The sequence below is a fragment of the Vanellus vanellus genome (assembly GCF_965231255.1).
Source record: "Vanellus vanellus genome assembly, chromosome: 3".
Lineage (NCBI taxonomy): Eukaryota > Metazoa > Chordata > Aves > Charadriiformes > Charadriidae > Vanellus > Vanellus vanellus.
The window spans coordinates 128,662,140-128,720,146 of NC_138907.1; the positions used below are offsets into that span (position 1 = coordinate 128,662,140).

At 54.4% G+C, this 58,007-nt stretch overlaps 3 protein-coding genes across 3 annotated transcripts; 1 reads left to right on the forward strand and 2 right to left on the reverse strand.

The window, feature by feature from the left end:
- Window positions 1-818: 818 nt before the first annotated feature.
- ESCO2 (establishment of sister chromatid cohesion N-acetyltransferase 2) lies at window positions 819-18,680 on the reverse strand. Its single transcript, XM_082481573.1, has 10 exons — window positions 18,619-18,680; window positions 16,078-17,083; window positions 13,395-13,485; window positions 10,489-10,549; window positions 6,488-6,617; window positions 4,814-4,945; window positions 4,408-4,497; window positions 3,812-3,955; window positions 3,188-3,369; window positions 819-1,038 (listed from the first exon to the last, which is right to left on the reverse strand). The coding sequence occupies exons 1-10, from the start codon at window positions 18,669-18,671 to the stop codon at window positions 900-902; spliced, it is 2,028 nt and encodes a 675-aa protein (XP_082337699.1). The 5' UTR covers window positions 18,672-18,680; the 3' UTR covers window positions 819-899.
- A 2,796-nt stretch (window positions 18,681-21,476) lies between these two features.
- On the forward strand, window positions 21,477-35,988 carry CCDC25 (coiled-coil domain containing 25). Its single transcript, XM_082481833.1, has 9 exons — window positions 21,477-21,593; window positions 24,915-24,962; window positions 26,290-26,329; window positions 28,892-28,943; window positions 30,003-30,078; window positions 30,645-30,748; window positions 31,864-32,066; window positions 33,108-33,153; window positions 35,042-35,988. Exons 1-9 carry the CDS (start codon window positions 21,569-21,571, stop codon window positions 35,069-35,071), a joined length of 624 nt encoding a protein of 207 aa, XP_082337959.1. The 5' UTR covers window positions 21,477-21,568; the 3' UTR covers window positions 35,072-35,988.
- Window positions 35,989-42,821: 6,833 nt separating this feature from the next.
- On the reverse strand, window positions 42,822-48,417 carry SCARA3 (scavenger receptor class A member 3). Its single transcript, XM_082481118.1, has 6 exons — window positions 48,287-48,417; window positions 46,715-46,777; window positions 46,527-46,646; window positions 45,948-46,046; window positions 44,453-45,496; window positions 42,822-43,621 (listed from the first exon to the last, which is right to left on the reverse strand). Exons 2-6 carry the CDS (start codon window positions 46,743-46,745, stop codon window positions 43,182-43,184), a joined length of 1,734 nt encoding a protein of 577 aa, XP_082337244.1. The 5' UTR covers window positions 46,746-46,777; window positions 48,287-48,417; the 3' UTR covers window positions 42,822-43,181.
- Between the last annotated feature and the right edge of the window lie 9,590 nt (window positions 48,418-58,007).

Below are 58,007 nucleotides of genomic sequence, written 5' to 3' on the forward strand. Positions count from 1 at the left end.
ATGTTAAAAATTAAAATTTTTTTTTTTTAATCTCAGTGTGAAAGCGGTGTGTTTTTCCACTCCTAGGGAGTGGCTGCGTGTCTCGAGGAAAAGATTTCCAGGTTGTTATGCAGAATCGTACCTTGGTAAAACACTATAGGATCAAGAAAAAAAAACCAACAGTCTCTTGAGCACTTATTAAAGAAAACCCCGGTGGTTGGGGGAAATTCTTGCCCTCAGCTGGCCGGAGCCAAAGAGATTGCAACACATACTTGTCCTGTACCCCCACGCAGCCACTGCTACCTTCTCCCACTCAGAGAGCTTTGGAAGCGTTCCATCGCTTGTGCGCACAGAGACAACCCCGAGCAACAGCGTTTCACACCTTTTATTGAGCAGGCGGCCCCCCCGTGACAGCTTCCCCTGCAGCACAACACCGTCAGGGCTCCAGGCCTTACCCACGGGGGGGTAGGGGGGTGGGAATCCTGCCACGCAGCAGTCGTTTTAAGGCATCTCATACTCTGTGCATAAATTTGGCAACTGCTTGTTGCATAAGTTTAGCAACTCCCTGCCTTTTACAGCGCACACAGGGCAGAGAGCTCCGAGTTACATACCCGCACATCAGGGAGAAAAGAGTCATCTTTATATTAATTAAACCTTTTAAAGAAATTAAGTTACTTGCGATAAAATTTAGTTTCAGAAGAAACAAACCTACCTAAAATCCAAGCAAGGTTCCACAGCATACACAACTCTGTACACAAAGTGACACGCTCTCCCCCCGGGCTCCCTCCCAGGGGGAGGAAGCGCTAGCGCTCAGCAGGAGAACAGCGTTTGGCCGGGTAACAACGCTCAAGTGTTAATCTAAAACATCAAATGCTTTTAGACGCTTTAAACAAACCTCAACTTGTAATAATCAAGTCGAATCAGTTGCTATAAATAAAATTGTAAACGAGGAAGCGAGGGGTTTGGCAGTATTTCATCGCGAACAGCTTGCCGTCCGGCGTCGGGTCGGAGAAGGCGATGTCGTCGGTGCTCAGGTAGCAGCCGTACATGAAGGTGCTCCTGAAAGAGAGAGCAGAGTTATCGGGGTGCTGCAGCCGGACGGCCACTTTCACCAGCAGCGGTGTTCCCCCCCCCTCAGCCCGCTGCGGCCACGCTGCTGTTACTTCTTCTGTCGCTTCGCTTTCAAACCAGAGAGGATCGCTGCGAGTTTCAGATTCTGGCGTAATCAGGGAGCAGAGGGACCAGGAGGCATTTTAAAATTAGCAAAAAGGACGATGTAAGACTAAATACAGGCAGAAAACCCCCCAAAGCAATTTTACATGGAAACCTAGAGGTTTCAATTCAATGTCTTGGAGCAGTTGCCCCCGGAAGCTGTGGCTGCCCCATCCCTGGAGGTGGTCAAGGCCGGGTTGGACGGGGCTGGGAGCAACCTGGGCTGGGGGGAGGTGGCCCTGCCCAGGGCAGGGGGGTGGACTGGATGATCTCTAAGGTCCCTTCCAACCCAAACCATTCTATGAGTTCCCGAGTGAAGGCCACCACAACAGTGCCAGGACTCTCGTGGGCACCCACAGGTGACCCAGCTCCAGCTGGCTCGCACGGCCTGCGGGTCTGGAAGGTGACACGGAGGTAGCACATCTACGGGCCCATCAAATGTTAACCACGGGAGGAACTGGAGACTGAACACTGGCTGGGGAATTTTCAGGATACTGAGCTCCAGACACAGTCATGTGTGATTAGAAATATACAGAAATATATACATATAGAATCACAGAGTGGTTTGGGTGGGAAGGGACCTTTAAAGGCCATCTAGTCCACCCCCCTGCCCTGGGCAGGGACACCTCCCCCCAGCCCAGGTTGCTCCCAGCCCCGTCCAACCCGGCCTTGAACCTCCAGGGATGGGGCAGCCACAGCTTCTCGGGGCACCCTGCCCCAGGGGCTCACCGCCCTCAACATAATTAATTTTTTCCTTCTGCCTACTCTCAATCTCCCCTCTTTTAGTTTAAAGCCATTCCCCCTTGTACTCATATTCTTTATATATCAGCAATTGATATACATGCAGCGAGCAGATATGACCCAAAGAAGATACGTGCTACTACGGATTCATGAACTGCCAAGCTCCCCCTCAAAGCAGTCCATATTAACAGACGAGGGGAAATTTTTAAGTCTTCCCGTTTGGTCAAAGCTTTTCATGCTTGGAATTTTCTGCCTGGGAAAACCCAAGTGCTTGGGCCCATCAACTTGTCTGTTAAAAAAAAAAAAAAAAAACCAAAACAAAACCGAACCAAACAGTATTTTTTCCCCAACAAGCATGGTTTCTCTTGGAAAACCCAGTCTGTAGCTCTGTGTTCTGGTTATACGCAGCAGCTAACAGCTTGGGGCACACTTGTGTGAGATTTAAAATGAAAATATTACTTCAATATTAGATATACATAGAATATCTGTCCTCTTGATACCCTTCCCCTATGAAGTGGGGATTTCAGACTCGTTTAATGATACAGAATCCCAGCATCCCAGAGTGGTGGGGGCTGGAAGGGCCCTCTGGAGCTCCCCCAGTGCCACCCCCCGCCAGAGCAGGGGCACCTCCAGCAGTGGCACAGGACACCTCCAGGCGGGTTTGGAATGGCTCCAGAGGGGGAGACTCCCCCCCTCTCTGGGCAGCTGTGCCAGTGCTCTGCCGCCCCCACAGGAGAGAAGTCCCTCCTCAGGTTGAGATGGAACTGCCCATGGTCACGTTTGTGCCCGTTCCCCCTTGTCCTGTCACTGGGCACCACTGAACAAAGACTGTTCCCATCCCCCGGCACCCGCCCTTTGGGGATTGATAAGCGTTGATGAGATCCCCCCTCAGCCTTCTCTTCTCCAGACTGAACAGCCCCGAGTCCCTCAGCCTTTCCTCATCAGAAAGACGCTCCGGTCCCCTCATCATCTCCGTAGCCCTTTGCTGGACCCTCTCCAGCAGTTCCCTGTCCTTCTTGACCCGGGGAGCCCCGAACTGGACACAGTGCTCCAGATGTGGCCTCTCCGGGGCAGAGCAGAGCAGAGGGGGAGGATGACCTCCCTCGCCCTGCTGGCCACACTCTGCTTGATACAAATTTATCCCTTTCCATAAGTTCCTTCTAAACACTTTTGGCTGCCATCATCATTTTCCCCCCGCCAAGGACAAACCCCAGCTGTGATCCCGGCTGCCCTCTGCCCTCTCGCCGCTCCCTACCTGACCACGTCCATCATGCGACGGGCGATGCCTTTCCTGCGCCTGGGGCTGAACACCCAGATCCTGCTGATGCCGCAGACGGCGGGTTCCGGCTCCGTGGAGCAGCGCCAAGCCCGGTGCTGCTGCAGGGTGTCCTGGCCGGGTGACAGCACGGCTCCCGGCTCAGACAGCACCCGGAAAGCCTGCAGGGACAAGCAGAGGCGTCAAACCGTTCCTTCCCGACGGGATGCAGAGCCCCAGGCCTTCCCGCCCTGCCCACCTTGCCTTCTGCTCTCTTACAAGGCAGCCCACCACAGAAACCAGCACCCAAACCAGGGGCAGATGGAAGCCCACTGCAGGATCAGCCCTGCAAACTCAACTAACTTCCACAGCCACACCACACCATGACAAAAGCCCGAGTTTTTCCTTAATTTCTTTTTATCTATTGTCTTTTTGGGTGATTTTTTGGGGTTTTTTTTTTGTTTGTTTGTTTTGGTTTTGTTTTTTTTTTTTTTTTCATTTCCCTAGTTTTATTTTCCCCTCCTTGTGTGCTAAGCCAGGATTTCTGATGCACAAGCTTCCACAAACAGCACCAGTTATTAGCCAGCAATTTCACCCCCTCCCCATACAATTAATAACACGCACCTGTTTGATTGATTCAGCCACTAAGCACCCAACAATCATCTTCTTGGTGGACACAAACAAGTAGATTTTAGTCTTGGCTGGGCAGCTCAAAGAAACTTGCTTAAATCCCAATTCGTTATCTACAATTTCTCGCACGTCTTCTGCCTAAGAAAACAAAACCGGAGAGAGGTGTGTTAGGAACCAACACGCACGTTCTTTGGCGTGAAAGCTGTTAGCGAGGGGACTCGGTCCCTCAAATCATCCTGTGCTGACACAAGATCAGGCTCTAACTTTGTAGAGAACACTAAAGAACTGGCTCTCATTCACGTCTTCATCCCTCTACACCTCTCGCAGAGCGCAACTGCCCCTCACCCCACTCCTTGGGACGGAAAGGATGGGGCTGTGTTGGTCGGGTAAGAACAAGAGCGTCAGGGCAGGGAGCGGGGTTAGGATGTGTCAGGGTGGGTGTCCACAGCGCCCCGCGCTGCTGCCACAACCCCACTCGGCTCTCCCATGCACTGGGAAGCGATGTACGGTCACACACTGAGGGAGTGCCGGGAGCTGAGCCAGCAGAAAGCTAATCTACAATATAAACCCCAAAATAAATAAACATGTACCTTCTTGACGGCATATTTTGGGTCATTTGGAAGAATCAATACAATTTTCCCATCCCAGAACTCTGCCACAACCCGTTCTTTCTTCCAACCCTGCCACCAAGGGAGAAAAAAAAAAAAATAAGCCCAAACAAACAACAAGTTAGTGGTCTAGCAAGGGAGAGGAAGTGATTCAGCGAAGATTCTGGCAGCTGAAGCTGTAATGTGAACCACTTCAGCTTTCAGGAATAAAGTCACATTCATCAAATCGATGAGGGCAGACAGTTGCTGGAACTGCTTAACTTACACTTTAACCTCCCCTCTGGATGACCAACGTTTGCCTGCAGCTGTCTCGGCCGTGTACCTGGATATCCCCCACCACTGCCCCTCATCTTCTTCAGCTGAGCTGCCGGCGCAGCCATCCCCTTACCACGTATCGGAGTCCCTCCAGGAACCTCTCGTGGTGCTGGATGTGCTGGGCCTCATCCTCCGGGCTAGCTGCCGTGTAGATCATGCCGCACGACTTGCAAACTACGGCACCAAAATGCTTCTGACCGGCATCCTAGTGAGAAACAAAGCCGGTTAAGCGCTCTGAAGCTGTTCAAAACCACGTTCGGTTTAAGGAATGAGGTTGAGAATTGGTTCTAGTAACAATAGTCAAAAGATTCAAGTATTTGTTTTCACTTGGATTTGTGAAGAGGACAAGCTTTTGTTTATTTGCAGAATATTCAGAACTACAGAGCACTAAATTATCCAGGGAACACAATAAAGGCATCGCTTGGAACGAACCTTGAAACAGATAAGCAACATCTTCACTGAGGCAACAAAGTAAAAGAGCACCACAAAAAAAACCAAAGGAAAATTCAGTATTGTCCTTTCATCAGTCACCTAAAAATAACCTCGGAATCTGTTCGCCAATTTCAATTAAATCTTATACCTCATTTTTCTCTCTGTCAGCACACGGGGAAGGGAAGAGAAGGAACCAAATGCCAGTTATGCGAGCGAACAGCAGACTGATCTTTAAGTAAAGCCTAGTTTGTTAAGGACTCATCTTTTTTCCCTGCACTGGCTGCTTTCCCTTCCCCACGTCCCAGTTTGGGCTTCCCCTGCGTGTCACAGCACCCACAGTCTGTCCCTCGTGGGGCCAGCAGCTGGACCCCCAGCCGAGCCACGCCAGGCAGGGCTGGAGCTCATGGCTCGCCAGCCAGCCGCCTTCCTCTCAGCGCGGGCGCTCGCCCGCCTTTCTGCCTTCCGAGGGGACCGGCTTTCAAAACACTCAAAAAAATCTGTATCTGTGAGGTCTCAAATTTGACAGAAACCATCCAAACGACTCAAAAGGTGCTAAAAAGGGCAGATCAGCAGGCAAGAATGATCACATAAGCCCCACTCCCTCAGGAAACGGGCTTGGAAACGTCTGCATGTCACCAAGTGAGAACAAATGGTTTACTAAAAGAATTACTCATTGCTGAGGGCGTATTTTCTGGAAACCCGTACGCACGATGGCTACATGACACGAGAGCCTCAGTAACACTCTTTGGCCTCCTCCCGGCTCCAAAATCGGTACTCCACACTGAAGGGCAACAGCAGAGGTGGCGCTACGGAAGGGGCACCTGCTCGTTACCGGAGCGAGCTCCGTTTGGGCACAGCTCTCGGTGGCACATTCCTGCTCCCGGTGCTGCCCGGGCTGACGTCTGCCGCTGTGGCTGCGGTGCTGCGCTGACGCCGCTCGTAGAGCGGGCCAGGAAACCATGGGAAAGGAAAAGGGTCCAGCCAAATGCACTCCTATAGCATCCATACAGGCTTGGCCGAGTTTCCCTTTGGGTGGGTTTTTTTTTTTTTTTTTTTTTAGCATTATGTTCCATAAATCTCTTTTGAATTCTAAAATGTAATAAAGCGTTAGTCCCAGGGAAACCATAACAATGTATTTCCCGGCTACTACCCTGTCCTCGTCTAGTGCTAAATGCGTTAATCACTGTCCTGTTACGGTCGTTGCAGCGTGGTTGGTTTGAGGTTTAGAGGTAAGGAAATCTACTTATCGGTTAGCCTCAAGACGTATTTCTTGTTTCCACCCCAAGGTCCCAGCACGCCCCGAGGGGAACCTTACAATGATCATCTGATCTCCGGAGCACTTGCAGAGCTCTTTTGCCTTCTTGCTTTTCTGCGAGGTGTGAGATGTTTTCGCAGGTGGGTTGGACCCAAACACAGAAGTCAGTTCATCCAGCACAGCCTGCGTCCTGAAAAATCATTTCAGAGAGATGAAAATTAGTCACTGCAGACAAAAGTTAACATTACATGTCGGGTACCAGGACAGGGTGGTGACTCCTATCGCAGAACACCCCAAACGAAGCCAGGTACAGCAAAGCTGGTGACTGCCGTGGTGTCAGCTCCGCCGGGGGAAGGAGGGAAGGAGAGGGACTCTAGGAAGAGCCACAATTCCACCAGAAGTAAAATAACTCTTGATTAAGCACCTCTCCCACTTCCACAGCCATCCCATTCCCAGGATATTGCAAATCCAACAGCTCCTTGAACAGTCAAAGGGGAACACAACAAAGGGAGAAGCAGGGAGCCAGGTCTGTGAAGTATAGAGACTGCGGGTGCAGAAATCGGGTGTCCAAGCCCGGTAGCTCCCTCCTCAACCCGCAGCTTACGTGCACCTAGACATCCAGAACGCTCCTGCGCAGGCTCAGAGTTTTCGGCAGCAAGCTGCTCAGCTCCAGCAATCTTCTACCTGACTCTAACTGGGATCCAAAAACTCCAAAGTCTCCCCTAAACAGTCCCACAGACGTGCTCCTAACTTGTTCAATTTGGTCATAAAATTACAGCTGTGATCGCACACCTAAAGCATGTCTGCTCTTCAATGGGTTGAGGAGCCCTGGGGGTTTGTGAAGTCCCCAGGGGATGCAAGGGCTGGGGGAGGTGAGCGCAAGGAGATGTGGCTATGAATACCTGGGAACAGGAGCGCAGCTGGCTGCGCGACCACACTGCAACCCACAGCACCGCAGCTTGGTCTGAGCAGCTCAAGGATCCGTGCCAGACCTCCGGGCAGTGCGATACGAGGCAAGGATAAGAGTCCTACCCTGCCCAGACTCAGCAGGGGAAGCAGCAGCATCTCAAATCATCTCACAAAGCTTCACGTTCCCGTTTTGCGAGGAAAGTTGACTATAGGGTGCACACCACATCAGCACCACTCTCCCCTCAAGGAAGAAAACGAAAAACGGAACTCCAACAACTTACGAAGCATTTCATCTAGGATTTGATCAAGGTGCACATGAACTTGTAACGAGGTTTTGCCCAAGAATCACCATAGCTTGGTCTCAAGCCCACACTCCATCCACCCCTGGGGGCACAAGACCCCTTCCCCACTCAGTTGCTGCTCCAGTACCACAAGTCGCAGCCCCTCACACCAACACCCCTTCAGATCAGCAGCGTTTCAGGAAAAAACCCTTGATCCTGGGGCTCAGCTGTCCTCCACCATCTAGCAGGGACAGCTTCCCAAAGAGGGGAGCAGACCAAAGCAAGGCCAAGAGGAATTTTTCATATTCAGATCCAGACATGGAGGCTTTAGGTGAATTTTTAAGGTTACGACGTGGGCTTTCAGCTACAGGGGAGCACATTGTGTTAATAACGGCACAGTTTTTCTAATCTAGCTTTAAACTTTTGTATGTAAGGTGGCATGTCTTAAGCAATCTTCAAGTGGGAAATTGTAACTGTTGCGCAGCAAACCTTAACATGGAACTAATTTAGAGATACACCAAACAATTTTATAGATTTGGATACTAAGGAGACTTTCCAAAGCAGAGACTTCATGTAGGAAAAGCTTGTGCTCATCAGCTTCCCAGGGGACAGCTGCAAATCCGAGACTGATTTTCAGTTAATCACAAACACCAGGGTTTCCGCATATTCCAGGGTTCCACTTGCACCACGGAAGGTATTTGTAAAAGCCACATGAGGAAGCAAAGCAAATATTGCCATCGGATCTCTCTTTCAACACCTCTGTGACAGAGGACTACAGTAGCGCGACAAGCCTTGGAAGGTTTATTTTGGCTCTTTTAGGAGCAACTTTAAAAAAAAAAAAAACCCAAACCAAACCACTTAATGTTCACAATAAACTCAGCTTAGAATGCCTTTACTGTTAACAAAATGTATCCAGAAGTTGATTCAATATGGGAGAGGGAGTAGTAGCTCTGTTCTTGTGTGGGAAAACGAGGCTTTTGCCAGTAGAGGTCTACGAGTACAGCAGCAAATTAATTGAAGAATTAAGCTAACCAGAAGCACAGATCATGGTTGTGTGGTTTTTGGTTTTTTTTTTTTGTTGTTGTTGTTTTGGTTTTTTTTGTGTTTTTTTGTGGGTGTTTTTTTTGTTTGTTTTTTTGTTTTTTGTTTTTTTTTTTTTTTTTTTTACAGAACCAAAAAGCAAAATTCACACGCTCGCACTTCATTTCCATCACACTGAATCTGAAACATCGCTCAGCAGATTTGGGAAAACCCCCTCAGGTGAGCACGGGAAAGCAGAGGAGAAGCAGGGGCTTCCATTAATCCTTTTCACCCATTTTTATTACAATTTCTGTCTTGTCTACGGCACCTACATCAAAACTTCTGAGCGTGCTGCTACCTAGTGCTGCTCTACTAAAATTTCACAAGTTAAAACTAAGCGCGATACAAAACACACCCGACCAGTGCAGTTACTGATCTTTGCACTTGAGGCGATTTCTGTATAGCACCCAGACACTTCTCGGAGCGCTAACAGCGCAGATGTTGGCCAGCGTTAGCCACAGCACTGTAATATTTACAAAAACATATCACAGGAAGAGTTGCTATGGAAAAGCAGTGACCCTGATGGCAAAGAGAGATCAGTTTAGCACTAAATTTAAAGAACGCAGGTGTTCTTTAAATTACCAGCTCCGGGCAGGTAAACAAGCCTTCTGAAATCTTTAGCTCTGGACAACTTTAACCAGCCGGGGCCCTCCCAAAAAAGTGACTCATTTCAACAGTTTAAAAAAAACAAATACTATAGGCTTAACTGGTAAAGGAGTTAGCGTGTGACAGCGACACAGAAGCTGCCAGCTCCTGCCAAGAGCCACAGACGGGTCTGAGCAGAGCTACGGACCTGTCCCGTCAGCCTTTCCAGCGCTACCCAACGAGGGACCCGCAGTTTAACTGGCCCAGTTAAACACAGCGTCGCATTTCCACACGCTGCAGCTGATGTACACAAACTTAGCTCAAAAAGGTTGCTTGTGACGCAGAATCGCTTCAAACAGGGCAAGAACGGCCACGCCAGAGGCATCGCTGCCATACCGACTGGTGATGTAGGTGGACTAAACTCCTACGTGCGTTGCGTTTGCTGTCTATGGGGCAGACCAAAAGGTAGATACAGAAAGTCAGGCCGTCGACCAGATTCTAGCGAGGGACAGCAACATCTCCCTGCTCATCGTACGTAAAGTTACGCTGAGCCACTGCACTTGTCAAACTGAGTAGAGACGATTCAGTTTGATAACTCTGGTACCAACTCAAATCCATAGTTAGCGCTGTCGAGGGTCTCTGGCTGATGGGAGATGTGGGTCCCTAATGAACGACCAGTAGATAAAGACTGAAAGTTACTGCTCGTTATGGACACTCCAGATATGGAGATATAGAACACACAGAAGTAGTAATAAATAAATAAAAATCCCTCTTCGGGGCCCAAACAGCAGCAAGGCTGCGACATTCTTGGTGATGAATGTATCACGAAACAATCCCCCTTGTTCTAATGATTTTCTCATTAGCAACAGCTAAGAGAAAACTATTATTTCCTTTTTACTTAAAAAAAATAATCAACTCAATAATATGTACAAATTCACAAGGAAGATGTACTACAGGCAGTAAGCAAATGTGTATTTCCTTATTCACAGGTTAGTATCCCCCCAAACCAACACAACTTTCACCATCTCTTTACAACAAAAAAAAAAAAGCCAACACAATAAACAGCCCAGACTCCCAAACCTTACAAGGACTGGGAGAAAGCTAAGCTACTGTTTTTAGAACTAGTTAATTTGGTTAAAAAAAATAACGGTTCTGCAGATAGGACACTTCTGATCATTCTCAGAGGGTTAGCAAAGATTAACCTACCTTTTCTTGCTGGTGGGGGGTGCACTGAAAATGGGGTAGACAACAGCATTTGAAGGAGATGCTGGAAAAGACAAGAGAAGTTATTGTGGTTTAGAATCCTTTGTAGTTGCAGAACACACTGACACAGGGAAACAGAAATTCAAACAGCAGTGAGACTTCAAAATGACCCACAACAGTGAAACTGAACTCCACAGACAAGAGTTTATAAGAGTACTGGGAAGCTTTTGAGGCTGCAGGATATAAAAGTTATGTTCACGAGTGGTATCCAGCCATAATTACCTTCAATCCATGTCAGTGACATTGCTCAGGCTATCTGGTACTTTCCCCTCTCACACTGGAATGATAAAGCAGAAATTTCTGCTGCAGTAGTTAGTGTTCCCTTGGCTGTTGATTAAGAGCGTTAATCAAGCACAGGTTTCTCCATTTTCCATTATTTCGACTGAGGAAGCCTGAACCTATAGCTCCTTCATCCTAGAGAAGCTGGGAAATGACAGGCTCAGCACGAGGTTTCAGCACAATTTAGCAAAGACTTTGGTAAGTAAAAGCAAGGAAATTATTAGTCAGGAATATACTTTCCCTCGAGTGTAAAAAGTTTAGGCAGTAGGCTGCTTTCTGCTCTCGTATTTTGACTGCGTTCGCAAACTGACGGAGACTTCTTAGGAATCACAGAAACACAGTAAAGTACATAAGCAGAAGAGCGGCCCCAACAGCCTGCACAAAACGTGCCATGAAGATGAACCGGTTGTTTCTAGGAAACGGGATGCAATAAAAAAGAGTCCCCTGTTAATATCAGTAGTGGAAAAGATGGTGAGAAGTCATGAAGACGACACTAATAAACAATAAAAAGCCTATGGCTTCCTAGAAACGCAGGGTCTTAGAGGGCCAGGACACTTCTTGGGAAAGGCCCCAGCGGGCAAATAAGGTGAGACAATCTTTGGGAACGCGATGGCAACAGCTTTATAAACAGGTGGAAAACAGAGGAAGAGGAGTGTTTTCTACAGAGCCAGAGATAGCAGAAAGGAGACCGGCTGGCAGCACAGAGCACGCCACTCCTCAGAACAAGAGGAGGAGGAGGCACGGAGAAACGGTGACCTTCAATAAAACAAACTTCACTAGGTTCCAAAAGCAGATAAATAAGTTCCCGTGTGAAGCAAGACTAAAGGGAGGGGGCGGAAAGCTCAGGAGGGCTGGCAATTTCTTCAAGAAACACATTAAGACCAGATGCGCCAGAAAGAAGCGGAGTAAGAGACAAACACGGCTAAATCATGACTTTTTCACTCCCTGACAAGGCAAGGAATCAAAATGGGATTAGAAAACCAGGGGAAAGCTGAGCAGCAACACGAAGGACTGAAAGCAGAAATGCCAAAATGCAAACTGAGCTCTACCTGGGAAGGCCAGAGTACCAGGGAAGCATCCTGGAACAGAAAGAGGAAAAACCAGAGGTTTCAGCTACCGAAAGAGGAGGAAACACTAAAACCAGATGAGAAATGATAACAAACCACTCAGTGCCTTTTTATTTCAGTCATCAATAAAAGAATTAGTTGCGATGAGATTGTCAGCACTATTAAGACACAAAGGAGATCTGAACTTCCACAGCTGGGGAAAGATGTAAAGAGAACTTTGGGAGTAGCAAGGACGGAATGAACCCAGGGCTGCTGAGGCTGGAATAGCAAATTCTGCCTGTTTTTAAAAGGGAAAAATGGAGAAACCAGGAAATTAGGATAAAATAACATGACCTCAACTTCTGCAAACATACTGGCACATGTTAGTGCATACTTGGAAGATGAGACAGCAGGTAGAGGCCAACACATTGGTTTGCTTTAATAAAATAATATTTAAGCAACATATTTTCTTTTTATTATCACTTGTTATTCCCAAGAAGAAAAATAACAAATGTCTTAAAATTAATATATAACTTCTGAAAATTCCCTTGCTTTAGTAGGGAAGTATGGTCTCTGTAAACCAACCATGAGAAAAGGGGCAAAGTTGACCAGGAGGAAAAAAAAAAATCATATTCAAATAATTTTTGTTAATAATTCACTGCCGAAACATAAAGTAGAGAGCGGAGTTTCCTTGGTGACCATCAGGAGTAAACAATAATATACTCTTAAAGCTTTGCAGGTAATAGGCTAGCACATAGGGGTATTTAAGAGTTTAATTTAAAAAGCATTCTTGCAAAACAACTAGATTGAAATAAGAATAAGGGGAACCACCGCACTTAGCAGCAATCCGGGGTAAAATAAGGGATATGGATCAACTGCAGCTGCACATAAAACACCTGGGTTACTGTCTACCTCAAACCAAAGGCATCTCGCAAAGTTTCCTGTGGAAATGTATGTGTTCGCTGCCTGTGAAACGTATGAATGACACCTTTCCTGCTAATCAGTGGTGGTACGGCTCAGATTGAGACTTGTTTGGGAGTACCACACCAGGAAAGACACGGCTCAGTCTGGAGAACAGAAGTACATAAAAAAAAAAAAAAATCAGATGCCTAACAGAAAAAAAAAATAAAAAAAAATATCAAGATTTAAAAAGGTAAGCTGAAAGAATCAGGGTAACAGTCCAGGAGAAAGGAATGGGGAAAAACCTAATAATAGGATTCAAATACAGCCATTTCCCAAATCTTACCAGGAATGGGCTCTGTAGTAAAGCAAAGAGGAAATACAGGTTAGACATCAGGACAGAAACCAGTTTACATACTGCTTAACACTAAGAGAGATTCATCAGGGAGACAGCAGAATCTCCATCCCTACTGGCCAGCTTATTTAAACACTAAATTACAGAACAACATGGGAATTGAGCAGAGTTGATCCTGCTGGTAACCCAAGAGATTTTCAAAGTCTCTTCTGCCTCGCTTTCCTCCAGCAACAAGAGTCATAGACCAAGGTACGTATAATCCAACTTACCTCGCTTATTCACCTTACACGGAGATTGGCTTGGAGGAATAATACAATCGTCTGACTCAAGAGTTGCAGAAGACCTGGTCTCATCAACATCCTATAAATTAAGACAACATTTTTAGGGCAAAAAGAAAACTCTCCAGTTCAGTTCTCAGACAGCAGCTGCAGAATCACAGACAGCTCAAGCGCTCAATGCACAATGAGCATTAATTGACAATATGAAGTGTTACCAACGGCTGTTATTTTCCAACAACGAAACGCAATCTTAGCGGACTGCCCATCTCCCCGTTGTTAACGCCTGACTGCCGAAGTTGAAAATGCTGCCGAAAACATTGCACTCCGGCACTAAGGAAAAATTTGTTTCCTGCAGGTTACTCACAGCCTTGAGCCATACCATGGACGTTTCTCACCTACCTGCCTCGGACTGCTGTCAGACCCAATTCAGCTTACCACAACGAGCATGGATATTGATTTTCAACACCTTAGAATCACAGAATCATAGAATTGTCTAGGTTGGAAGAGACCCTTGGGATCATCGAGTCCAACCTTAACACCTACTTAAGCTCCTGCTTTTGGTTGATTGCAAGATGTGGTTCTTTTTTTTTTTTTTTCCTTTTCTTTTCTTTTTAAGTAAATCTTAACTGTAGAGGTTCGTATTATTTCTTCACCTCGGCATTTCCAGGACTCTGCTTCATTCTCTCTCTACAACCATCCATCTTCACAGCTTTTGGAAGCCTCTGGCAAACGTTCTATAAGAATGAAAGTTCACCAAACTGATTTTTGCCTAGAACTCTGCTCCTTTTGCATACCACAGTGTGTTATTTCCCATCTCATCGGGAACCCCGGACAGTCGTCAGGTAAAGCAACCGGCTGTGGCTGAATCTGAGACCAGATCAAGGCCAAACTTGGTCTGCGTTCAGTTTGCAGTTACGAAGTCGCTACGTCCCCTTTTCAAAGGCTCCATGCTGCTGGTTTAACCTCTGGGAAATAGTTTGCCAACACAAAAAACCTGCCGTCACAGCAGAATCAAATGCTTTCAAGTGTGGGGTTGTTGGTTTTGGGTTTTTTTGTTGTTTTTTTTGTTTGTTTTGGTTTTTTTTTTTTACTGCACGTGCAAGATTAGATTGCACAGGCTAACATTTGTGTCTTATTAACACTGCATTGTAAAAACATATTGACAATCAGCCCAGGAATGTGAGAGAGATACTAAAACAGTGCAGGTGAACAAAGGAGGCAATAAACTATCCTTTATTGAACGGACACAGGAATATAAAATACATTAGCCCTATAAAAACAGCTTCCCGTCTTGTTCACCACTCCTTTCAATGCCCAGTAGAAAAGACTACAGTGCTATTCCAGTGGCTTTTCCTACTTTCCCACGTTTCAGATGCCAGAACGCAACAGCAAAATATGGCATTAAGTGTAATGAAATAGTTTGCGAACCTGTTGCGAATTTGTATTTTATTGCCGCACTCGCTCCATCGCCACCCTCACCTTTCACACCTCAGCACCGCGCTAGAAAGCAAAATCCACATCCCACGCTGAACAATTCTCCGGCAAATCGTAAAATTAAAAGCGAGGTCTGGCCAGCATTAAGTGGTTGGGAATAAGTGAGACTCATTGCGAAGTTTAACCCTAAACATATTTGCACAAGAATCAAATATATGTTTAAAAAAACCCCCCGAAAACAACACTTTTCCATCAGTGTAGAATTCTGAGTATCACTGAGTATATTCACTGCTAAGGTAGCAACAGATAAAAATTGCTTGTACTTCTTCAGCGGTATACAAAAAGGTTAAAGTTCTTCAAACACAGACCAGCTCAGAAAACTCGGTGTTGGTTTGTTAAAGCAGGAGAACCAGGGGCTCAGCCTCCCTTCCTTGGAGAAGGCAGCCGCAAAACTAGCACACAGAGTTCCTGCCCAGAAAATAATCGCCAAAAAGGTAATCCCAGAGCAGCCCAAAGCCTGCTAGCGCCGCGGGAATTACAGCACAGGCTGTACCAGCAAGCAACATCTTGTGACCCAGGAGGAGTCTCTAAATTAAGACACTCTACAAACAATTTGGCTTTCTCTGTCCAATTACTTCACTGGCTGAGAAAAAACATAATTGGCTTCACGGAGCACAGCAGCAGAACTCTCAAGAAGCTTTGAGAAGGTAACGTTTCACGGGCAGACATGTTATCTTGGGAGAATGCCCGTGATGCGGGCTCGTGACCTCCCACAAAACTCCGCAAGGTCAAAGCTGGCACTTGTAACATTTATTAAAACAAGAAGAAAAGAAAAATGCTTAAAAACTACTTTACAGCTTTGCCCTTTATCCTGGGGGGGGGGGGGGGGGGGAGGAGGAGGGGGGAGATAAATATTGAGATAAATATTGTCTGTTGTGTCTTTTGCAAAAACTTCCCGCAGAAAGCTTTCCTTTCAGCCATCATAAACGGAATATTTCACTGCAACCAAGAGCTAGCGCCAGGCAGGGATGCTGACAACAACTTCCTGGAGGTTTATCACAGTTTTCTGCCTTCGTAATGCAGGAATAAATCTGTGAAAGTCCTCCTAGGTAAAATCCACCAATATATCTAAACGAACACCCTACGTCCGAATAACTGGCGCGTGTGTTACTTCCAGCTCGCTCAGCAAGCTGTGCACGTGTCCCCTGAACGCCTCCGCCCTGGTGACACCTCTACTCACCACGTTCTCTGCATCGCTGTCTCCTGCGGCTGCAGACCTGGAAGCACAAAAGGGACCAGAGGTGCTCCCGCTTTTCTGCGGAGACGTTTTTCCTTCGCGTGCTGAATCTCTCCCTCGATTTGCACAGCTTGTAGAGTCCTCCCTGTTTTCATTTCCCTTCTTCTGTGGCGCAGGAATACTTCTCAGCACACCACCCGCCTCAGCAATTTTGTTTCTATCAGCTGAATTAGACTTTGCAGTTGTCGGTGGTCGGGGCTGATAATTTTCTTGCAGAGATTTGGGGACACCCTGGAGAGACTTCGCGTCGACAACGGGTTTTTTAGAGTGCGATTTCTTCCTGGCAGAAAAGAACGCTGCTCCCAACTGGAGTTTTAGGGCTGGTTTAACTGTCATGCTTAGGACTCTGAAAGGCGAATCCATCTTCTTTTTAATGAGGCAATTCACGTTCTCTTTCTCCACACTGGGTTTTGCTGGTGGAACATCTCCCTTTGCTTTCTTAAGCGCCTTGGGGACAGTTTTGCCATGCTTGGAGTTGGTTGCATGCTTGGTTGGCTTTGAGCTCGTATTCCTGCTCAAGTTCACGTTCATCTTCTCAGTCCTGCTGGCAGCTGGGAGATTTTCACCCCTGCTCCTCTCCCCCAAAGGGTGGTTCTCGTTCAGTTGCTTCCTCTCAAGAGGAGTAAGGTACTGCTTTTCCTTGCTATAAAAAGACACCACAGGCACAAGGGGCTTGTAGGAGGCAGCGGGTTTCGGGGATAATTTCCCCGCGGACTCCCTCTGGGTGGCTGTGGGTACGCTGGCTGCCTGGAGGGGTGAAATATCCAACCGCCTCGACAGCGCCGGCTTCACCCGGAAAACCTCGCTTTCTCTCGTCTCATCACTGGAGCTCGATGACCCTTTTATTTGAGAGGCAAACCAATTATTTCTCGATTTCTTGAGTGGAGACAGACCTTCAGCAAAGCCAATCATCATTTTTTTCACAGGGGTCTCAAAGGCTAGGGAGGAACTGTAAAAATAATGATGGAGCAAAACATCACCTGTACTATTGAAAGATATTCAATTATTGTTTTACTTAAAATAACACTTAATTTTCACTCAGCCTACCTGCCTGTACTGATATATGCCCTGGAACAAATACAAATATCAAATAGCAAAATACAATATACAAATATTAAAAGGCCTAAGACAGTCTCGCCATTCTCCGCATATTTTTTTTTTTTTTAAATAGCAAATCCATTTTCCTGCCTGAACTTGTTAAAACACCTGGGAACAACGTTCTGCTTTCTGGAACGCTGCTGACAGAATCAGAACTATTCATGATTAAGGAGACAAAAAAAAAAGCTTGCTTTATTTCAGACCAACTGCATAAATTCAGCTTTGTGCCTCTGAAAATGCTTCTGCATCCCTCAGTTGTAAGGCGGATAAAGCTTGGGGAAGGGAATCTCACAATATTTTACACCAGTTTCCAAAAGGCTCACACCAAAATCTCACTCTGACAGCTATTTCAGAATCTCAACCCTCTGAACCTACTGCCCAAAAGGAGATACATATTTATACGGAGGACACGTTCCTGATTGTGACTTATTTGACACACAACACAGCACGGCCTTTCCTCAGCGAGTATTTACACCCTATCTCAGGAATTTTTCCTCCCAATTCAAAAATCAAACTTCGCTCCTGGTCTCCCCCCTCCCCCCTGTAATATTTTTGTGGGGGAAGTACAGGACAAGCATGAGAAAAATCTGTTCAGCCAGTAGAGTTACAAAAGAATGAGAAATAACGCATTCTTTTGGATTTAAAGCTCAGCCATGAGCTTTGTTCACGGCCAGTGGCTTATCCTCCACTAGATTTAGGGGGAAAAAAAAAAAATCTATAATTTTTTAGGCATTCATAACAAAAGATCTATTTTTCTAGTAACACTAGAAGACTATTCAGATAATTTGTGCAGAGCTCAGTATTTCTGTACTGTATATCCACGTCTTTCCAAATGCAAAAGACTGAAGCTTTACCACAAAGAAATGCAAACATTAGGGGTTTTATTTCTCAAGTTTCTAAACAATGTTTAGGTTTCTGCCAATTTTGTGACTTACTCAGGGCTGGGCCTGTGCGTGACTGTCACGTACAGGGAGGGATATGCACTTGACAGAGGCGACTGCCAAAACCAGATGCCTTACCTTAATAAAAGAAAAAACAAATGCCCTAACACAAATTAATGCAACCTACTAATGTGGGCCTGCAGAGTATCAGCTCAGTGTACTGGTTTTGTCTCATTTCTAATTCTGTGCTACGCTACAGATTGAAGATAGTTTTTCAGTTCGGTTTCCCTATTAGATGAAATCTCTCAAGATGCTCACTACAATATAAAATCTTGTAAGTCACTGAATAATAAACATGGGCTGACGCTAACTGTGTCTCAGAATGATCTTAATGTTTTTTCCACTTTACATTAAAAGCTCTCAAGGATTTTAAACATCTATTTTATTCTACGTACAGCAATCAAGGTGTTTTTATTAGAAAAAAAATTATGAAAAGTTAACATACCCATCGGTATCAGTAGAACTACGGCTCCTTTTCCGTGGGGTAACAGCTGCCATGTCTTCACCAGAGCGCCTGCAACAACACATTTTTAATAGCTTGAAAAAGATTTCCAGCAGAAAACAAACAAACAAACAAAAAAACTTAGTAAAGAAGGAAGAGAAGGTGGAGGACTGGGAAGGAAACACTGAATGGCAGCAGTTCAGAGACTAGAACACAGGGTTGTGTTTCAGTTGAGCGTAAGCCATAAAACAAGCGCACACAGAAAGGATCTTCCAGGTCAAGTTTCAATTCTGTCACCATGGACAAACACATCCTAAATGTCCTTTTCTAAAACATAGTCAGGTAATTCAGAAATGTGTTTTACTTTTTGTGTTCATTCCAGACCCCACTAACAGGGTTCCTAGAAACCTTCTTGCTCCCACCTATATTCACGGCCAGTTTATTCCTGTGAGGATATCACAGTGGCATTTATCTTCCAGCCGAGACAGCTCTTTACCCAACAGACTTTTAGAGTTTCTCTCCCAGCTCCCTTCTTGCCAAATACCATAAACCACATTTTTTTAGCCTTCATTAACACAGAAACCTTTTAAACCACTTTAACACATGATGCCATTTGTTCCACCTCTTCCAGTTTGAGATAATTATCGCACAAGATTCACTCTTCTGTTACATGGCGTTTCACAACAGAAACCCCAGAATAAACAAATACCCTGTATCCAAGAAGCCTAATAATAAATAGTCATGAACTGCTAGAAATAATAACTTATTCAATAATCTGCCAGCAGGGGGAAGTTCCTCCTAACCTGCCTGCGTTAATGTGGTTTTGGGGAAAAAGTGACTGATGACAGCCCAGATATGACAAGATGTTGTGAAGCCCAGGAACACCAAGGACGTGGCAGAGGATGGAGTCACGACTGCGTTAGCTGCAGCAGGAGCTGTACAACCTCAGCACCGAGCAGCACTGGCAGAGGGGAGCTTCAAGAGAGGGGCAGGCAATGCCTTGGAATCAGAGGGCAACAACAATGACCCTGCAGGTACCTGGGAAATGAGATATCAAGTGCAGGTGAGATGGAGAAGATAGGACAAAGACACGCTGCTGGCAGAAGAGTCCAGGTGCACGTGTAGGGGCACAAATCCTTATCGCTTGCACCATTAACCTGAGGCTGACACAGCCAGCTCCTTGCAGAGCAGCTCTCCACCCATACACCTTCCCAAAGCATTCTGAGAACGGGTGCCAGCCAGCCCCTCACCCCAGAGGTCCCACACCTCAGTATTCACAGAATAGTTTGGGTTGGAAGGGACCTTAGAGATCATCCAGTCCCACCCCCCTGCCCCGGGCAGGGACACCTCCCCCCAGCCCAGGTTGCTCCCAGCCCCGTCCAACCTGGCCTTGAACACCTCCAGGGATGGGGCAGCCACAGCTTCTCGGGGCAACCTGCGCCGGGGGCTCACCACCCCCACAGGAAGGAATTTCTTCCTTATATCCAGTCTAAATCTCCCCTCTTCCAGTTTAAAACCGTTCCCCCTCGTGCCACGGCTCCCCTCCCTGACCCAGAGTCCCTCCCCAGCTCTCCCGGAGCCCCTTTAGGCACTGGAAGGGGCTCGGAGGTCTCCCCGGAGCCTTCTCTTCTCCAGGCTGACCCCCCCACCTCTCCCAGCCTGTCCTCCCAGCAGAGGGGCTCCAGCCCTCCCAGCAGCTCCGGGGCCTCCTCTGCACCCGTACGCGGGGACTGCTGCACCTCAGCACCACACCAGCCCGAAATCCCCCCCCGCCCCCAAACACCCCGCCAGGCCCTGAGCCCAGAGACACCCACCCTCACGCGCGCGCGCGCCTCAGAACCGCAGCAGGCCCTGACACCCGCACCCCTCGCTCCCCGTGCACAGGCCCTACGCCTGGACACGGCGCCAGACGCGAACCCCAACGCCCCGACCTGGCCGCGCTCCCTCACCTCAGCGCCGCCGCCATCGCTCCCGCGCCTTCCAACCCGCGCGCCTTCTTCCCGCCCGCCCAGCCTTCCACTTGCCATTGGTCCAGCGCCTCGTCACTCACCTGTGCTCTGTCGCCATTGGCCTAGCCATGGCGCGCCGCTTTGATCCCGCCCTACCCGTTTTCCAGCCAATCAGATAGTAGAACTCACCACCCACCCACCCCTCTTCCGAGAGAGACTCCGATTCCCAGCGTGCCTCGCGAGGAGCACTGCCTGTGTGCTGGGCCTCCTTTGCGGGGGATCATGGGAGTTGTAGTCCGTGAGCGGTGCAGCGGGGAAAGAGGCGGTTCAAGGGGCGGGAAATTTGTGATTATGAGGGGACAGGGTGAATTGAGAGGCGCTTGCGAAGGTTGAGGGGGCGGCGAATGGGTACCCAGCAGTGCGTGTGCTTTTAAATGGGCCATCATTGCCTCGCTGTGAGGAGCATCCTCCATAAACGGTGGTTACTTGCAATGGAAAAGCAAAACCCCGCCGCCCAGAACGAACCAGAACGCACACTCCGGAGGCCATTGACCCCTATCCAGGAAAAAAAAACATAAAAAATAAAATAAACTGTGCCCGGGCCCCCACCTGCGGCCTGCCAGAAGCACCCCCCGTCGACTGGGCTGGAGGAGCTTCGCGCATGAGCACATACAGTAAGCGCACACTGCAGAAGTGCGCATGCGCAACGCGAAGAGCCAGCACTGTTGCGAGCAGAAAACGCATGCGCATCACGCCATAGCCCGTCGCCGGAATTTTGCGCATGCGCAACGCTCGTATTGGAGTCACCGCCCGGAGAGTTGGCGCATGCGTATGTGGGAAGGAAGGCGCGCTCTCACGGTACTGCGCATGCGAGATCGCTCCGTGCTCATGCGCCCTACTCCCTTCCGCCTCCCCCGTCCCAACAGCCGTTGGCAGTCGCTGCTGGAGCGGGAGAGCAGCCGCCGTGTGGAGCCCTGGGCCGGGCGGGCTGAGGAGCCGCCGCCATGGTGTTTTACTTCACCTCCAACGGTGAGTGGGTGAGGGGAGAGCGGCTGGAGGCCTTAGCGCCCACGCGGGGTGGCGGGGGGCCTGTGGCGGGCCGGGTCCCGCCGCTATGAGGGGAGCGCTGGGCCGCGCCCCTGCCCGGTTCCTCAGCGAGCGGGGCCTACCGGTACCGGCACGTCCTCCCGCCCCTCTGAGCACCCCCGTCAATCCTGTCGGTGCCTTTTTGCGAGCCTGGGCTGGGCCGAGTGTAAAGGACCCGGATTGGGCCGGAATCGCCACAGCTTAAAGTCATTTTAGAAGCTGAGGGGTTCCCTGAACTGAGGAGCCTCTTATTAGCGGTTACAGAATTGTAGAATAGTCTAGGTTGGAAAAGAACTTTAAGATTATCGAGTCAAACCATTGACCTAACACTGCCAAGCCCACCACTAAACCATGTCCCTCAGCACCATGTCTGCCCATCTTATAAATATTTCCAGGGATGGTGACTCCGCCATGTCCCTGGGCAGCCTATGCCAGTGCTTGACAACCCTTTCTGTGAAGAAATGTTCCCCAATATCCAATCTAAACCTCTCCTGCCACAACTTGAGGCCATTCCCTCTTGTCCTCGCTACCCCCTCCTTTCAGGGCGCTGTAGAGAGCGAGAAGGTCTCCCCTCAGCCTCCTCTTCTCCAGGCTGAACACCCTCAGTTCCCTCAGCCGCTCCTCACCAGACGTGTGCTCTGAATCCCTCACCAGCTCCACTGCCCTTCTCTGGACATGCTCCAGCCCCTCAATGTCTTTTTAGTAGCAAGTCTTGTTACTAACAGCCTTGAAGGGATAGCAGTGCCAGGGAGTGACTTCTGAAAAGCTTTCTTAAGTGTACTGCTGTCAGGAGTTTGAGGGAATGCATAGTGCATAAACTCTCTTGTTATTTTTCCGTTAACATAGACAGATCCCTTTCATTTGCCCATGTGAAAAGCTTAGCTGCTGCTGAAGCATCAGAAATCTGTGGTTTGATGCAACATGGGCTGATGATGTGGAGGATACTACATCAATATTCCTTTTTGGTTTATCCCCAATCATTTCACCAACACATAACCTCCTTGCAAAACTTTCTGTGTGATTTTAACCCCTTGCCCATTGTCACCACAAACTAGTATTTTTGGCATTGTTTCCCTTGGCTCTAAATGTTAAGTTCCTTAATGAGAAGCATTTGAGTGGCTGCTTGATTTTTCTTGGACATGAAAAGATTTAACACTCTTGTTTCTGAAATAAATTTGTTCTTGGGATTTGTTTAAAAACTTTTTTTTCCTCTGTTGTGGAAAATAAGGCCCTTTATACACCCAGTGAACAGACACACTGGCTGTGTTGATCACTTAACCTGACACTCAGATGGAAACGTTTTCTGCGGATCAGCAGGCTGCTGCTGAGAAGTTCAGAGACCTTCCTGGACGTGAGCTTTTTGGTGGGGAGGAAAGAGCCTGGTACAACACCTGAGAGATGTGTAGGGAAACTTGGAGGGGGGCGAGGAGCAGACAAGCTAATGATGTGACCAATCTCCTTCATTTTCAAATGAAAGCTCTGCAGAGGGTTTCTGATGCATTATCATCAGTTGTGCTGCCAGAGAGAGGACTGCAATAAGAAGACTGTTGCAGTTTGCCTAAAATGTGTTTCACTCTTCCTAACGTGCGTTAAATCATATGGGTTTTAAGTAATCTCCTTTTTGGTTATGTTAGTGTTCCCCCACTGTTTTGGCAGGATGGGCTTCGTTTTCACAGAACCATCAATAACACAACTTTATTTTTGAGCATTTAATTTTACACTTACGGGTAGTGCCTGTAGTCATGATGATCTCACATTCTCTGGACTCTTTTGCCTGTCCAAGGTGGATTTTTTTCCAATTTTAACTCCCGCAGGCATATAATCCTTTCCTATTTTTGAATTTCCATTTCTTATTACCTCATTACTAAACTGAAAAGTGTTGTCTGGGCTTTGTGCTAGTGATGCAGGATTTCCGATACAAACGCCCTCAGGAAGGACTGAGTTTGGGATCCAAGTCATTTCACTGCCAGAGTGGTAGCACATAAATGAAGTGTGTCTACTATTTTAGTGACTTTGAAAACATGAGATTAGACACCGTATTTTCAAAGAAGGCTTTGTGGAGGCAGGTTTGGTCACTTGCATTTCATTTGTTTGCTCTTAGTCTTTAATTTACACACTATCAGCGAGTGACTTTAGAAATCCTGCAGTGACTTCTGTTTGTTCTGCAACAGTATATGAAAATGCAAATCTGTGACACTGCAGCAGGTTGTTTCAGCCACTGGCTGTTAGGATGTGAAGCCATCTGCTGAAAACCCATTTTTGGTAATTCTCCGTGCTGAAGTGCGAAGGTCCTCATGAAGAACAGCGAAATTTCAGTGCAGTGCTGAGGCTTGTAGCTGTGGCTGCAGCATTTGCTCACGCACAAGGTAATTGTTAAAAATCATAGAAGCTAGAAAAGTGACACAGTGGTAGATAGCATTGCTGCAAAATTGGGATTTCTCTGCTGCCATGTACAAGAACGGAGCATTATTATTTTTTTAAGCAGGTTGCTCAGTGGTTTCTTCGACAGGACTTCCCTGACTGCAGCATCCTCTTACTGCTCTGTGTCCGTTTCCCAGCTGTGCTGGCCTTTGATCCAGACGCTGAAAGGACAGTTGTTTGGTTTCCCAGAATTGGCATTTTCTTTGCTGCCTGATGAAATGAGCCCTAAAGAAGACAAGGACCTTGTTTTAAGTGTCCCAAAAAGGCACAGATGAGACAAACAAGTCACCAACTGCTGTTTATGCAACTTCAGTCTTTCCATTGAATTTTAATCGTCCCAGGCTACTCGATGATCTTCAAGGTCCCTTCCAAACTAAACCGTTCTGTGATTCTGTATTGGGCTTCTGGTGCTTTGGGGAAGCAAGGGCCAGGGAGGTGAGCTGTTTCACTCAAGGCCACCCAGAGAGTTAATCCCAGACTGAAAATACAATGTCAGCCTTTCTGACTCACAGACGTGTGCTGAACTGAACAGCTTATACCATTACACAGATGCAGCCTGAACCACCTGGATGTTGAGGGTGTTTTGCCCAGAAAGCTGTTCCTTGCTGGATAGTCTTCCATGGAAAGCGGTGGAAACACCACTTTGGAAAGTCCTCTGAAGCATTTGGGACAAACTTTGGAGGAAATGCAAAACAAACTTCCTTTATCCCCCAGGAGGGAAGTGGGATGGATGGATAAAGCAGATTTCATTCTAATTTCTGTGACCAAGACTGGTGTGTTTGTCATTTCTTGCCCAATTTGTCCAAACCCCTTTTGATATGTTTTCCTCTTTCTATCCCACAGTTGTTCCTTCCGTTTACACCATTTACATGGGAAAAGATAAGTATGAAAGTAAGTACGTTCATGTAATGATGCCTAATGACTAAGATTTAGATTTGTGGGGATTTGGGATAATTTTGAAAGGATGTCAGGATGTCTTTGTGTGTGTTAACTTGAAATATTCTTTGAAAACTTGTCCACCCTTGCAAGTGATTCTGACTGTGAGAAACACGCTCACTGTATTGAATTTTAGTCACAGACAAATTCAGTGGAGCAAAGAATATTTATTACAGGGCTGGGAGCTACACAGGGGATTTCTCCTCCCGTGGCTCACTTTTTTTTCTTACAAACGCTTGTTTTTATTTCTTATTACTTATACATATTCATTTTTCTTCTTGGAAAATAATTTGCATAATCAATGAGTTTTTGGAATGCAACCTACCCTCAAACACACCCCCTCCCTTCCAGCGGCGCAGGCGCTGTGCTTTCTCAGGTGTCTTCCTGGCGGTCGTCGGAGGAAGTCTTTATCACCATGTCCTTCTTGTGGCTTCTCTATTCTTTACACTTCTGCAGTTATCTTAGCTAACCACCCCACCCCTTGTTTTGCAATGGTTCGGTACTTTTAACTGTTGCTTTTGTCTGATGCCTAACTCTATCCATTTTCTAATGGCATAGCAAGCACATACCCATCTTAGCTGAAGCCATAGCAAGCACACGTCCATTTTAGCTGAAGCAAAATTATTTTGCTAAATCACTTATTACATGACTTGCCCCTCTGAAATCCACTGTGTTACTTTTAGTTAGGATTGATACATTTTGTAAGTCCTCTAGGCAAAATAAAAGCTAGAAAATAAAAATATATTCCCTTTAATAAAAAAAAAAAAACAGTCTAGAGAAAAATACTGATTTTCAGGTTACATCTGATAATTTATTGCAGACCAACCTTCCGTTTCGCTGCTCAGTCTGTATTTTTCCCCTCTCCGGTGAGCATTCGTACTCCGTAGGTTTCCCATGCCTGTTCTTTCCCTCATGGTGAAAGTTGCGATTCTGCTGCTCCTCCTGTTCCACAGCAGTAGTTGATGTGAAACCAGGATGTCTCACTCAAAAGGAAAAGTATTAGTGTGGCTGTTTTGAAAACTTGCCCTGAAAGTCTCCCCCCATTAGACTGATATTTGAAGAACCATACTTTCACTTAAAAAATTCAAAATTATGTGATGGAGGTGGTCCTGGCATACCTGTTTCTGCCATACCTGGAGCAGGCAGGTGTGGCGTTAAAGCCCTCTTCTCTTTCAGTTCAGTCACTGTGCAGGGGCTGACCCACAGCGGGGGGTTCCTGCTCGACAGGTAGTTTGATTTGTTGCTGATGAGGCTTTGCTCATCGATACTTTTATTCCTACAGATGAAGACCTAATAAAATATGGCTGGCCTGAAGATATCTGGTAGGTACTGAAACTCGCTGAAACAAATTGCCTGTCATTATGCAACTGAGCCGAATGATTGCAGCAATCCTCTCACTTCCCCAGGCACTGGAGAGTCTCTTTTTTCCGAGGCCACTTAGCAGTTTAAACAGTGTCCCAGGGTGGAGGTGGATTGCAGCAGACCCGGGTGCAGCTTTGGGACCCTGTTGATTTTGACTTTGTTCCCCTGCATCTCCCCCTCTATCCCGCGCTTTGTTCATCGTAAGAGCTGGTCCCTTCGTAAAGTTTTTTGGGGTTTATCTCTGCACGGAGCTGCTGGAGTAGCAATAACTCTATACGCGGATATTTGTGTTTCAGAATATAGGTGATGACGTGGTGTCTTTGGGGCAGAGTTAAACGAGAAGGGCACCCTGGTATTTGTAAGAGAGAGCACCTCCTGAATTGGGCGAGAGTAGGAGCTCCTGAGTATCTCTGTACATGGAGAAGCCAAACCAAAAGGCCAGTGGAGGACAGGGAGAGCGCAGGCACAAATGTGTGAGATCACAGAGCGGTCAGACGGGGCCTGAGGTTGGAGCCAGAAGTTTTTTGAGGAACAGTAAATGCTGCGCCCAGAGAAAACTGTCTGTTATCTCCCAATGCTTTTTCCTCTGTGTGTGCCTCGTGTCCCCCCTTGTGTGCGCCGTGGGCAAGTACTGGCCTGGCCTGGAGAACAGCCGTCGCTGTCTCAGGAGTTGGGAGTTGGTGAGCTGGAGCAGAGGAGTTTGACGTTTTGATTCCTGCTGGGTGAAAGCTATGTCTGCTCTAAGCAGACCCGCTAGAGCTGTGGCCAGGCAGGCAGAAGGAAGCGCTCCGACATCTGTGGATTGGTTTTGGCTTTTAAGATCTCATCAGAAGAGAAAAACAAGAGAAGGGGAGTCCCCAGTCCTTTTACCAGGAATTGGCGGTATCTTTGCTGGCTGGATTAGTCCATAAACTTTCCAGACTGACGAGGTTTGTGAGATGTTTGCTGGCTTCTAGGCACTGTCATGCAGACCAGTTGTATGGCTGTTGTTGCCCTCTCCTTCACTAACAGTTTCTAACAGGAATCACCGTGTGGGTTGTGCTCCTTCTCGCTCTTCTAGGTGGCCTTTGCCAGGATGAGTTGAGGTGTCTTGGTAGAACTGGAAGTTGAATAGGTAACACGCTAACACGCTCCTTAGAGGATGTTTTGTCAGCAGTCAGCTAACTGGCAAGGGAATATTTTTTTCTTTTCTGGCGGAAAGATTGTACTTCAGCTGAATAACACACTGTTGTAGCAGTATCACATTCGTTTTCGGTCTTATGTTTGTCCTATCACTACATAATTTAAGGTATGTCTATACTGTTATTTAGGAGTGACCTTGACATTCATCCTCAAGTTACCTGAACCATGAAAGTCACCTTTTCCCATCTCTTTTGTATCATTTAGCTCACCAATATCATCCATGTTGCTTTTTCTCATATCCTAGTGCCATCTCAACAAAATATCACAGGTCATCTTGCAGAGGTCTCTGGGGAATTGTTCTCTTAACGGTGTCTGGCACCTTTTAGACTGATTTCTGCTCAAGAGGGGTCTGGTGGAATTGGGATAGGAGGCTCAGGCTCAGGAGATACAAGTGAGAGTTCTTGTGTTGGTGATGGGGGGTTTTCTGTCTTGCAGCAGGAAGGACAAAGTCCTGTTATGTTAAAAATAAAATGGTGTAAAGAAAGGTTGGGACATGAGATCAGTTCTCCCCCTACTCTGTCCTTGGAGGTTTTCGGGGTTGGAGGGAGTGTTGATTCAGGACAGAGGCTTAAAATATAGGTGGTCGTGGTAAAAACATAGTCAAATTAGAAGAGGTCTGGAGAAGGGCAGCTGGAGCGATAGAGATGAACAGCCGTGCTGTAAGGAGGGACTGGAGCGGAGAGCAGTCTTCAGTCTGGAGAGGAGAGGGCTGAGGAGGATGATCAAGGTTTGTGAAATCTTGGAGGCAGTGGATGAAGTGACTGCAGCACTGTTGTTCACCTGCTATCAGGATTGGTACCCACTGAAACCACTAAATCCGGTGCACTTCCCAGACAGCGTCGCTTGTTCCCGCTGGTGGAGGCAGAGCACTGGGCTCCATGGACCATTAGTACTGACCAGTGAGAAATTTTGGGTTGTTTGTTTTTTTTTTTTTTCTCTATGAGCTTGAGACCAGTTGTGTAAGTAGTGTAACCAGCAGTACCTGCCTCAGAGTTTGTGAGTTGGCTGTTTCTCCAAAGAATAAATAGACAGACCAAAACACCACATGCATAGGCTCATCCTGTGACTGTTGCCTGCATGTAGTACAGCAATTAAAAGAAAAAAAAGGGAGGGGGAAAGGTGGTTGGTTTTTTTTCAGTCTTCCATTGAGAGGACTGATGTTTCTTGAAGGATAGGCTCTGACTCCCTTGCCTGCTTTTAAACGTGTATATCGTGAACACTTCTATACTTTTGCTGTCCATGGAGCGGCTGTTTTGTCACTTGTTAGGAAGTAAGTCTCTCAGAACAGATGACCATCACTTATCCTCTGATAAATGTGCTTTTTTTTTTTTATTCTGTAGGTTTCATGTGGATAAACTCTCTTCTGCACATGTATACCTTCGATTACACAAGGTAATCCTGTGACACCTATATTTAAAAACATTAATAATCCCCCACATAAGAACTGCACACACCCCTTCTCCTGTGATTCCTGTGCCCAAGACCATCTTTGCTCATGTGAACCATTAAAGCCTGCAGGGCTCCCTAAGGGTGCAGGTAACCACCAGTGTGGGGAGACTGAATTTACAGCCTCTGTTACCAAATATCATGGGGAGGAGGGGGAAGTTTGGTGTGGGCCAGCAGAACGATTGATTTCTGGCTTGGTACCAAGTGCGTATCAAGGAACCATCACCCCACCAAACCCAGGAGAATACCTTTGAGATAAACAGGGTGCAGATCGCTCAATTACAGTATCACAGTATGCTAGGGATTGGAAGGGACCTCAAAAGATCATCTAGTCCAATCCCCCTGTCGGAGCAGGAACACCTAGATGAGGTTGCACAGGAAGGCGTCCAGGCGAGTTTTGAATGTCTCCAGAGAAGGAGACTCCACAACCTCCCTGGGCAGCCTGTTCCAGTGCTCTGTCACCCTCACTGAGAAGAAGTTTCTTCTCAAATTTAAGTGGAACCTCTTGTGTTCCAGCTTGAGTCCATTACCCCTTGTCCTATCACTGGTCGCTACTGAGAAGAGCCTGGCTCCATCCTCATGACATTCCCCCTTTATATATTTATAAACACTAATAAGATCACCCCTCAGTCTCCTCTTCTCCAAACTAAAGAGACCCAGCTCCCTCAGTCTTTCCTCATAAGGGAGATGCTCCACTCCCTTAATCATCTTAGTTGCCCTACGCTGGACTCTCTCCAGCAGCTCTCTGTCCTTCGTGAACTGAGGGGCCCAGAACTGGACACAATATTCCAGATGCGGTCTCACCAGGGCAGAGTAGCACCACAATTGCTTGTGGTGCTTCGATCCCCTCCTTAAAAATGCTGTGGAAGACTCCAGTCTTGTAAAATGTGGAACGTGGAGGTCCGGGCTGTGTTTGCAGAGCATCATGCCCTGCTTCCTGGCCTTCATCTGCTCATCAGTCCCTACAGCGCCGCAAGCCCCTCACGTTGCCTTGCTCTGTCACAGGGGCAGACGGTGGATGACATCCCTAAAGAAGTTTTGATAGACTGTGCCCACCTGGTGAAGGCGAACAGCATTCAAGGTAATACTGATTCCCGGGAGCCCGGGGTGAGGTGCTTGTGGCGAGTGTTTCTGATCCGCACGAGCGTGTGGTTTTTTGGATCAAACGTTTGTGGTGTTCCTGCTGTGGTGCTCTCTGTTAAGCCTCTGCCTGCGGGTCTTACGGGAAGCAGATGTCGCTTGCAGCTGCCGGGGCTGCCTGTTACACTTTCGGAAGGAGGGATTTTAAATCTCTGAAATTCCCGTCTGTGCCTGCATATTGCTGTCGGAGCCAAGGAGGCCTTGCAGTCTCTTCTCTAACACCACCTTGGGGCCCCCTTCCCATAGTAATCGCTCTGCTGGCAAAGACGATCTCCATCTGGAGTTCGTTAACACTGCTGCAGCGCTCATGTTACTGCAGAAAATGATGTCGTGGTGTTCTTCCGTTTCACTGTAACACTGGAAGGACGTCTCCCTTTTCTTCTTTCTTGCCTAGCTAGTAATGTTTGTGACAGGAATAACTGCCAGTTTCCATGCGCACGCGAGACTTTAAGACCTCTTTCAGCAGGCAGAGAATGGAAATGTTTCCCTCCTTTCCTTCTCCCCTAGGTTGCAAGATGAACAACGTCAACGTGGTGTACACGCCGTGGACTAACCTGAAGAAGACAGCGGACATGGACGTGGGGCAGATCGGCTTTCACAGGCAGAAGGATGTAAGTGTTTGCACTTACAGGTGGCAGACTGTAACCTTTCCGTGTTAGGAACAGAGTGGATTGTCTTTGGCATTTGCCCTAAAGCCGGAGAATCGTCCACTCCTGAAGCGCAAGAGAGGTCCCGGGGGGGTGTTTGGACTTGCCTGAACATCACCTGAAAATCGGCGGTTGAGTGTCAGCCGGTAGCAGAGTGTAGCCAGTACAGCATGTGTTTCCAAACTGCAGCACAGTGTAGCTGACGAGTCGTTGCTGATGCCGAATGGTATCACGTGTAGGGCTGTGCTATCCGCTTGAATTTATCTCCACTGAAATAATCTCTTCCCACAGCTGAAGAACCTGTGTATGAGCAGTCACTTTAGATCAGCTCACAGGTAGCAGTGTAATCACGCGTCCGGACGGACTCAGGAGTTGAATTTGCTGTGCAAAAGAGGGCTGGGGGGGGTCCTGGAGGTGTCCGTCGCTGTGTTAGTTTTACTGTCTCTTCTCCGAGAGCTGTCTGACCCCGTGCTGCCTCTGAATTTGTTAAACCTGTTAAAAGACAGAGCTGCTGAGCCTTGGTGGAGGGTCAGGCCAGTGTACTAAGCTATTCCCAAGCCTGACCTAGTGTCTGAAGATAATGTTATGCTTAAATTTTAGTTATATAGCTTGGCTGCTGGGAGAGAAGGCTCTAGAGATGCGGTTGTTTGACTACAACAGGTCTGTAGCACGGCAAGAAACGCTAAAAACCTTGCAGTCAACAAGCAGCACGTGAGCTTCTCATCCCAAAACGGTCTGCAGAGACCCCCTGCCACCTCTTCAGGAGTCGGCAGAGACCGGTTCTTGTCTCTTGGCCTCTTTGTTGAGGCATGTGCCAAGAAATGAAATTAGTCATGCTTATGGATGTACTTAGCAATGCTTATGCTTCTTAGCTATGTGCTGCTGAGTGTTGGGAGTGGGCCTCCTGTTGCTGTTACACAACCTGCTGAATAGGCCTCAGTGGCAGTGATTTTCCTGAGCGTCTGTTTTTGTGGGATTCAGCCATGTGTAAAGTGGAAATAGGGTGTTTTCTTTCCATTGAGAAAGTGCCAGAATATAAGTATTTTTTTATAAGGATCATAGTTCTTTGCACTCCAAAGGTGAAAATGCTAACAGTGGAGAAGAAGGTGAACGAGATCCTGAACCGGCTAGAGAAGACAAAAGTGGAGCGCTTCCCAGACCTGGCTGCTGAGAAGGAAGCCCGGGACAGAGAGGAGAGAAATGAGAAAAAAGCCCAGATCCAAGAGATGAAGCGGAAGGAAAAGGAAGAGATGAAGAAGAAGAAAGAGCTGGAAGAACTTAGGTAAGTAATAAATTGTAGTGCCAGCTTTCATCGGCAGTGGGAGAGAGTCATGGGTCAGCAGTTTCTGTTTAATAGCGGCCCGGCGTTACTCAGTGTTCAGCTGACCTGCTCTGGCATAGACGTCTGCATGGCCCAGTGAGTTCCTTTGTCTTTGGAATAAATACATTTTCCCCATTTCTCCTAAAACAAGCCTGGACGTTGAACCATTGTTAATAGGAAGGACTGTGTCTTTTGAAACCTGTCCCTAACTTGGGTGAAATTGGGCAAGCTGCTTGGCACTCTCCGTCATTGGGATGGGAGCAATTGCTTCCAGCTTTGCGCGAGCCTTGGAAAGCGCTGAGCTTTCGCTAGAGTTCTTCAGCTTCCTCTTGCGTACTGGCGTCGACTAAAACCAGTGTGAATCCTCAGTCGCACGCTCCTTTGGACACAGAATGAGGGATGGTGTTTTGAAATGTCATACTGACCTTTCTCTCCGTGCCGCAGCGCGTGTGAGCTTGTTCCTCGGTACTGACAGCCCCGCGCAGCACTGGAGGTATCCGCTGGCTGGCCCCAAAAGCTCTCTTTTAAGCTTTAGTAAGTCGTGTTTATCTGTGAATGACAGTGAAACCAGAATTTGAAAAACTCGGGGATTTCCTGGGTGATTCAACACGTGGATTGCTCAGAGAGAAGGGCTTCGAGAAGCAAACTGAACTGAGCCGTCAGCAGCAGGTGCGTCCGAGGAGGGGGCCTGCCTGCTGATTTAACCTTGCCCCAGAGCTGCCTCTTGGCCCTCCCCCAAAGGAGAGGATTTCCTACCTCCTGGGATGACCTAGCTGGTAGTTCCTGAACAAAATTGTGGAGGAGTCTACGTGGTGCTCCTCCTTTGTCTGGTTGTTTTAATTAGCCAAAAACTAGGAGATAAACAAATAGTTGTCTAACCTACTTGAGTTCAGAAAGGAAAAAAATGTGGTTTTCTGGTGCTTGGCCCTGTTGTATCCCAATGCCTCTCTGTTGGGGGGTTTGGAAAACATATTGTGCAAGATAATGTCATTTCTCTTCCAGGAGCTACTCATCGTTAATGAAGGCTGAGAACATGTCCTCCAATCAGGTGAGAGCCCACAGAAACCTTTCAGAGACGGCTGAAATTCAATGCGGGATCCTGACGGTACAGCTCCCGCATTGCAGTCAGGTTTTGGTGACTCCTGCATGACAGAGCACATCTCCGTCACCCCTGCTCGGTAAAGGACGTTGCCACTTTCCTCCGCTTTCTGAGAGGGCCCTATTGCTTGTGTGTCAGCCAGGAGGAGCCTGTGCTGCTGGAAACATGTGCAAAGTCCTCCTGGTCCCCTTCCCACTCAAGTGAAAGACCAGGTAGAGCTTTTAAGTGCGGCACCAGGCTTGACTCTCCTTCTGAGCTGTTTGGGCTCGTGAGCAGAGGAGTTCTCCCTAATTCATAGAATCGTAGAATCACGGAATGGTTTGGGTTGAAGGGACCGTTAAAGGCCATCTAGTTCCATCCCCTGCCCTGGGCAGGGCCACCTCTCCCCAGCCCAGGTTGCTCCCAGCCCCGTCCAACCCGGCCTTGAACACCTCCAGGGATGGGGCAGCCACAGCTTCTCGGGGCACCCTGTGCCGGGGGCTCACTGCCCCCACAGTCAAGAATTTCCTCCTCAGATCTCATCTCAATCTCCCCTCTGTCAGTGTCAAACCGTTCCCCCTCGTGCCATGGCTCCCCTCCCTGACCCAGAGTCCCTCCCCAGCTCTCCTGGAGCCCCTTTAGGCACTGGAAGGGGCTCGGAGGTCTCCACGGAGCCTTCTCTTCTCCAGGCTGACCCCCCCACCTCTCCCAGCCTGTCCTCCCGGCAGAGGGGCTCCAGCCCTCCCAGCATCTCCGGGACCTCCTCTGGACCTTCTCCAACATGTCCTTCTTGTGCTGAGGACTCCAAAGCTGGAGTCTTTAGCAACCATGACCTGCGTATGCCACCTTGTTACTTCAAGGCAGGGGGAAAATGCACGTTTTTAACAAGAAATAAACTGGAGGCATACAGACAGCAGCTTGGGGAGGGATGAATAGAGGTGCAGAAGAGGAAGCTTGAAGGGATGTGCTTACAGAGAGTGAGTAGGTGTCAGCCTGGGGCTGGAGCAGTGTAACATGGCTGCAGACTGATGGTGGAAAGAGAGCCAAAGCGGAGAGGAGCTCAGGGAGAGAAATGAGGAGGTGGATCACAGAAGGGCTGGGGGCTGAAGTTCAGAAGAGGTCCTGGTGTGCACTAGATGCACCTGTGCTTTGCCTGAGGTCTGGCGCGTCTGCTGCTGCCTCCTTGGTGGGACCTTTGGCAAACAGATCTTAGAGCTCCTCTGAGCGACCCTCGGTTTAAAATCCGCCTTTTGCATCCTAGTCCCTGACTAACTGCTTAGAGGAGTGCGTGGTTTTCGGGAATTCTTGATTTTCCTCCTGGTTGGCACGCAGATCCCCTTTGAAACTTGAAGTGGGTTGCAGTAGGAGCGTCTCCCGACACGCACAAGCAAACTGTGCCCCATTAGTGACACTGGCCAGGGAGAGGCGCGGTGGCAATGCTGTGCGCGAGGGTCTCCTCCTCGCAGCTCCCGACCCCCACATGATGCCGGCCTGCTTTGCTTCTCCCGGCTTGGAAAGGAGCTCAGGTTGCGATGCGGGGATGGGGCAGGAGGCTGGTGGTGAGAGCTTGGTCTCTGGTTCCTCCCAGGTCGCAGCGGACGGGCTGCGCTTGCAGGGGAGCGGTACACAGCAGGGACAGCAAATGGCAACTGCTGTTCCACAACGCAGAGCCTCGCACGGGGCGGCTCCCGCTCCAGAGCTGCTGTTGTGCGTCTGTTTGGTCTGATTTTCCCGGTGTTTGTACTGAAATGGCAGGAAACCAGAATAAATGGCAGTTCTGAAATCCTGCTGAATGCACCGTTTCGCCATTTTCCGTTTTAATGTGCACAATGATCCTGATTTGTCTTTCTTCCCACAGGATGGCAACGATTCAGACGACTTTATGTAAATAAGGTCTCTCCTTTCTCAATCATGAGGTGGTTTGGGATGTCTTAATTTGTCACCATCGCTAAGAATGCCAAAAAAAAAAAAAACCCAAAAAAGTGAACTCTGACTCCATTTCTTCAGAACCTGGTTGGTTCTCCCAGCAGCGTAACCAGCTCTGTGCCACGGACAGCTTCTGAACAGAGAAGATCTATATGTCTGCACGTACATCTCTCTTTTTTTCGGGGACGTGGGTGGAAGGAAGCAGAAATGACTTTCAGTTCTACAAAGACGATGGTATTTATTCTAAGGGAAGGGGTCGGTGGACCTTTTAAGCCGCTGAGATTTAAAGGAAAGAAAACAAACGCGCGCTGTCTCTCCGCTGTCCTGCCAGCGGGGTGACTCGGAAACTGTTGCCGTTAACTCGGTGTGTATAACGAAGGCGACGCTGCCGACCGCCTAACTCTTCTCTGGGCGCTGGCGATGGTCAGCGAAGCTGCGGGATCCCTCTGCTGTTGCGGGGGGGTACGTTTGGACAAACTCACGGCTGCTTTGGAGACCTCCCCGGCCCTTGCTGGCGGTAAATCTGGTGGCTCCTCGTTAAATACGGAGCTCCAGATGACGAAGACCGAGCTGGGCTGTTGTTGCAGCCGACTCGAGCGCGCGACCACGGGCTGTGGTATGTGTCGTTAGCACAGCGTGAGAATGGCCCCACGGTGTGTTTTCTTCTAAATCACACTTTGATTCTTGGGCTGTTCCTTGGAAACTTTCTCTGGTTTGTGAAGAAGAGTTGAGTTTTGCGCAGCGTCTGTGCCTGTCCGGGCCGGAGCTCTCGCCTGGGCGCTCCGTAAGGTTTTGTGGATAAGTCTGTACGAAACGGTCACGATAATCCTTGCAGCACCTGTATATATGTCACGATTAAATTCATACCATGCTGGTAAAGCGTGCTGCTGGGTGGGAGTCGCCCGCTGTGCTGACAGCGGAGCCGTGAGGGTCTGCGAGTGTTTCGGGCAGCAGAAGGCTGTGCAGAGTGCAGCCGTGCTGAGGGGGGGGGGATGGCAAAAATCTTCAAAAAATCTGGTTTTGGGATGCGTCTCTGGGTGCTGCAGCCTCGGCAGGTGAGGGAAGAGCCCCTCCGCCTCTGGCCGTGCTTCTCCGCACGGCAAAGCGAGGCTGTCTCGTGGCGCAGGGGGGGATTTTGGGGGGAAAATAGGCAAAAGGGAAGCGCATCCTAACGCACTGAAACCGTGGCGGTCTCATCAGAGAATTACTGAATTATTACAGGAGAAAAAAACTACCCTGCTACAAGTCCCAACAATGCACTTAAACTTATTTTATGCACTTCCCAGCATCTTCCCCCCTTCCCTTTGGGTCCCGAGGGGTTGGGATTGGGACTGGGAAGGGTGAGGGGGGCCAGGCCTTCATCAGCCCCCAGTTCCTCGCTGGGAGCAGGAGGATGGTGGGCTGTGTCTCCTCTTGCTGCTCGTGTCCTGTCTCGGCTCGGGCTGACCTGAACCTGGGGTGACTCCAGCTAATGCCACCCCAAATTCTCTGCCGTGTCCCCCTTCTTTTGGGAGCTGGCCCCTGGGCTGATGGGGAAACTGAGGCACAGTGCCGCAACTGGTTTCCTTCCCCCTCCCAGCTGCCCCCAGGAAAGGGTGGAGGAGAATCCAGAAGTCTGGGAGGCCCACGGGGGACGAGGAGCTAGGGAGACCCCGTCTCGCCCCACAGACTCGCCGCCGCCGGGCTTCCCCTGCCATCAATGGGCCCTTTCATGGGACGCGGGTGTTGACCTGAAGGTTGGTGCTGAGCCGCGCTGCCATCAGCAACGCCCGCGGCCGCAGCCCTGCAGCTGCAAACTGTTGTGCTTGGCTGCGGTGCCTGCTGCGCCACCCGCCCGGCGGCTCCGGTGTCCTCCAGCGTTCATCGATGGGCGATGGCCCCTGCGCATCGCTGCCTGTCCCCAGGCACCTCGTGCGTGGCTGCCCACGGGCGGCGTGTCCCCAGCACCCTGTGCCATGGCTGCCCATGGCCTGCGTGTCCCCAGCGCCCCGTTCCTCAATGTCCATGATGCTGCATGTTCCCAGCACCTTGTGCATCGATGTCCATGGGGCTGCGTGTCCCCAGCAGCCCGTGTATCAGTGTCCATGGGGCTGCGTGTCCCCAAGTACCCTGTGACTTGATGTCCATGGTGCTGCGTGTCCCTGGCGCCCTGTATGTCGTTGTCCATGGGGCTGTGTGTCCCTGGGCACCCTGTGTATTGGTGTCCATGGGGCTGCATGTCCCCCGCACCCTGCCTATGGGCTCTGTGTCACCCAGACCGCTGTGCATTGCTGCCCATGGGCCACATGTCCCCAAGCAGCTTGTGCATTGATGTCCATGAGACTACATATCCCCAGCACCCTGTGCAGTGACGCTGATGGGGCTGTGTCCCCGAGCACCCTGTGCATTGCTGCCTGTGGGCCACATGTCCCTTGCGACTGTGTGCATGGCTGCGCTTGGGGTTCTGTGTCCCCAACACCCTGTATGTGGCTGTCTGTGGGGTTGTGTGTCCCCAGTGCCCTGTGCATGGTTGCCCTTGGGGTTGTGTGTCCCCAACACCCTGTACGTGGCTGTCTGTGGGGTTGTGTGTCCCCAACACCCTGTGCATGGCTGTGCTTGGGGTTGTGTGTCCCCAACACCCTGTGCATGGCTGTCTGTGGGGTTGTGTGTCCCCAACACCCTGTACGTGGCTGTCTGTGGGGTTGTGTGTCCCCAACACCCTGTGCATGGCTGTCTGTGGGGTTGTGTGTCCTCAACACCCTGTGCATGGCTGTGCTTGGGGTTGTGTGTTCCCAACACCCTGTGCGTGGCTGTGCTTGGGGTTGTGTGTTCCCAACACCCTGTGCATGGCTGTGCTTGGGGCTGTGTATCCCCAACACCCTGTGCATGGCTGTGCTTGGGGTTGTGTGTCCCCAACACCCCATGCACAGCTGTCTGTGGGGTTGTGTGTCCCCAACACCCTGTGCATGGCTGTGCTTGGGGTTGTGTGTCCCCAACACCCCATGCACAGCTGTCTGTGGGGTTGTGTGTCCCCAACACCCTGTGCATGGCTGTGCTTGGGGTTGTGTGTCCCCAACACCCTGTGCATGGCTGTGTTTGGGGTTGTGTGTCCCCAACACCCCATGCACAGCTGTCTGTGGGGTTGTGTGTCCCCAACACCCTGTGCGTGGCTGTGCTCGGGGTTGTGTGTCCCCAACACCCTGTGCATGGCTGTGTTTGGGGTTGTGTGTCCCCAACACCCCATGCACAGCTGTCTGTGGGGTTGTGTGTCCCCAACACCCTGTGCGTGGCTGTGCTTGGGGTTGTGTGTCCCCAACACCCTGTGCATGGCTGTGTTTGGGGTTGTGTGTCCCCAACACCCCATGCACAGCTGTCTGTGGGGTTGTGTGTCCCCAACACCCTGTGCGTGGCTGTGCTCGGGGTTGTGTGTCCCCAACACCCTGTGCATGGCTGTGTTTGGGGTTGTGTGTCCCCAACACCCCATGCACAGCTGTCTGTGGGGTTGTGTGTCCCCAACACCCTGTGCGTGGCTGTGCTTGGGGTTGTGTGTCCCCAACACCCTGTGCATGGCTGTGTTTGGGGTTGTGTGTCCCCAACACCCCATGCACAGCTGTCTGTGGGGTTGTGTGTCCCCAACACCCTGTGCGTGGCTGTGCTCGGGGTTGTGTGTCCCCAACACCCTGTGCATGGCTGTGCTTGGGTTGTGTGTCCCCAGTGCCCTGTGCATGGCTGTCTGTGGGATTGTGTGTCCCCAACACCCTGTGCATGGCTGTGCTTGGGGTTGTGTGTCCCCAACACCCTGTGCATGGCTGTGCTTGGGGCTGTGTGTCCCCAACACCCCGTGCGTGGCTGCCCAAGGCGGGAGGCGCTGGGTCCACTCCGTCCCGCCACAATACCCTTGAGGACGACCCGCCGGGCCGGGCAGGGATGGCGAGAGGCCGCGCAGCCCGGCCGCCCCGCTCCCCTCCGTGCCCACCCCACCGCCCAGCACCGCCAAGAACAACCCCCGGCAGGCGAGCGGCCCCGGCTGCCGTCAGCACTTCCCGCCCGGCCCTTCCCCGCCTCCGCTCCTCGTTTATTTATTAATCTTTTTGCTCCCAGCGCTGAAATCCTTTTGCCCACCCTCGTCACCGCCTGCAAAGCTCAGCTCCGGACCGTGCCGGAGGGGAAAACCCTGCTCTTGCACATTTTTCGCAGGCCCAGGCAGGAGGCGGCCGCCCATCCACAAACACTGGCACCGCCGCTGCCCAATATTATGCTGAGGCTGCTGCCCGGCCAGATGTGCTCCGCCAGCCAGATGTGCTCCGGCTTTCCACAGACGCAGGAGTTTGGGAAGGGGTGAGGAGGTCGGGGTGGGGATTACAGCGTTGGCCAGGTCCTGCCTGCTTGGGGGAAACTGAGGCACAGAGCAGCGGTGGGCATGGCCGAGGCTCCATCACCCCGGTACATCATAGGGCAACGAAGATGATGGAGGGATTGGAGCATCTCCCGTATGAGGAAAGGCTGAGAGCGCTGGGACTCTTTAGCCTGGAGAAGAGAAGGCTGAGGGAGACCTTCTTATGGCGTACAAGTATCTAAAGGGTGGGCTGAAGGAGGATGGAGCCTCTTTTCAATGGTTCCCAGTGACAGGACGAGGGGCAATGGGCACAAGTTGGAACATGGAAAGCTCCGTTCAAATACACGGAAACTCTTCTTTCCGGTTCGGGTGGCAGAGCACGGGCACAGCTGCCCAGGGAGGGGGGGAGTGCCCTTCTCTGGAGAGTTTCCAGACCCGCCTGGATGCAGTGCTGAGGGATGTGCTCTGGGCAGTCCTGCTGTGGCAGGGGAGTGGGGCTGGGTGATCTCGAGAGGTCCCGTCCAACTCTGAAACTCCGTGATTCCGTGATAGAGTCACAGAGTGGTTTGGGTGGAAGGGACCTTGAAGATCATCCAGTCCCCCCCCTGCCCTGGGCAGGGCCACCCCCCCCCAGCCCAGGTTGCTCCCAGCCCCGTCCAACCCGGCCTTGAACACCTCCAGGGATGGGGCAGCCACAGCTTCTTGGGGCACCCTGCGCCAGGGGCTCACCGCCCCCACAGGAGAGAATTTCTTCCTTATATCCAGTCTAAATCTCCCCTCTTCCAGTTTAAAACCATTCCCCCTCGTGCCACGGCTCCCCTCCCTGACCCAGAGTCCCTCCCCAGCTCTCCCGGAGCCCCTTTAGGCACTGGAAGGGGCTCGGAGGTCTCCCCGGAGCCTTCTCTTCTCCAGGCTGACCCCCCCACCTCTCCCAGCCTGTCCTCCCAGCAGAGGGGCTCCAGCCCTCCCAGCATCTCCGGGGCCCCCTCTGGCCCCGCTCCACCAGCTCCATGTCTCTCCTGTGCTGAGGCCCCCGAGCTGGAGGCAGCACTGCGGGGGGGTCTCCCCAGAGCAGAGCAGAGCGCAGCAGAGGGGCACAGCCCCCCCTGGCCCTGCTGGCCACGCTGCGGGGGATGCAGCCCGAGAGTTCGCCCCTGTGCAACCACCGGACACCAGTAGGGATCACCCCAAGACCCTCCACAGACTTAATGGGCATGTGCCAAAGTGACAGAAATATTATTATGAGTTCTGGGCAGCGTAACGAATATGGAAATGAGCTCTGGGAGATGTCATGACTATGGGTGTTCTGTACAGGTGTACGTCGCGATGAGTCTCGTATTTAATGGACGTGTCGGGTGGAGAGGTGCCCCACAGCCCCACGTCCCCGAATGAAGAACGCCTACACTGGTGTGAAGAGGTTCACTCCCCATTTCGGTGACACCCACGTCCCCCCCCCCCCAGCACCCGGCAGGTTCGCCTCCCGTCCCTCATCACCACCTCAGCACTGGGGTATCCCCCCCAACATCCCCCCCAAAACGGGGCTCAGGGCTTTCTCCTGCCCCCGCATCCCCAGCGGGAGGAACCCAGCCGCTGCCGGGGGAGGGGGGGGCTCTGTTGGCTTATGCCCCATCTGCGTAACGAGTTGCCAGGTCTCTGCTCCCCCCCCCTCCCAGCTTCCCCCCCCCCCGGCCCTGTGCTGCTTCTCCAGCCACGACAGCTCCGAACCAGGGCCGGGGCCGTGTTAATGCCCAACCTCCGCCTGTTTCTGCCATGAAAACAGGAAAACCGCTTTGCCAACAGCAATAAACCTCCGGGGCGGCGGAGGGAGGCGGGGCGGCGGGCGGGGCTGGCTGGGCCGGGCGCGGGGCTCCCCCCGAGCTGGGGCGCCCGGCGGAGGGAGGGGACGGGGGCGGTGGGGCTGAGCTGCCCCACTCCGGTGGGGTCCCCCCCCCGGCTGAGCCTCGGGGGTTCGGCTGGCAGAGGAGGTGACACCGTTCCCCTCGGCCCCCGGTGGCGCGTCTCGCCGGGCAGCCCCGTTTGGGAAACTGAGGCACGGAGCGGAGCGGAGCGGCAACGCGCCTTCCCGGGGGGTGGGGGGGTGGGGTGGGGGGGTGGGGGGGGTCCCGGGTATCCCCGGGGCGGTGGGGGGGGGGGGTGTCTCCGGTTTGGGGGAGAGCCAGGAGCCCCGTTTCCAAGTGCCAAAGGGCACAGGGAGGGGACGGGGGGGCCCTGCAGGGGAAGGGGTCCCCATCGGACACCATCGCACGTGTCACGTCTGTGCACACACCTACGGACCCCCCCCTCCCCCGCATGTGCGCGTGCCTATGCGTGCACGTGCGTCCTCACTCGTGCACACACACGCAGGTGCACACACACGCGCGCACGCGTACGCACACATGCTCACACGTGCGCACACGCGTGCAGGTGCACACACATGCACGCGCGTACACATGCTCACACATGCACATAGGTACACACGCACATGCACGCACACACGTGCTCGCACATGCACATGTGCACACGCACGCACACAGGTGCAGACACACTCACACACACACATTCACACATGCACGTGCATGCTCACACGTGCACGCACACGCGTGCACACACACATGCTCACACGCACATGGTCACTCATGCACATGTGCACACGCATGCACACAGGTGCACACATACACACGTGCTCACACATGCACGCACACATGTGTACACGCACACACATGCTCACACACACGTGCACACACATGCACATAGGTGCACACACACTCACACATGCACACACACATGCACATACATGCTCACACCTGCACGCACATGTGTGTGCACACACACATTCACACACACATGCTCACTCATGCACAGGTGCACACGCATGCACACAGGTGCACACACACTCACAGGGATGCACACACACGCTCACAAATGCACATAGGTGCTCGCACATGCACATGCATGTGCACGCATGCACACATGCTCACACACGCATGCACACACGTGCTCACTCACGCACACATGCTCACACGCACATGCACGCTCATACACACGTGCACACAGATGCACACAGGTGCAGACACACACACACATTCACACATGCACATGCATGCTCACACACGCGCACACACTCATGCACACACGTGCTCACTCATGCACACATGTGCGCTCATACACATGTGGACATGCATGCACACAGGTGCACACACACTCACGGGGATGCGCACACACACCCACAAAAGCACATAGGTGCTCGCACGTGCACACACGCACACTCACGCCCACACCTGCACACGCGTGTGCGCTCGCTCAGACACACAGGGGACACACGACCCCAACATTCCCCCGCCGCCCGCAGCAGTGTCCCCCCCCGCCGCCCCCCGCTGCAGGAGCCGCCTGTCCCCAAACAGCTTTATTGGTGCCGGGAGTACAGTGGGGACACAGCGCGGAGTTTGGGGGGCACGGAGGTGGCCGGGGGGGGTGGGGGGGGCGGGGGGGTGGTAGGAAGGGTACAGACCAGCTGCGCCCCGTCCCGCGGGGACCCCCACCCGGGGACAGCCGGCAGCGTCCCTGAGAGCCGGGGACCAGCCCCGACCCCGCAAACTGGGGGGGACTGGGACCCCTTTGCCCCCCCTCGTCCTGCGAGGCTCTGCCTCACACCCCAGCGGGGGATGCTCTGGGGGTCCGGGGCGGGGGGGGGTGGACGCGGCAGCGGGGACCCCCTTGTCCCTGTGCCCCTGGGTGGGCTGGCTGGCAGCAGGCTGGGCTACTGTCCTGGGGGGCCGGGGGGGCCCGGCAGCCCCGGGGGGCCGCGCAAACCGGGGTCCCCCTTGGGTCCCGTGGGGCCAGCCTGCCCCACAGCGCCGGGGCTCCCGGGCAGTCCCGGTTTGCCCTGTGGGCCGGGGGGTCCCGCTGGCCCCGGCACCCCAACCGGTCCGGGGGGGCCGGTGTCACCCTTGGGTCCCCCCTGTCCCCGGGAACCGGATTGCCCGAAGCTGCCCTTGGCACCCTTGAGGCCGGGGAACCCTTTTAAGCCCAGGGGACCCCTTTCACCCTGGGGGCCGGGGGGTCCCGGGGGGCCGGGGGGTCCCTGGGGTCCCGGCGAGCCCAGGTTGCCCACGTCGCCCTTCTCTCCTTGGCTTCCTGGGGGGCCCGTGATGCCCGCGTCGCCCTTGAGGCCGCGGGGGCCCGGGAGGCCGGGAACACCTGGGGGGGGGGGGGAGAGAGAGGAGGGGGATGAATAGGAAGAATTTGGGGGGTGGGGGGGGTGCAGCACCCCAAAGCCGGGGGAGAGGGAGATGCTCCAGCCCTGGAGATGTTGTTAAGAGAGAGATGGGTTGAACCCAACTCCCCCCCCACCCCACAGCCCTCGCTGGGGGGGCACCGAGGGCAACGGGCACCGCCCCGGGGGCCACCGAGGGGCTCCCCCTGAAAACCCAGCCCGGGAAACGGCCCGGCTCGTTAATTAGGGCAGCCCCGTAACGATGTGGTTGCCATACGGCTCCCGGCTGGGTGGTCCGCGGTGGGGCGGGAAGCTGCCCCGCGGGGTGGCCGGGGGCTCCGGGGAGCCGGGACAGCCCCGCTGCGCCCCTGGATGGATGGCGGTGTCCCCAGGCCGCCCGAGCCACCGGGGGAAGAAGCTTTGGGCACCCTCGTCCAGGGGCAGCCGTGCCATCTCCACCGGGACCAGCAAGAGTGGTCACCGGCACCAGCATGCAAGCCAACCGTGCTGGAAGGACGTGGGTCACCTCCCCGCCGTCCCTGTCCCTCCACGCAGGGACAGTTCTGCAGGGCGAGCGCCCGCAGCTCCGTCCCCGGGACACGTCTGCATCCATGGGCAAGTATTTGGGTGCCTTCATGAGCATCCCAACACCGCCTTGGCCTCGGCAATGGAGGTTTGGGTCCTCTGTGGTGCGGGACGCTCCCAAGGAGCCCAGATCCCACCGCGCTCAGCCCCCAAAATTGCTTGCTGAAGGCGCCGGGCCCCAACCCATCCCCGGGCAGAGCTTAGGCTGTGCCCACCAGGATGCACCTCACCTCGTAAGATGGTGATGTTCTTCAGCATCTCCCCATGCCGGACGTCCACCACCTTCATCTCCTCCATGACCATGGAGAGGTTGCGGATGTCAAAGTCCAGCCGGGCGCTGAGCAGGCTGTAACGCTCCCGCAGCAGGTCCGTGGTGCCCTGGACCAGGCTGAGGGACTTGTTCAGGTAGTAGAGCTCCTCGGCGTGGGTGTGGAAGCCCAGGGTGCAGGAGAGCCGCACGTCATCCAGGTAGCGCAGCATGCTGTGGACGTGGCTGTCGGTGGCGTTGATGTTGGCGAAGATGGTGCTGATCTCGATCTCGTGGGAGGTCATGCGACCTTCCAAGGTCTCAAAGCGCTCAGCCGTGCGGTTCTGCGTGTACCTGTTGTGGTACCGCAGGTCGTTCATGTTCTCCTCGTGGTCATCCAGGAAGGAGGAGATGTTGTCCAGCTGCAGCTGCAGCCCCATCACCTGCAGCACCAGGTCGTGCATGCTCTCCGAGTTCTGGCCGACCTGCCGAACCGCTGCGCCGACGCTGCCTTGGATGCTCTTCACCAGCTCGCTGGTCTTGGAGGAGGTGGCCCGTAGCCCGCCGAAGAGGCGGGTGTAGTTCTGCCACTCGGTGACGATCTTCTGCAGCGTCAGCGTCTCCTCGTCCGTCTTCCTCTGGATGACCTGGATCCAGTCGGAGGTTTGCCCCAGGGTGAAGTTCATCTGCTGCATGGCTGCTCGGACATCGTAGCGCTCCTCGGCCAAGCCCTTGAGAGAGTTGTCTAGTTGGGAGGTGACCACCTGCCAGCCCCCAACCTGGGCCAGGAACTGCCCCAAGCTTTCGTTGACCTGCCGGATGGAGAAGGAGCAGTTGTCCACCTCGCTGGTGATCTTGTTGCTGGTGGACGAGAGGAGGTCGTGGGTCTGGGAGGTCCGATCGAGCAGGATTTCTTGAACCAAAAGCATCTTCTGGATGTCCTCCAGCTCACCCTGCAGCTTGGTGATCTCCCGGCCCAGCTGTCCCGTCTCACGGCAGAGGGAACAGTTCCCTGAGGTCTTCTCATCTGAACAAAGGGCAGAGGGGTCTGTCACCCCACCCCGTCCCTCTCTGGGCCTGGAGACCCCTCTGCTGAGGACCAGAGTGGAGGATGAAGCCTCACCATGGTTTGTCCTTGCAGCCCCTGGGGATGGGCACCACGGAGACACGCTGGGACAACCCTGATGCCACCAGCCCGTACCAGCTCCCACCCTCATCCTGCTCCTGCCACCTCTGTGCAGCAAGGTCCCCAAAAAGCCCAACACCACCAACCCCACCCTCGGGGTCGTGCAGTCGTCCCTTCCCAAAGTCCTGGGAGATAAGTGGGGTTTTGGCTCTGAGGGAGCCCCAGGACCTGAAAAGTGGAGGTGCTTCAGCCCCCGGCCAGCAGCACCGAGCAGCTGAGGTCCCCTCAGCTGGAGGGACACGTGGTGCTGGAGCCTGGAGAAGACCTCCAGGTCCGGGTGCAAGCCACTCACCCAACCCCTGGAGGTCCTCCTGGATGGATACGATCTTCTTCTCATAATAGGTCTGGGCTGAGCTGATGTCGTTGGAGATGGAGTCGACTTTCTTGAACACTGGGGAGGAAAGGTGGGGGGTCAGGGGAAGTGGGTGGGCGCCGGGACGTGCTGGTCCTCCACACCTTTCCTCTGGGCTCCTTCCCCAGTGAGGAGGGTGCCCAGGGCTTGAAGTGTCAGGCTGGGTGGCTGGTGGGTGCTGGCTCCGTGGGGTGGGCGTCCCGAGGGGCTTTTGGGTTCGGGGCTTGGCTAAGGTCTGCAAAGCATCTCCAGGGCTCCAGGCTCCAGCCTGGGAGGCTGTTCCTTGCCCGGGGAGGTGATGGGGTGACAACCTCTGGGCTCCGGGGCGGTTCTTGAGGTCCCCATGGAGGTAAAGCCATCCCCCAGTGAGGTGGCATCACGCACAGGGTCCCCCATGCATCCCAGGGGCAGGTCCTCTCCATGCCTGGGAGCTGGAGGTGCTTTGGGGGAACCCCAATATCCCCGAGGACGGCAGGAGGGAAGGCAGAAGTGGGACCTCCCGACCCTGCCCGTACTCACCCAAGGCAGCCAGCACGGTCACGGCCACGATGAGGAGGATGGAGAAGATGTAGAGGACTTTGACGGCCGTCTGGAGGGAGAGGTTCTTCTGGCACCGGCTGCAGTTGGTGCGTGCCCTGCCTGAGCGCAGAGAGGGAAGGATCAGGCCCCGCCGCACCCCCCGCCCGCCCCGGGGGAGACGGCCTTACCGCTCGTGGGTCGGGAGCTGAAGGTCGGCATCTCCTCTTCCTCTCCTCCCACCAGCTCGTCTTCTGAAAGCCAACACAGGAGGCACCTCAGCTGCCTGCGCTCCCGGCCCCGCGGACGCCCGTGGTCCCGGGGGACAAAAGCTTGGGAAGCCACACGGGACCCATCACTAGCCACCCTCAGCTGGCCAAAGCCCGGTGGCACCGGCCCGTGAGGACACGTCCCTTCTCCACCGCCCGCTTCTGCGGGACTTTTGCACTCCGAGCCCACAAACTTGGGGGAAATTTGGTTGACTTTTGGCCAAAAAGTGGGTGATGGAGAAGCTGACGGCTCCTGGCTCCCCAGGCCCCTTCTTCCAAAAACCACGGGGGGGGCAAAGAAAACCCACAAACCCACTTGCCACCCCCAACCCGGACCCCCAACCCACCGGGGGGGACGACACACACACGAAATTGGGGTGCTCCCGCAGGGTGGGAAACGCGGTGGGCTGGATCCCGCCGGTGACCCCCGGCACGGGGGATACGCTCCGCGCCGGTACCCGACCCCAAAGGCGGCTGGGGAGGGGGGGGGACGGTGCCTCCCCAAAGCTGTGCCGTGCCCCAGAGCCCCCCCAGAGCCCCCCCCCAGCCCTACCACCCCCCACCCGGGGCCTCCCCGACCCACTCGCCGGCAGAAGGAGGGTTTCCAGCCGGGGGTGCCGCAGGGGGGGCTGCGGCCACGGCCGGAGTGACCACCGCACCGCCACCCCCTGCTTTATAAAGCCCATAGTCGTGTCCGTCCCCCCCCCCCCCCCAAAAAAAAAACAGGCGGGGGGGGGGCAGGAGGGGGACTGCGGGAAGAGGAGGGGGGGGGTCTCGCCGGGTTGGGGGCAGCGGCGATTCCCTCCGTCCCCCCTCCCTGGCGCGGCCCTTCGCTTTCCGGCCGCCCCCCCCCCCCCCCCAAATTGTGCTTTTCCGCCCCACGGAGTCAACAAGTGATGGGCTCTGAGCAAAGTTGGGGGTGTGGGGGAAGCGCTGCTGCTGGAAAACCCCCCCCACCCCTTCTTGCCCCCCCCCCTCCTCCCCCCCACCGTGTGGGGGTCCCGGGCCGTGGCCGAAGCCGGTTCACCCCCCAGCCGTGGGGAGACGCTGCCCGTGGGGCGCAGCGATGCGGTGGGCTTTGGGGGGGGGGGGGGAGCAGGGGGGGGTGCATCCACCCGGTGCCAGTTGCCCCCCAGTTCTGCCACCCGCTCCGGCACAGCCGTCCCCCCCTCCTATCCCCCATGCCACCCCCCCCCCCTTTTCTCCCCACAGCTTCCCAACCCCCCCTCCTGGGGTTGCCCCCCACTCACCTCTCATAGCCCCCAAGTCGGGGGGGGGGGGGGGGGGATGGGGGGCGGTGGGTGCAATCCTGCCCCCACCCAGCCCTCACCGCCACCGTTCCCGCATCCGCCTCTTCCCGCGGCGAGCCTCAGCGAGCGGCCAGCATGGCCGGGGCTGCTCCCCACCGCCGGCCCCCCCCCCACCCCCCCTGCTTCGTCCCCAACCGCCAACCGCCGCCACCACCCCGTTCCCAAAAATACTCCCTCGGGGAACCTTCAGAAGCCCCCACGGCGCTGGAGCATCCCCACGGTCACCCGCTCGCCCATGGCCTCTGCCCGGGCGGGATGGGGGGCGATGGGGCCGGGGGGGGTGACGGCGGAAGCCGGCCGGGCTGGACGTTGGCCACCCAAAGGCGAGGCGCTGGGATGATACGCGCTCGGAGGAGAAAGGCCAGTCCCGCGCCCGCCCTCCTTCCCTCCAGCCCTAATGACTAACAAATGTCCCACCAAGGCCGGGATGTGCCGTGCCGGCCTCGCTCAGCCGCGTTTTGGGGGGAAAGTTGGGGTCTGGGGAAGGGGGAGCTTGGGAGGTGGGGGGCTGGGGTCATCGTGGGGGGTTTGGGTACGTGCATCTGGGTCAGGGGCGTGGGGAGGGGCTGGGGTCCTGGGTATGGCCTCTGGAACTGGGTTGGGGACATGGGGAGATGGGTCTGGGGTCCTGGGTATGGCCCCTGGATCTGGGTTGGGGACATGGGGAGATGGGTCTGGGGTCCTCGGTATGGCCCTGGAACTGGGTCAGGGACATGAGGAGATGGGTCTGGGGTCCTGGGTATGGCCCCTGGATCTGGGTCAGGGACATGTGGATATGGGTCTGGGGTCCTGGGTGTGGCCCTGGAACTGGGTCAGGGACATGAGGAGATGGGTCTGGAGTCTGGGGTCCTGCTTTGGGCCCCTGGGACTGGGTAGGGGACATGGGGAGATGGGTCTGGGGTCCTGCTTCAGGCCCACAGATCCGGGTCAGGGACATGTGGATATGGGTCTGGGGTCCTGGGTATGGCCCCTGGAACTGGGTCAAGGATATGAGGAGATGGGTCTGGTGTCCTGCTTTGGGCCCCTGGAACTGGGTCAGGGACACGAGGAGATGGGTCTGGGGTCCTGGGTATGGCCCCTGGAACTGGGTTGGGGACATGGGGAGATGGGTCTGGGGTCCTGGGTATGCCCCTGGAACTGGGTCAAGGATCTGGGGTGATGGGTCTGGGGTCCTGGGTATGCCCCTGGAACTGGGTCAGGGCCATGGGGAGGTGGGTCTGGGGTCAGGGAAGCAGGGTGCTGTGGTTCGGGGTCCGGGGTCCTGCCGGGGACCCATGGCGCTGTGGTTTGGCTCCCGGCCTCCGGTTTGGAGCTGTGGTCCCAGTCCAGAGCGGTGGCCCAGGGGTCCCGTGGGGCTCAGGGACGCTGGGGGGTTCCTCGCCGAGACCCCCTCCCCACCGAGGCTGTTGCGTCGGGCTGCTGCTGCCCTCTGCCGAGACCCGGCCGGGCTCCGGGCAGCCTTCCTCCCCCCACAGCCTCCCTCCTCCTCCGAGGGTCCCATGGCCACCTCTGGGCCACGGCGGGGGGTCCCCAACCGGCCAAACCTCCGCTGCTCCTGCAGGACCCCCCTACTCGCTGCCCCCCAAATCTGGGTTATATTAGCCGATTTTCTATAATATTCCCCATAGCAGCACCTGCCCACCCCCTCCTCCCTCGGACGTGGCTCCTGGACATCCCCATCCCATGGTTTTGGGGTCCTGGAGCCTCCCCCCTGCCCCCGGCCATTCCTAGGAGCATTTTTTGGGGTGTCTCTGCCGCTTCCCCCGACTTTCCCCACCGCGTCGCGCTGGAGAACGCGCCGCCGTGTGCCACCATCATTTCGTCACCGCCAGAGCCCCACCGGCGGTGGCTGTGTCCCGCGGTACCCCAATCCCGCGGCATCTTTTTGGGGTTCGCGAGGTGGCCGCCGGAGGACGCTCGCGGGCAGCCGAGGTCTTCCTCCCACCGTCCTCTCCCTCGGCGGCCGCAGTTTGCTGCTCGTCCTCAGCCCCGTTCGGGCCGTCCCTGATGACTCACGGCCGGTGGAGCCCATCCAGAGATGTCCAACTCAGCCCATTCCCGGTTTCCTTCGGCTGCGGCTATTTTAACCGCCGCTTTGCTCCGGGATTTACCGGCCGGCTCCGTGCCGGTGCTAAATCAGCGGCGGGGTGGCTCTCTCGCTGCTGACTCAGCGTTCAGGCTGCCAGCTCGCCGCAGAAGCACTAAATCTACTTCTGCTGGGGTGGCAGATGGGTCCCTGCCATGAGTCCCCTGGGCTACCAGCCCCTGGGCTACCTGCCCAGGAGCCTGCCAGCAAGCGTAGCTCCTCGTCTGGGGGGTCTCCAGGTGAGCCCACAGCTCCCACCTCGCTGCTCCTCTGGCTTATGGACCAGAGGATGGGGTTCCCTGGGGCTGTGTGCCCCGGGTCTGTGGTCGCCCTCCATCACCTTCATCATCTGGTTGAATGGTTGGACACGATGACCTTAAGGATCTTTTCCAACCTAAATGACTCTAAGATTGTACCTACAACCTGAGAACCATCAGGAGAGATGGAGATGGATCCACAACCCTTTGAAGACCATGAGGAGCACCAGAAGATCACCTGGAGGTGACCAACGGGGGTTGAGTCTCAGGGGTTGGACACTGGTGGCTCCTCTCTCCTCCTCCACCGCTCCCAAAGGCTGCTGAGGCCCCAAAAGGGATTCTCCGGTGTTGTGAGTGAACCCCTGGGTGAACCCGGTGGGATGTGGAGTGGGAGGAGCAGCGGGAGAAGCAGAAGCAGCCTTGAGGCTGTGCTGATAAGGAGAGCATCCCTCTGTTATCTACCCCCAGCCCAAACCCAAAAAGCTGCTACGAGGAATTTAACCCTATCCCAGCCAAACCCAGTACAGAAAAGAAGAGGAAAAGTGGGAAAACTTGTGGGTCGATATCAAAACAGTTTAATAAATGAAGAAGTAGAAAAAGAGGAAAAGAAAATTCAGAAACCAAACAAGTGATGCCAAAGTCATCGCTCACCATCTCCCACCGTCCCCAGCAACAGCTGGCCCAGCTGCCCCAAGCCCCGCCGGACTGGGGATGGCAACACCATCCCAGTGCTCCCAGTACTGTTGGGGGGCCACAGCCGGAGAGCCCAGCGCCCAGCACCACCTCCATCCCAGTCAAAGCCAGTCCACCCAACGAGCCTTCCCTCCCCGTCACAGAATGGTTTGGGTGGGAAGGGACCTTAAAGGCCACCCAGTCCACCCCCTGCCCTGGGCAGGGCCACCTCCCACCAGCCCAGGTTGCTCCCAGCCCCGTCCAACCCGGCCTTGAACACCTCCAGGGATGGGGCAGCCACAGCTTCTCGGGGCACCCTGTGCCAGTGTCCCACCACCCTCAGCATAAAACATTTCTTCCTAACATCTAGTCTAAAAAGATCCATATCTGTCCTTGAAGAACATACCGAGACGAGGTTGCACCTCGCTTAGTCCTGCCTAAAAGCTCCCCAGTCCTCTCTACAAGCCCCCCAGCAAGCCCAGTACACGCATTTTCTCCCCAAACCATGATACACAACACCCACCAGGCAGCGATCTCATGGAGGACACCGGAGTGGGGGGTTATGGCTATGGAGGACCCCCCTCCGGGCAGCCCCCCAGCAGCGCGGCTTCGGTCCGGTGCCTGTAGCCGCCCTTGTCCTCCTGCAGCTGCCTGAGCCAGGGGAGGACGTTGCCTTTGGGGCAGGTCTCCCCCTCCCACCCCCACCGCATCTCCAAGGGGAAGCCAGAAATAATTTGGTAAGGGCTCAGCGCCCCTGCCCGCGCCTGTACGGCTCTGAGCCCCGCCAGGATCACGGGCAGCATCTCCACCCACTCCTTGCCGGCCCCCCAGGCCAGCCGCTGCACCCTTGCGGTGGCCGGTTTCACCTGGTAGGGCAACAGGATGGTCCTCGGGACCTCCACGCCGGATGCCCTCAGCAGCCCCACGGCATCCTCCAGCAAGTACGGCACGGGCGGCAAACAGATGTTGCGAGGCGTCCCGTACCGCGCCAAAACCTCCTCGTAGAGCACCTTTGCCACGTTCTCCACCGTCCCCTCCTGCAGCGGGAAAGCTTCCACCCAGCCCGAAAACTCATCCTCCACCACCAAGAGGGAGCGATGACCCTCCCGGCTCTCGGGGAGGCCGCTGAGGTAGCCCAGCTGGAGCTGCGACCACGGCCCCTCTTCCCGCTGGGGCCGCGTCCTCCCTGCCCCTTCCCTGCCTTCAGCACACTTCAGGCAGCTCTGCGCCCAACGGGCCACCTCCTCGCTGTCACCTTCCCAGGGCGCAACCTGCCGTACCCTCGCCAGGGTCTCCTCCACCCCTTCGTGCATCCAGCTGTGACACCGGGCGATTATTTCTTGCTTCTCGTGCCTCGAAGGCTCCCAAATTCGCTGGCTGCCCCCGGCCCTACGAGACATCTCCCTGGCTCTCCTGTCCACTTTCTGGCTCCAGTACTTCTCCTCCAGGTCCGTGCTCCCGTGCCCTCCCACGTACCTGACGTGCAGCATCTCAGGGGCGTCGTGGAGCCACCACAGGGTGCTCGGCCATAAAGCATCGCCGGAGATCGCCCATGGCTCCGGCTCGCGCTCCCACTCATCCATCTGGCCTTGCAACCTTGCCACCAACGACCAGCAGCTGGTGTACAAATAGAGGGGTGAGGAGCACTGGTGACGGTGCAGGAGCTCCCCGAGAGCCACCAGCGCCGCGCCGGGCACCGAGCCCTCCTCGGCCACCCCGAGCAGCCACCGCTCTTCCAGGTTGGCCGCAGCGAAGCCGACGGAACAACCCTTCTGGGTGGCCATGAACCACACGTTGGCCTTGGGGACGTCGGAGGGCAGCCGCCAGAGGGAGGGAGCGGTGGGGACGGGGGTGCTGAAGGGTTGTCCCCGCTCAGGCTGGGGTCCCCTTACCTTCAGCCCCTCGTTCACCACCAGCAGGGACCACCGCGCTGGGTGCGGGTTTGTCCCGCCGGACCCCAACACGTCACCCCGTAGGAGATACTTCCGTGGGGAACGGGGCATCTGGATAAGGATGGGGGCCGGCCCCGTGAGGGTCTTGAACGCCTGCGTGGCCCACACCGCCGCCAGGCACGTCTTCTCCTGCAGCTGGTAGGAGACCTGATGGTCCTTCAGGAGGCGGGAGCTGTGGCTCACCGGCACCAGCCGGCCCCGTTTATCTTCCTGCAGCAAGGTGGCTCCTACCGCCCGTTTGCTGGTCATTAACCGGACCACGAAGGGTTGGGATTTATCAGGGAACCGCAGGGTGGGCGCTGTCAGGACGGCGCGTTTCAGGCGGTTCAGCGCCTGTTCCTGCTCCGGTCCCCATTCCCATTGCACCCGGCTGGTGGTGAGGCGGTGGAGAGGTTGGGCCAGCTTCCAGTAAGCGGGGATGTGATCCTTCAAGGAGTGGAACTGGTTGAGCAGCGAGCGGAGGCTGTGGTTATCGCACGGGCAAGGCGCTTTGCTGATGGCCTCCAGCTTCTTGGCCTGGATCTTCCGCCCCTTGGCCCCCATTGTCACCCCCAGGTAGTCCACCTGGGGCTGGACGAGCTGCGCCTTCTCAAACTTGGCTTTAAAGCCGGTTTTTTGGATCAGCTTTAGGACTTCCCTCGTTCGGGCTTCGGTTTCCTTTTGGGTTCTCCCAGTGATGAGGATGTCATCGACGTAGGAAACTACCCAAGGTTTATCTTCTTGGGCCAGCTGGGACAACATCTGCTCCACCCTCTGGTGCACGATGGAGGTGGTGCTGTGGAAGCCCTGGGGCAACCGGGTGAAGAGGTACTGCTGGCCCCGGAAGGTGAAGGCAAACCTGGCTCTGGAGCTTACCGCCAAGGGGATGGCGAAGGAGGCGTTCGATAGATCCACCATGGAGAAATACCTGCTCTTGGGGTTGGGGGCCACAATGAGCTGCGTCATGCGCAGGTCCACCAGAGGCACCACCACGGGGGTGACCTTGTTGATAGCTTTGCAGTTCAGCGTCAGGCGCAACGTCTTCTTGTTGGCCTTTTTGACGGGCTGTAAGGGACTGTTGGAGGAAGATTTGCCTTTCACCACCACGCCATCGCTCAGCAGACGCTGCAGGATGCTCGCCACCGCGTTTTCCAGGGCTGCTGGAAATGGGCGTTGCCGTTGGAAGGGCACTGGTGCCCCGCTCACCTTCACCTCCCCGGACACCAGCCCGCAGTCCGTCTCATATCGCACCCACACGTTGGGGAATTCCTTCTTCCACTGCTCTTTGCTCCCAGCCTGTAGCACCATGAGACATCCGACTGCTACTGCAGGCCTAGGAAGAGGTGGTGGGTCTCCCTGCTCCAGGAGGTCATCACCAGGGTCCTCCCAGATCTGCTGGTTCCCATATGGCTCCAGCATGGAGAGGAGGTGCTGATCATCCCCGCACACGGTCCCACCCATGGAGACAGGGACGTCGTGGTACACAGCAAGGTCCTGCAGCACCTGGCACTGCTGCACCATGGCGATGTCTGCACGGGTGTCCACCAAAGCACCCACCTTCTCCGAGCTGCCCACCCTGGCTCTTGTTCCCCCCTGCCCCTGCTCCAGCAGGTTGCTCCCATTCCCTGTTTCCGTAGGGTACATCCTGGTTCCTGTTTGTAGGATCACCTCCATCAGCCTGACCGCCAGGTCTCTTGTGGACCTCCCTCCCCACCTCTCCATGTCTTCTCCCAAGCGCTCCAGCTTCTCCCACACTTGCCTCTTCGGCTCGTCCCCACACCTTCCCTCTGCTGACGGAGGGTTCAAGTCCTGCCCACCTCCGTTCCCTCGAGGGACGATGGCAACAGCCTTGTCCTCCACGCACAACCCCAGGCTCCGGGGCGAGCTGGTGGTCCTTCTCTCCTCATCCCCGCTGGCGCTTGCCTGGACCCGGGGCTTAGTTTGACCCACCTCACCCCCGTGGCCACCACGTCCCCTTGGCACATCCCCATCCTGTCCTTTGTGCCCGACGATCGGCTCATCCCATCCGTCTTCCTTGAGGTGTGGGACCCCGTTGCAGATGTTGACCGTCGTCACCAAGGCTGCTTCCTCTTCCCGCCGGGCTTCCCTGCCTTGGGTGGCTTTTTGGCAGGTCCCCGGCTCCTCCGGCAGCCCCGGCGCCTTCCCCTCCAGCTCGGGGCATCTCGGGGCAGCCCGTTCCTGCATCCCGGGGGCTCTCCAGCTCTCCGCGGTTCCTCGGGAAGCCCGGCACTGCTTGCTCCCATCTTTCGACCGTCTCTTCTGCCACAGCAGCCGCAGGACCCTGCTCAGCCGTCGGCTTTTATCGGGGTGCCGCATCCGGCAGAACCCGGCAAACTCCTCTTCCGGGTCCCCCACCGCCGGCTGCCGGGGGACGGCGCCTTCCACCCAGGGCTTGGGACCGCTCTTCTGGATGAACAGCCCCAAATCCAGCGTGTGTGAGGCCAGTGGTGGGGCCAGACCCCCCCCCTTCCCCTTGGCTTTCCTTCTCCAGAAAAAAGCCATCGCCCCCAAAACCGGGAAGGAAACTGGGTGTCACCTCGCCTTCGTCTCCTTCGGCACAGGGGGTGCTCGTGGTGGGACCGAGGGATGTCCGTCTGTGCCAGCACCGGTGGGAGCGGCAGCGAAAGGGTTACGAGGCTGCTCTGTGGCAGGGGAGGAAGAGGAATCTGGGGGAGGAAGAGGACGGTTGGTCAGGCCTCTCTTAGGGGGAGGATGGCAGCAAGGTCACAGCCAAGATGGTCCCCGTTCCAGAGATGTCCCCTCTTCGTGGAGATGTCCCCTCTTCCGTGCGCGGTGGGGCTGTGGGGAGCAGAGCGGGGTGTGGGAAAAGGGGGTAGCGGGGGAAGCACCAGCCCCCCCCCCCTCACCCCCAGAGCCTGCACCCACCTCCCCCGCAGCTCCCACCCCCCCGCCGGGGGCTCCGGAGATGGGGGCTCCGGAGATGCGCATTGAGAGCCCCCCCGTGGCCCCCCCAGGTCCGGGGAGAGCACGTACCCCATGGCCCTGCGAGAACGTGCACCCACAAGGCCCACCCATGGTCCTGGGAGGCATTGCACCCCTGTGCCCATGCGTGTCCCGCACACGGACCCCGAAAGACCACGCACCCACGTGTCCCCTAAACAGTGCGGGGAGAGTTTGCGCCCCCGTGTACACGCGTGTCCCACACACGGCCCCGAGAGAACATGCACTGACATGTCCCCTATAGAGTCCCGGGACACCTTGCACCCCCGTGCCCACGCGTGTCCCGCACACGGAACCCAGAGAACACGCACCCACATGTCCCCTATAGAGCCCAGGGACAGCCTGCACCCCTCTGCACCCCCGTGCCCACGCGTGTCCCGCACATGGCCCCCAGAAAACACGCACCCACATGTCCCCTGTAGAGCCCAGGGACAGCCTGCACCCCCGTGCACCCCCATACCCACGCGTGTCCCGCACACGGCCCCGAAAGAACACGCACCCACATGTCCCCTGTAGTGTCCAGGGACAGCCTGCACCCCTCTGCACCCCCGTGCCCACGCGTGTCCCGCACATGGCCCCCGGAAAACACGCACCCACATGTCCCCTATAGAGCCCTGGGACAGCCTGCACCCCCGTGCACCCCCATACCCACGCGTGTCCCGCACACGACCCCCGCGCCCCCCCCCGCGCCCCCCGTACCCGGTCCCGTCCCGCAGCCGGACCCGGCAGCGCTCCTCCGGCGGGGGCTGCTCCCGCCTCCTGGCGTGGCGAGGAAGCGGGGGGGGTTTGGCTAGCAGCTTCCCAGCCCCCTGCGCGCCGCCCCCGCCCCTTTACTGGGCGCCAACCAGTTCCCCCAGTTCCCAGAACTGCATTGTTTGCACTGGGCCGTAATCAGCAGCCGGGAAATTGTTTAACTCCCCCCACCTCGGGGGAGGGGGGGCGGAACTGCGGTTTGGGGCTGGGGGTGCGGGGGGGAGCGGGGGGGGGCGGGGCTCGGGGGGGCCGTGCCTCAGTTTCCCCCGTGGCAGTGGGGGATGTTGCAGCTCGGGGGGGAACAGGGGGGTTGAAGAGATGGGGGGAGGGGGGGGATGTCCCAGGCAGCCCCCGCTGGGGACGCGGCCGCGAGTGGGAAGGGGATACCCCCGTTCGCACCAGCCCCCCCCCCCCCGGCGGCCGCATCCCCCCATCCTCCGCAGGGGAGGGGGGAAATAGGGGTCCCCGGAGAGAGGGGAGTTTGGGGGGGGTAATGGGGACCGCAGAGTCCAGCGATGTTCTATTCCCCCCCCTCCCCCCCCGGGATTTGGGGTGCTCTGGGGTTCCCTGGGAGGGTGCGAGCTCCCCCCCCCCCTCCGTTTTGGCGCACCGCGCCCATCCCCGCGGCGTCGGGGCGCAGCGCATCGGCGAGGGGGGGGCACAGGGGACGGGATGGGGGGGAGGGGGGGCACCGGGGGGGAGGGCCGGTCCGGGGCCGGTCCCGCCGGTTCCAGAAAGCTCCGGGGCCGGAGCGGGGCGGACCCGCCGCGGCCGGATAAATAGGGGCGGGCGGGGGCGGGCGGCCGCGGCGGAGCTCGCCAGGGTGGCCGGGGTGCAGGTACTGCTTCCCTTCCCTTCCCTTCCCTTCCCTTCCCTTCCCTTCCCTTCCCTTCCCTTCCCTTCCCTTCCCTTCCCTTCCCTTCCCTTCCCTTCCCTTCCCTTCCCTTCCCTTCCCTTCCCTTCCCTTCCCTTCCCTTCCCTTCCCTTCCCTTCCCTTCCCTTCCCTTCCCTTCCCTTCCCTTCCCTTCCCTTCCCTTCCCTTCCCTTCCCTTCCCTCTTCCCTTCCCTCTTCCCTTCCCTCTTCCCTTCCCTCTTCCCTTCCCTCTTCCCTTCCCTCTTCCCTTCCCTCTTCCCTTCCCTCTTCCCTTCCCTCTTCCCTTCCCTCTTCCCTTCCCTCTTCCCTTCCCTCTTCCCTTCCCTCTTCCCTTCCCTCTTCCCTTCCCT

Coding starts and splice junctions, on each gene's coding strand:
- CCDC25 (XM_082481833.1), top strand. CDS start 21,569: ATGGTGTTTTACTTCACCTCCAACG. Junction 28,944..30,002: donor TATACCTTCGATTACACAAG/GTAATCCTGTGA, acceptor GCTCTGTCACAG/GGGCAGACGGTGGATGACAT. Junction 30,079..30,644: donor GAAGGCGAACAGCATTCAAG/GTAATACTGATT, acceptor CTTCTCCCCTAG/GTTGCAAGATGAACAACGTC.
- SCARA3 (XM_082481118.1), bottom strand. CDS start 46,745: ATGCCGACCTTCAGCTCCCGACCCACGAGCG. Junction 46,047..46,526: donor GACCGTGCTGGCTGCCTTGG/GTGAGTACGGGC, acceptor TTTCCTCCCCAG/TGTTCAAGAAAGTCGACTCC. Junction 43,622..44,452: donor GAACATCACCATCTTACGAG/GTGAGGTGCATC, acceptor CCCCCCCCCCAG/GTGTTCCCGGCCTCCCGGGC.
- ESCO2 (XM_082481573.1), bottom strand. CDS start 18,671: ATGGCAGCTGTTACCCCACGGAAAAGGAGCCGTAGTTCTACTGATACC. Junction 6,618..10,488: donor CCCCCCACCAGCAAGAAAAG/GTAGGTTAATCT, acceptor ATGATTTTTCAG/GACGCAGGCTGTGCTGGATG. Junction 4,498..4,813: donor TGGAGGGACTCCGATACGTG/GTAAGGGGATGG, acceptor CCTTGGTGGCAG/GGTTGGAAGAAAGAACGGGT.